This window comes from Cryptomeria japonica, chromosome 11, assembly GCF_030272615.1.
Source record: "Cryptomeria japonica chromosome 11, Sugi_1.0, whole genome shotgun sequence".
NCBI lineage: Eukaryota > Viridiplantae > Streptophyta > Pinopsida > Cupressales > Cupressaceae > Cryptomeria > Cryptomeria japonica.
This window is the reverse complement of record NC_081415.1, coordinates 536392552-536464640: the sequence shown is the minus strand read 5'-3', so window position 1 is coordinate 536464640 and position 72089 is coordinate 536392552. Positions and strand designations below refer to the sequence as shown.

At 36.6% G+C, this 72089-nt stretch overlaps 1 protein-coding gene across 3 annotated transcripts; it reads left to right on the top strand.

Annotated features, from left to right (window-relative positions):
- Window positions 1-39080: 39080 nt before the first annotated feature.
- LOC131066477 (serine/threonine-protein kinase AFC1) lies at window positions 39081-43444 on the top strand. Of its 3 annotated transcripts, XM_058001247.2 has the most exons (12): window positions 39081-39498; window positions 39685-39811; window positions 40042-40068; window positions 40249-40402; window positions 41147-41195; window positions 41379-41493; window positions 41747-41823; window positions 42116-42260; window positions 42425-42489; window positions 42622-42719; window positions 42825-42930; window positions 43035-43444. In XM_058001247.2, the coding sequence occupies exons 1-12, from the start codon at window positions 39397-39399 to the stop codon at window positions 43179-43181; spliced, it is 1212 nt and encodes a 403-aa protein (XP_057857230.1). In that variant the 5' UTR covers window positions 39081-39396; the 3' UTR covers window positions 43182-43444. The 3 variants fall into 3 exon arrangements, with proteins under 3 accessions (XP_057857230.1, XP_057857231.1, XP_057857232.1); XM_058001248.2 differs by lacking the exon at window positions 39685-39811 and having other exon boundaries at window positions 39360-39498; XM_058001249.2 differs by lacking the exons at window positions 39685-39811; window positions 40042-40068 and having other exon boundaries at window positions 39362-39498.
- Window positions 43445-72089: the final 28645 nt, after the last annotated feature.

Below are 72089 nucleotides of genomic sequence, written 5' to 3'. Positions count from 1 at the left end.
AGACTCATATCAGTTTGTCAAGAAATGTAAGCAATGTCAAATTCATGGAGACCTCATACATGCGCCAGCACAAGAATTACAACCACTTGTGTCTCCTTGGTCCTTTTGTCGGTGGGGACTCGATCTCATAGGCAAGATTCACCCTCCTTCTTCCAATGGTCATAAATTCATTATCACAGCCAAAGAGTACTTCACAAAATGGATTGAAGCTGTACCTCTCACGCAAGTCACTGGAAAACAAATTGCTACCTTCATCCTTAACTATATCATATGCCGATATGGTATTCCTATTTCCATTATTACTGATAATGGGCGTCCCTTCAAAAATCGGGATGTTCGTGAACTCTGTGACCGCTTCCATATTTCTCATCGTTTCTCCACACCATATTACCCTCAAGGTAATGGCCAAGCTGAGGTGTCTAATAAAACAATTCTTAAAATCTTCAAGAAGACAGTCGACGATGCTGACCGTAATTGGCATATCCAACTCAATCCTACACTTTGGGCCTACCGCACAAGTGTCCGCACACCTACAGGAGCTACACCCTATTCACTAGTCTATGGTTCTGAACCCATCTTGCCTATTGAGGTCGAGTTACCTTCTTTACGGGTCTCTTTGCAAAACATCATCGTTGATGAAGACTACAGGGTCTCTCGCTTACAAGAACTAGAACTGCTGGATGAACGGAGACAAACTACTTTTAATCATCTCAAGGCTTACCAACAACGAATGAGTCCCAGCTACAACCACAACATCAAGCCTCGCACATTTGAGGTAGGTGACTTGGTTCTCAAAGAAAACCCCAAGAATCAACAAGACAAAGAGAAGAAGGGCAAGTTCGAACCAAACTGGCTTGGTCCTTACATCATCACAGCAGCATATGGATCTGGGGCATATCAGCTCTCAACTACAAAAGGTGAACCTTTGGAGGATCCTATCAACAACATGCACCTTCGCAGGTTCTACACATAGCTCTTTGGAGTATCCTAATTCAAAAATACAAAAAAAAAATCAAAAATTTCAAAAAAAAAAAATACAAAAAAAGTTATAAAACAAAAAATCGTTACTTGGTGAAAACCTGGCAAACAGGCGCCTTGTGACACAAAAAACATTGAAAAATCGAAAAAAGTAAAGAGAAATAATTTCGTCCAACGGTGAAAACCACTTTGGTGGCGCCCTGGGCAAGTACCATGGTGAAAACTGGGTTACCAGTGCCATGTGTAGAGACATTGCTCCTCCCTCCTTTAGGATTCACTTTCATCCTTTCACTTTGCACACACTCACAACCTATTCATCCATAATAAACTTACGCATTCCCATCATGGCTTGTTATTGATCTACCCAAGATTGGTTAGCCATTCATAATAAACCTTCCTTTTCGCCTCCCTTTCCATCCATAATAAATCAGATCCTATCTGTGGCTAAGGCAAAATCCTATGTCTAGTGATGGGTGTGGAACTGAGAACATCACATGTTTCAAGGAGTAAAGTTTCTTCCAGCTTCCTTCAGTCTATCCACGCACAATCCGCAATAAAGCAACATTTGCATCACAGATCCGCAATAAAGTTTCATCTTCTCTGCAATAAAGTATCAGTTTCATGGATTCAGTCAGTTTCAGATGAGACACAACAGCAACAATGGGCTTCAACAAATCAAATCTTTCAACAGACTCAGACAACATTATGGTTCAGTACTATCTATCCTTTCTGTGAAAGTGAACATTGTGACCACAATCAAATAAGACTTATACAGGTGACAAGAGACACTAAACTTGAGGACTATAGTAGATGTTGGTGTCGAGTCTTGGTTTTCTTTTGATTTCATCTTTTTTGGTGACATGTCTTTTAGCTTTTCCAGGATGTCTTTGACTAGAGATTCTATCTCTAGGATGTCTTTGACTAGAAAGGCGAGGATGGGGTATCGTCACCTATTTGTATTTGTTGTCTGTGGATTGTCTCTTAGTAATGCTATGACTTGTCCAAGGATATGAGGACACTGTGAGTCTAGTATGAACTGGGGCATTCCTTGTTTGTGACTATCTTATCTCCATGCAAACAGGTACAATGACTTTCTGGGTCGAACATATGCCTCGATTGTCATAACCTACTTACCATAATAAAGCTCAATGATGATAACGCACAAGAAGCTCTTTCACTTTCATATCTTCTGTCTTCCATCCCCCTTTCTTGATTGACTTCCATCGTCCTTCTCGAGTCCGCGTAGCCTGCTATCACATGACTGAGTATAATGACACACCAAAAACATTTGCATCTCATGTAGTTGTACCTGCATTACCACATATAAGCATTTCATACACACATATAGATATCACAACTGCATCACATCCTGCACACAACACCTGTTAGCACAATTTACATTTGCATTATCATATTCATCTGCATTACTTACATTCACATTTGCATCATGCATACACATATATAAAACATAAAAGAACAAAAATATATTGCATTGCATCATATACATATTCGCATCCATATCATAAACATACATCATTAAAACATCTCATCACATAGGTACACATGCATATAGTTGCCGCAAAGATGAATCATCTCATATATATATAAAGTGTCATGATACAATGATGTCAAAAAAATCATATGGCTACAAAAGCACCCGCAGGTGTCTACAATACAAAATAATGGTACAAAACTGATACAATGGGAGCCCTTTAAGGCTATGATGAACTCCCTCCCTCAGAGCCGCCTCGCCTCGGTGGAATCTGAGCCCCTGAGGGACCCACCCCAGGATCACCCTGCCTATCTCCTCTATCTGGTGGTGGTGGAGGACCCATGACCCCACCACTCGATGCATGCCTCCTCTGACTCCCTCCCATAGCTGTCGCTATATGCGACGGTCTATGGAAGCTCCTCGCCCGCTGATCTGTCAGCACTGCACCGTAGTAGAGGTCCCTCCAGTACCCTATCTCCTCTCCAACCCGCAGGACATATGCGTAGCCTGCCCCTGTGTCCTCCGCCGCCTGCCTCCCTGCCCTCAGCACTGTCTCAGCCTCTGTGTAGCGCTGAATCGCCTGGTCTCTCTCCTGCTCAGTATCCCTGAGCCTCGTCCTGAGTCGGTCTCTCTCTTGCTCCAGCTCCTGTATCTCATCTGCCTGACCCTGGCAGATCTCCCTGAGCTCAATCAACTCATCCTCCTCTCGATCCCCACCCTCTGCCGCTGCCTGTGGCTCTCCCTCAGCGGGTGCCTGCTCCTGTACCTATGCTGGTGCCTATACATGCACCTGCCTCTGTCCCTGCACCTGTCCCTGTACCTGTCTCTGTCCCTGTCTCTGCCTGGGACCCTGTGCTGCTGGTACCTGTAGGGGTAAGCCACCTCGACCCCTCACCACCCGAGCCTGCTGCTCCTCTCCACCCTCTCTCTGAGGTGCAACCCTCCTCTCCCCAACTACTCCCCTCCGCCTCCTTCGGCCTCTCCCCCCATCACCTCCGCCATCATCATCCTCATCTCCTCCTCCATCTCCCTCCACCAGCTCCCCTGGATCTGTCAGTCGTGGGAATGGATGCTCCGCCCAATATGCTAAATACTCAGCATCCATCCCGGCATCGTCGACCTCTGGCCACATATCCCAAGGTAGGGGTACCATCTCGACCAGCTGAGTGACCGCCTGATCATATGACAATAAAGGCCCAAACTGTGCCTGATCCCTAACTGTACGGGCATACATACCCGAGCCTCGTGGCATCCTCTGGATCCTGCCATACTGCCTGCATACCCTGTCCACAAGCTGCCTCTCTAAAACATAGGGCATCCGCCCAATCAGATACCTGCTTCAGAAGGTATATGGCAGCTCCACGGTGTCATCCTCCCACTCCTCGCATCCTAGATACGGTCTCCAGATGACTGCATCAATATCATCCAGCACTCACCGCCAATGCTCCAACCTACCAATCCGCGGCTGCGAGGTGATCATGTCATATAAGTGGACAAAACTGCATCCATGTCCCCTACCTCAGAAGTGTATCGGCCTCGTCACTGGCAGATGCTCATAAGCCCAAACCTGCAGTAGTGTCACCCCGCAGCCCAATCCCACTGACCCATGGTATACAAACTGGTGAAGCTCATAGTACAGGTGGACCAATACACATGGTCCCCAGGCGTATCTAGTATGCTGTGTCATCAGCATCTCCAGTGCTCCCCCCAGCCCACAGCCAATCCCCGTGTCGCCCTGTCTGGGCATAGAAATCCACTGATCGCTCCTCCGATCACGGCCGGCAATGCTAACCCTGTGGCGGTCATGGTGTCCCATGCCACGTGTCCTGCCCTCATCTCTAGTCCGGGATCCTGGAACACCCATCTCAATGCCTCCCTATCTCCGTCATGATCATATGGAATCAACTCTCCATCAATCGGTATCCGTAGAATCCTATAGACATCCTCAAGGGTGACTGTCATCTCACCCATCGGCAAATGGAAAGTGCATGTCTCAGAATGCCATCTCTCGGTAAGTGCAGTCAGCAAACCCATGTTTGCCCAAAATTCAGGCACGTACAATATATGTCTCAAGCCCATCTCCTCGATGGCAGCTCTATCCTGAAACAATAGCTCTGGTCGCAATCTCTGTGTCGACGGGAATCTCTCCCGTGACTCCAACATAGGCAAGTACTCCTGTAGTCAAGCAAATCAATCATGTCAGTCATGGTGGCATTCACTGTTTATCACAAAATGCTACTTCTTTATCTAAATGCATATGGTTATCTATCCTAGTGACACTCACTGTTCATCACAAAGTGTTGCTTCTATCCTAGTAGTGCTCCCTGTTCATCACAAAGTACTACGTGGGTGACACTCACTGTTCATCAAAAAGTGTTACTCACATTTGCACTCCCTGTTCATCACAAAGTGCTACTCATACTTTGGGTACTCATTGTTCATCACAAAGTACTCTATCTTGGTACTCACTGTTCATCACAAAGTGCCTTGATCTATCCTAGTCTTCCTAGAGGACCTACTTGAGTGTATCCTCTCAGCAGCTTATCCAATCGACAGCGTATGTTCATCACAGAACTGCTGATTTGACCTCGAAGACCAAAACTTACATTTTTTTCAACGCAAACGCGCTTGACTGACACAAACACGCCTGCAGACTGCACAAGCGCGCCTGAAAAACATAGACGCGCCTGCATGACATAGACGTACCTAGGCTGTGCACAAACGCGACTTTACTACGTAGACGCCCCTGCGCATCGCAGACGCCCCTGCACATCGCAGACGCGCCCGCATTTGACATAGACGCGGTTCCAAACACAGACGTGCCTGGCATCGACACAGACGCACCTGGCATCGACGCAGACGCGGTTGCACATTTTCAAACTTTTTTGTACCCTATTCCTAAGCGCATTTATTACCCTATTCGACATGCATTAATGACAAAATTAAATGCGTCAAAGTACGAGGAGGTTTGGTGGTACTTACCGGCTCTCCTGCCTCTGCTGGCCTCTGAAATAGACGAACATGGTTGAATCTATGCACGAAAGCCATCGCTGCTGACTGCTCCTGCTCTATTTTTGCTCTGCACTTTGATCTCGTGAAGGTGTAGATGACAATGAGGATGTCTTTTGCCCGTGGTCTATCTTATAGCCTACCCTAGCCTTAGCCTTTGTTTCCAGAGTCAGTTTTCCTCATCCCGTGACTTTGTCACTTTACTTGGTCAGTCCATTCTAGCCTTTCTTTCTTATCGAGAGATTGTCTGCAATCTTTTCAGACATTTTCATCCAATCTCTCGAGGGGGCATATCATTCCCATTCTGGGGCAACTCTGTATCAGTTCATCTTATCTTCTTTGAAACAACGCGACAAGCCGCATTGTCTCAAAGAGGGGCAAAATGTAGACACCTAAAATTGTCCAGTCTAATTAAATAAATATTTTATTTATTTAATTATCTAAGCTTAATTCTTCTATTAATTAAATAAATCTTTATTTATTTAATTAATTCATTTATCCTCTTCTAGCCTTATTTCTCATTTAAATAAATACATTTATTTATTTAAATTATCCTTTTCCTAAATTAAATAAATATTTATTTATTTAATTGATCCCACTTCTTCTATTAATTAAATAAATCTTTATTTATTTAATTAATTCATTAACCTTTTCCACCTATGACACATGTCATTCATCTCTTAATTCATACACTAACTACCCCTCTCATTATTTTATTATTTCTTTTACCTACCCTCTAATCCTAGCCGACCTCCTTTTACACCTCTCAATCTTATCCCTCCATTTCATATTGTGTCTTCTATTTAAGGAGATGCCTTCTTCATTATCAAACCCTAATGACCTAATCGACAATTTGGAGGACTTGACTATACTACGATCCTACTTGCAACCACATTCCGTTCTTTGTTGAGCTCTTGTGCACATAAAATCTGAGAGCAAATATATCAAGCAAGATCAATGGAGATAGGAAGAATGGAGATCAAAACCCTATTGGACATATGATGGTATAATCTTTGTGATTTCTTATGATTTGCATTGTCTTAGGTAATCTTCATATGTTATGGTGGATCTTTGTTGATTGTTAGGCTAGGGTTTTGTGGTTGAATTCATTTAGCCTTTCAATATTGTTATTATTGTTATCCATTTTCACCATATACAAGTTCTATCTATGACATCACCTATACAACACCAAATTATGATTATTACATCATGAACATTGAAATTGTTGGTATTTTGGTATGGTTTTGTCATTGATGTCAACACCTACTAAAACACTAGCACTTTGGAGATCCAGCAACATTCACCGGCAAGCAAGTAACTATTGCACAGTTACTGGTATATGGTTCATCGGCAGGATATAGTGTTCACCAGTACTTGGAATGATATGGAAGACACTTGGTAATGTCGAAGACATTGTGTGGACACTTTGTTTTGAAGAATTAATCATTGGTATATTCATATTTTCATATTTTATTTTACCAACAAATAGGTCCAGGGTTATCTAGGGTTACACTGGCAAACTTATTTTTTTCAGATCAGCATGGCATGCTATAGAGATGATTTATTATTGTTGTAAATGCATTAATCTGACATGTTCAATCAGTTATTGCATCGGATATTATATTATTTGTAAAATGTTTTTATTGTAATATCTTGTAGAGCCAACCTACTAAAATTGGTCTTAGGGTATGGTATAAATGTAAGATCGAGTGTGGAATGTGGAATACGAAGAATAATTTTGAGAAGATATATGCGAGATTAAGCAAAGGTATACATGAAGACATCATTTAAAGGTGAAGTTAGGTTTTTGTAGAAGCATATCAACATTACACCAGTAGTGAATCCAGCATCTGAAGATGTTATTTTGTACAGTACATTCTTATTGGATTTAACCATCCAACTGTAGTCAATGTGACTCCCATTTTGTGATTGAGCAGTGAGCTCTAGGTTGTTGGCCTTTCTGCATGTGCAAACCCCATTTATGTACACTTACTATCTGCAGTAGTATCATCTGATTGTGGGTAAGGTTTCCCACTGTGGTTTTTCCCCTTACAGGGTTTCCACATACAAATATTGGTGTTATGTGTTGTGGATGACTTCATGTTTGTGTTTCATGCATTAATCTTTACCGGTATAGCAATTTACTGTTAACACTGTCTACCGGCATACTTAATTGGTTTACCGGTATTAAGCATTAAGTTGGTTTAATGGTTTTTGGTTTGAATTTATTAGACAACTGATTCCCCCCCTCTTAGTTGTCTCTGGGACCTAACAATTGGTATCAAAGCTTAGTCCTCTTTTGCAGAAGTTTAACAACTTGAGGAGATCCAATGTCTACTAATTATTTCAGGAAGGACAGTCCTAAACTTGATGGAACCAACTCTGGGATATGGAAGATCAGGATGGAGACACATCTGAATTGCATTGGTAAAGACATCTGGGAAGTTACAAAGAATGATTATACTGTTGTTGTAGCTGGTCAGACTGCTCCAACTACCCTAGCTAAAGATGAGGAGAATGATTGCAAAGCAAGAGAAGCACTTCTGAGTGCATTATCAGATCAAAAAATCATGGGATTATTAGATAGGTCTACTACTAAAGCTATTTGGGATCATTTGGAAACACTAAATGAAGGAGATTCCACAGTCAAGATTGCAAAACTTGAAAGCTTTTGAGTTAGGTATGAACATCTGAAAATGGAAGAAGATGAAAGAATTTATGTTTTTATGGAAACAGTAAATGAAATTGTTTTGGGTATTAAATGTTGTGGAGGAACCCTGAGTGAGGATGAAATTGTTTCAAAAATCTTAAGAGGATTGCCACCGGCATATAAAATGAAGGTTACTGCTATAAATGAGTTGAGAACAATGCCTAATACATCAATAACTAGGGATACATTGATTGGAAAACTTCCAGCCTTTGAAATTGAGGAATTTGGTCCTGTTGCTACTATAAAGATAGATTTGGCCTTTAAAGCATCAACATCATCTACTCCATCATTTGACAAATCAGACTGGAAAGCCTTTTATGCAAGAGAACTTGAAGAAACTAGGAAGGAGAATGAAGAGCTTGAAGAACTTGAAGCACTATTTGCAAAGAAAATGCCAAAAGGTCCAGTTGGAAGTAAGTATGAAGGTAAAGCACCCTTTAAATGTTTCAACTGCAATAAAATTGGTCATATGGCTTTGAGATGCCTTGATAGACATGCTAGACTAAGAGAAGAAGCTAGAAGAATATACAAGCCTAATCCTGAATATCAGAGATACAGATTTAAGAAGAACAAAGACAAATCTTGTTACATTGTTGATGAAGGTGTGACTGATGATTCTGATGAGGATCCAGCAGACAATGGATGGGTTTTTGTTGCTATAACAGAAGATCAACCGACACCTACTGCTCAACCAGTAGAACAAGCCCTAGCAGCTAAAGTTGAAGTAAAGGGTGAATGGATCATTGACTCAGGATGCTCACATCATATGGCAGGAGACAAGGTAAATTCTTGAACTTTCAAGAATACAATGGAGGTTTAGTAAGATTTGGAGATGACAAAGCCTGTTCAATCAAAGGTAAGGGTTCAATATCTCTTGATGGTAAGCATAACATTGACAATGTCTACTATGTTGAAGGATTAAAGCATAATCTTTTAAGTGTTGGTCAATTAGTTGAGAAGGGATTTCAGTTACAAATTAAAAATGGAAAATGCAAAATCATGAATAGAACTGGTTTGGAAATTGCAACCGGTAATCAGACTAGAGGTAATATCTTTCATTTGAATAACAGTGAAAAGGCATGCTTGATTGCACATATAGATGAAAGTTGGTTATGGCATAAGAGACTATGCCATGTAAACTTTGATTGCATGGTGAAAATCAGTACTTCTAAGGCAGTTAGAGATCTACCTAAAATTGTGAAACCTCAAAATATAATTTGTAAGGAATGTCAATTTGGAAAACAAGTTAGAGCTAGTTTCAAAAGTATTCCAGAAAAATCTAATAATGCTCTTGATTTGATTCACACTGATTTATGTGGTCCAGCAAGAACTAAAAGCTTACAAGGTGATAGATATTTCATGCTAATTATTGATGATTATTCTAGAATGTGTTGGGTTACTTTTCTCAAAGAAAAATCAGAAGCACTTGGAAAGTTCAAACTATTCAAAGCAATGGTTGAGAATGAAACCAGTAAGAAAATCAAATGTTTAAGATCAAATCAAGGAGGAGAATTCACATCTAAGGACTTTAACACATTCTGTGAAGTGAATGGAATCAAAAGATAGTTATCAGCACCTCGGACACCACAGCAGAATGGAGTTGTTGAATGGAAAAATAGAACTATCTTGGATGCAGCAAGAAGTATGTTATCTAAAGCAAATCTACCACATGTGTATTGGAGAGAAGTAGTTAGCACTGCTGTCTATACATTCAACAAAGTTCACATCAAAGGTGAAACCGGTAAGACCCCTCATGAACTATGGTTTGGTAATACTCCTACTCTTAAGTATTTCAGAATTTTTGGAAGTAAATGTTATATTAGAAGAGATGAGTATACTGGTAAATTTGATCCTAGAAGTGATGAAGGAATATTTCTTGGTTATTCATCTAAGAGCAAGGCATATAGATGTTTTAATAAGAGATTGCAGAAAATTGTTGAGAGTACAATTGTAAAGATTGATGAACAATTCAGAGGAACTTCAAGGTATATAGACTCTGAACCGGCAACAGAAATTGTGACAAATGAACCTACACTAAATCCACCAGTACAAAATGAAGATCTAGTTACCTCGATGCCATCAAAGGATTCCACAGTAATTGAAGAACAACAACAAACTAAGACACCCCGGTATGTAAGATTGAATCATTCTGAAGATCAGATAATTGGAAACAAATTTAAAGGAGTTATGACAAGAGGAAGATTGGCAAATGAAGAGGTATGTCTTATTTCTCAAATTGAACCATCATCTATCAATGAGGCATGTGAAGATAAATTTTGGATTAAAGTTATGGAAGAAGAATTAGGACAAATTGAGAAAAAAAATACTTGGACATTAGTTCCTCAGCCTAAAGATAAAAATATAATTGGAACCAAATGGGTATTTAGAAACAAACTTAATGAAGATGGTAAGGTTGCCAGAAATAAAGCAAGACTAGTGTGTAAGGGATATTCTCAGAAAGAAGGAGTTGATTACAATGAAACCTTTGCATCGGTAGCTAGAATTGAGGCAGTCAGATTATTCTTGGCTTTTGTAGCTCGCAAGGACTACAAAGTTTATCAAATGGATATTAAATGTGCATTTTTGAATGGAGATCTTGAAGAGGAAGTATATATTGAACAACCTGATGGATTTTCTTTGACAGATGACAATGATATGGTTTGCAGGTTAAGAAAAGCTCTGTATGGATTGAAACAAGCCCTAAGAGCTTGGTATGCAAGGTTGGATAAGTATCTTTTAAAGATTGGTTTTACTAAAATAAATGTAGACAGTAATTTATATTACAAAATAACTAATGATGACATCTTGATTATAGAAGTATTCGTTGATGATATAATCTTTGGAGGAGAAGATGGATTATGTAAGAAATTTTCTATTAAAATGCAGCAAGAATTTGAAATGTCTATGATTGGAGAAATAAAATTCTTTTTAGGATTGCAGATTTCACAGACTGATAAAGGTATATTTTTTAGTCAATCCAAGTACTTGAAAGAATTACTAAAGAAATTTGGGATGGAGAACTCTAAACCGGTAAGCACACCTATGATTACAAATGACAAATTATCTCAAAGAGATGAATTTACACCTGTTAATCCAACTAGATACAAATCTATGATAGGAGGTTTACTGTATTTGACACAAACCAGGCCTACTATTATGAATGCAGTATGTATTGTTTCTAGATTTCAAAGTAATCCTAAGGAAAATCATGAATCAACAGTAAAAAGGATTTTCTAGTACTTACAAGGCACTGCAAATCTTGGATTATGGTATCCTAGAGATGAAAATTTTGATCTATGTGCATACACAGATGCAAATTGGGCAGGAGATGTGGATGATAGAAAAAGCAGCACTCGAGGGGCATTCTTTCTTGGAAAGAGATTAGTTTCTTGGTTGAGTAAGAAATAGAGTTGTACATCTTTATCAACAGCAGAATCAGAATATGTTGCAGCAGCAACTAACTGTACATAGGTACTATGGCTTAAGCAAATGTTGAAAGACATAAAGGTAAAATGCAAAGAACCTATTACTATATATTGTGAAAACACTGCAGCAATTGATATACCTAAGAATCTGGTATTACATTCTAAAACAAAACATGTTTCTATCAAACTAAATTTTCTAAGGGAAAAAGTTGAATAAAAGGAGATAAAACTGGTCTATGTAAATACTAAAGAACAACTTGTAGATATTTTCACAAAACCTTTGCCTAAGGAGACTTTTGAATATCTCAAAGATTAGCTTGGAGTCATACCACCATCGGTAAAGACTTAGATAGTTGATGATTGTCATCAACTGGCAGAATTGAAAGACAAATCTTTTACTCTGGTCTTTGATGAGGAAGCTACTTCTTAGGGGGAGTAGTTGGTATATTGAATTGATTGATATTTTATATATGACCTTGGTTTTATTATAACTTTGGCATTTGATGTCAAAGGGGGAGAGATATATATGGAAAAACACATGTTCTTTTGAGGAAAGATTAGTATTGAAAAATCTTTGGATAAACACATGTTGCTCCCAGGGGGAGAAATTGTTTAAAGGAGATTGTTGGTATTTTGGTATGGTTTTGTCATTGATGTCAACACCTACTGAAACACTAGCACTTTGGAGATCCAACAACATTCACTGGCAAGCAAGTAACTATTGCGCAGTTACTGGTATATGGTTCACCGATAGGATATAATGTTCACCGGTACTTGGAATGATATGGAAGACATTTGGTAATGTCGAAGACATCGTGTGGACATTTTGTTTTGAAGAATTAATCATTGGTATATTCATATTTGCATATTTGCTTTTATCGGCAAATAGGTCCAGGGTTATCTAGGGTTACACTAGCAGGCTTATCTTTTTCAGATTGGCATGGCACGCTATAGAGATGATTTATTATTGTTGTAAATGCATTAAGCTGACATGTTCAATCGGTTATTGCATCAGATATTATATTATTTGTAAAATATTTTTATTGTAATATCTTGTAGAGCCAACCTACTAAAATTGGTCGTAGGGTATGGTATAAATGTAAGATCTTATTTGTAAGATCGAGTGTGGAATGCGAAGAAGAATTGTGAGAAGATATATGCGAGATTAAGCAGAGGTATACACGAAGACATCATTTGAAGGTGAAGTTAAGTTTTTGTAGAAGCATATCAGCATTACACCTGTATCGAATCCAGCATATGAAGATGCTATTTTATACAGTACATTCTTATTGGATTTAACCATCCAACTGTAGTCAGTGTGACTCCCATTTTGTGATTGAGCAGTGAGCTCTAGGCTGTTGGCCTTTCTGCATGTGCAGACCCTATTTATGTACACTTACTATCTACAGTAGTATCATCTGATTGTGGGTAAGGTTTCCCACCGTGGTTTTTCCCCTTACAGGGTTTCCACATACAAATATTGGTGTTATGTGTTGTGGATGACTTCATGTTTATGTTTCATGCATTAATCTTTACCGGTATAGCAATTTACTATTAACATTGTCTACCGACATACTTAACTGGTTTACCGGTATTAAGCATTAAGTTGGTTAAATGGTTTTTGGTTTGAATTTATTAGACAATTGATTCACCCCCCCTCTCAGTTGTCTCTGGGACCTAACAGAAATATCCAACAATGACGATGACTATGATTGATTGGGATAACTTAGAAAATCCTGAATTGGATGTGTTTTCCAATGATCATGACTTAGTCGTATATCTTAATGCCATTGAACCAATCACACCTAAGATATCTTCCACTGGTGAATCAAGTAACACTTCTTGTAGTCAGGAGAGTTCCAAACTATCCAGTCACAAAATTAAAATAAAACAAGGAAAAAGACCTAGTGTTGAAAACTATTTCATGGAAACACTAGATTAGTCAAGAGGAAAACCTCCTCGAGGCACCAAAAGATGGAAAATTTGACACTCGCCTTGCATATTTTTAGAAGAGATCTGCTATATTAATAGAGCCAATAGAAGCAATAAACATTGGCACACCAAAGGATCCCAAGGTCCTTCATCCTGTTGCATCATTATCAGATGAGAAAAAGAAAGACTACATAGAGATCTTCAAACAAAGGCAAATAAATTTTGCTTAGTCCTATGCAGACATGCCAGGACTTGATCCAGATCTTATCATGCACCATCTCAATGTAGATCCAAAAGAAAAACCCATTAAGCAAAAGCTAAGGAATATGCATCCACATGTCACTCTACTTGTCAAAACGGAGCTAAAGAAACTATTAGATGTGGGTTTCGTAAGACCTGTCGCTTATCCAGAATGGGTCTCAAGCATTGTATCAGTGTCTAATATGGATAAAAGCATAAGTGTTTGCACTAACTTCAGGGATTTGAACAAAGCATGTCCCAAAGATGATTTCCCACTACCCAACATTGATATAATTGTAGACTTATAAGCAGGTCAAGAGATGTTTTCCTTAATGGATGAATTCTCGGGGTACAATCAAATAAGAATCGCCCCTGAAGATCAAGAGAAGACATCATTCACTTGTGCATGGGGTACTTACTACTGGAATGTCATGTCATTTGGGCTTAAAAATGCAAGAGTAACTTATCAGAGATCCATGACATGATGCATACATTTATGGAAGACTATGTCGATGACATACTTGCAAAATCTCATACAAGGAACGAACACTTGAATATATTAGGCAAGATCTTTGACAGGCTTGAACGATATCAATTAAGATTGAACCCAAATAAATGTGCATTCCAAGTTACCTCTAAAAAAATTCTTGGGTACACTATATAAGCTCGTGGAATCGAGGTAGATCCTGAAAAATTTTAAGCTATCATGGAGATGGAGTCACCTAAGAACATAAGCCAGTTACGTTCTCTACAAGGGAGATTGCAATCAATTAAAAGATTCATTTCTCAACTAGAAGATAGATGGCATCCCTTCACTCACCTATTACACAAGAATGTTCCATTCAAATGGGATCATAAATTGAGGAATCTTTTATGTAAATCAAGGAATATTTGGCGAATCCTCTAGTACTTGTATCACTGATCAAAGGGAAACCCTTGTTGCTTTACATCTCAGCAACAAATGTATCACTAGGAGCTCTCTTAGACAACATGATGAAGAAGGAAAAGAAAGAGCAATGTATTGCATCAACAGAACACTTGTAGGCTATAAATTGCACTATACATCAGTTGAGAAGACATGTCTAGTAGTTGTATTTGTAACTCAGAAATTGCGACACTATATGCTGACTCATTCTGTGAAATTGATAGTAAAAATAGATCCATTGAAGTATTTATTAAGCAAGCCAACATTGACAGGTAGATTTGCCAAATGGGTTATGATACTAAGTGAGTTTGGCATAGAATATGTTGATCGAAAAGCTATCAAAGGACAAGTCATTGTTAATCAATTGGCTGAAGTACCACTGCAAGATGACACACCATTGCACATTGAATTCCCTGATGTAGCCATTATGATAGTTAGCACAAATTTTTGGGAATTATACTTTGATGACTCCTATACACAACATGGACCAGGTGTTAGAATCTTTTTTATCACACCTCAAGGTCACACAATTCCAAAATCATATAGACTGTGATTCCCATGCATAAACAACACTACAAAGTATGAAACTTTGGTCATTGGGATCAAAATAGCCATTGAATGGAACATCAAGGAACTACATGTTTATAGATATTCACAACTCATAATCAACCAGATAAACAATGATTATCAAACCAAGGATGACAAGATGATGCCCTATAAACAACTGGTTGAAGATTTTAAAGAGCACTTTGAAGAAATATCATTCACTCAGATCCCAAGAAATGAGAACAAAGTGACAGATGCAATGGCTACAATAGCATCTCTTTTGTAGAACCAAGATAATCAACAACATTATGAATTCTTGGTAGAAGATATTTTGCATCCTATTGTTGAATCCCATTAATACCCACATCTTTTGACATATATCCAAAACTGATCAATCCTTATGTAGCCAAACTTATCGATACCTAAAGGAGAATATTCTCCCCCTGACCTATCCCATAGTCAGAAAAGAAATTTTATCCGTCAGTCATCCCATTATACTATCATTTTTTATACTTTATATAGATGAGGTCTAGATAGGACTTTGCTGAGGTGTCTCAAACAAGAGGAATCTGAGAAAATTCTCAACGAAGTCCACGCAGGTATTTGTGGCACACACTCAAGTGGCTTAATGTTGGCTAAGAAACTTATTCGATTGGGTTACTATTGGCCTACTATGGAGAGAGATTCATTTACATATGCCAAGAAATGCAAACAATGTCAGATCCATGGGAACCTCATCCATGCACCAGCATAAGAACTACATCCTATGGCAGGATCATGGCCATTCTCCCAATGGGGACTTGATCTAGTGGGTAAGATAAATCCTTCATCTTCTAATGGACATAAGTTCATTTTGACTGCTACTGAGTATTTCACTAAATGGATTGAAGCAATGCGTTTGACAAAGGTGTCAGGAAAGAAAATATCATCATTCATCTTGAACTACATAATCTGTTGCTATGGAGTTCATATGACCATCATTCTTGATAATGGGAGGCCATTTAAGAATCAAGACGTGAAGGAACTATGTGAGCGATTCCATATCCAACATAGGTTTTCTACACCATATTACCCAAAGGGAAATGCTCAAGCTGAGGCATCAAACAAAATAATCCTAAGGATCCTAAAGAAGATAGTCAATGAAGCTGGTAAAGACCAACATATTCAGCTAAATCTTGCTCTATGGGTATACCAAACCAATATTCACACACCAACGGGGGAAAATCCATATTGTCTAGTCTATAGATCATAAGTCATATTACTAGTAGAAGTAGATATACCTTCTCTACGAGTGTCCTTGAAAGGTCTTATCCCGGAGGAAGAACAACGAGTCTCTAGGCTTCAAGAATTTGAGTTGATTCAGGAACGTCACCAAAATGCTTCAAATCATTTAAAAGCATACCAACAGAGGATGGCGATAAGCTACAACCACAAAGCTAATCCATGCATTTTTCAGATTGGAGATCTAGTTCTAAGGGAAAATCCACGCAATCAACAAGATTGAGAAAAGAAAGGTAAATTTGAGCCAAACTGGTTGGGTCCCTTTGTTGTGGTAGCAGCTTATGGTTCATGAGCATATGAGTTATCTAAACCAGAAGGTGATTGGTTTGATGAGCCTATCAATACTATGCATCTGAAGAAATTCTATGCTTAAAAGTATCAGCAGAAAATACCAAAAAATCGTGAAAAATTAGAGAAAGCCTAAAAATTAAAAAAAGTAGCAAAAATCCCTAAAAAGCATAAAAAAGAAAAAGACAAAAAACAATATAAAACAATAAATAAATAAATCAATAAAAATCAAATATGGAAATAATGCAATAAATTTAGATGGTGAAAACTTGGTAAATAGACGCTATTTGAAAGTGAGTTCCTCCATCTATGAGGTTTCTTTGCCCATCTATCCACCCTAGCCCATATATCCGTCGTATTGCATCCATCTATCCTCACATATTCATTTCATCTTTCACACCCATTGCTTTGAACCATTAGCAATAAATATGCAACTCATCAACAATTATCAATCTTTAACATACTTAGTGTAGTCATTGTCTTAGATTTTATCAGAATCAATCATATTTGCATTCGCATCCCACCATGGTTTGGATCATCCATCATAAAGTTTGTTTCTAGTGGGGGCAAAATCCTAAAACCTTTTTCTAAGGGCATCTTTAAAAGCTTCCAAAAACCCAAAAACATTCAAAAAAACTTAGAAAAAACACCTAGGGTTTTGAGACATACGACAAACAACAAGGCAACAAAGATCAAGACATTTGTAATAACTAGATCATGAAATATAGAATACAAAGATTCAATCAACAAGTAATGAAAGAATATCAATGATCATTCATCAAGATGAATATATCAGTTAATGACTATGAGAACATATATGAGGCATACATGGTTCAATGTTTATATCTTGATTTTTGTTGATCATGTATCCTATGTAACTCGATGTTGTCAATGACTAGAGGAGCTATAATGGGGCATGATTATTTTCTTTATTTGATGTATGCAGTTTATATCTTAGTAATGTATGTACTCGTCTAAGGATATGATCGACAAAATATCATGGAGGATGTTTCGAGTCATGCATGAAAAAGGATAATCCTTGTCTGTTCTACAAGAAATACTCAGGTCAACTTGATTCATCATATCAAGTTGCTTGTATTAACTTGCTATATCAAAATCCATGTAATAAGTACTCGGGTAAGCTTGAATGATTATGTCAAGTTGCTTGTATTTTTTTACAACGTTTAAAAGCTTAATGATGAAATGAAGCATTGTTATAAGAAAGCGTGTGGGGAATGGCAGTATCATTTAAGTTAGTTCATTTTCAGTTGCATTATAAGCATTCATTATCAGTTGCATTATATACATTTCATCTTATTTCATTTGAGATCAGCAGTCGAAATAAAGATTGAGTATATTTGGACAAACAAAAATAATTTGTATTGATCATGTTAAGTTGCATTAGGTTGCATTCAATTATTTAGGTTCATTTCATCTTTCAATCATTAGGTTTGCATATCATCATATCATTCATCATTTTTCATTAATTAGTTGCATTTGTTTTAATTGCACTAGGATTGCATTATTTTGAATAGAGTTCCATTTGCATTGATCATATCATTATTAGTTGCATTAGATTCATTTATCATTATCATCTTTGTATCTAGTTATCATTAGTTTCTTTAGAATCCTTTATCTATTAGGTTCATTTAATTGCATTTGTGCATTTAGATTTATTAACCATATTATTACATTACCATTGTTCATATCTCATTATCTAATTGTCATAGGCATTTACATTTACATCTATAGCCATCATATTGCATTCAAAATCATCAAAATCAAATGCATTTCATTAGTATAATTTCATTATCACATGCATATACATCAAGGAATAGAAATAAACATCCATTGCATACATAATCATTATAAGCATTTTCATATCGATCATTGCATTTCATAATTTACATCATTTTATCATAGAAACAACATCATCATCATATAGATCATACAAGTCATAGATTGAATCATTTTCATCATCATATAGATCAAGTAAATCATAAACATCATCACATCATTCTATCATCATATCATCAAGATCATCATCATTTCATCAAGGCATATAGATCATCATGACACATAAAGGAAAGGAACATCATCATAGCATCACCCATGCAATCAATGCATATATCATCATCATAGTAGCATGTATAATAAATCATGAATCAAAGCATCATATAGAGTCCATGCCTGCATACCATCATAAACAATAATAAATTCCAAGTATACAATGATATCAAAAAATATAATCAATAACATACAATGTCTCATGATATAAAATCAAGTCTCAAAGATGCCTTGTGCCACTCTCGCCTGACTTTGTCCATCTTTGTGAATATGCACAAGAAGATCCTCCAGATGGCCCTGCTCATCGATCCCTCTGAGGAGGACCCATAACTCCACCATTGCTGGTATCCATCTTGACAGTAGTCGTATAGTACTTGATCTTTGGCTCTCCAAGACCAGATCCTCATATAACCATCGCCAATGCATTGTCTCCTTCCCATCCTAGACTAATGCCCTAATAGTGTCGACTGAGAGAGTTCCAGAACCAACCCCCTATATGTGATCAAGTGTAGCTTGTGCATCCTGATATCTCCTCACATATCTATCCCTCTCAATAGTGAGTGCTTATACCTGTGCCCTGACCTGATCAATCTGTGCTCTAAGGTCGTCCATGGTCTCCTGTTGTGGTACATCTTGCTAAGGTATATCCTGCATGGCCTCATCCTTACCCACCTCTCCACCTACTGGAGCCTGAACCCGAGTGGATCTCATAATCCACCGATGAATGAGTGGTACATGATCCTCTAAGTCCTTCTCACCCTCATCCCAGCAACCCTATGTTTCTATCACCCCAGGGTCTGGATGGATCTGCCCAAAATCAATCCCCCTCCCTGACCTCTGTCTAATCCACCACCTCTGCCTAATCTAGGAGAGGGTAATCCCCTCATTGTATCCTTCCCAATCTGGCTTGTGTCTCTTCTTGCCATAGGAAGTGGCCTCCCTACCCTTCCAACTTGTCTAAAAGGTCCTCCTCGGACTCTAACCCGACCTCCTCTTCGTCCTCATCTCCCTCCTCAATCATCTACACCCTCATCCTCCTCATCTCCTTTGACCTCTCACGCAAATCTAAGCTCTCACCTCAGTCTCTATTGCCTAACAACAGGATCATTTGAATCTGACTCCTCATCTCCTAAGCTGGGAGGAGGGTCTACAGGATCAATGATGCGAAGAAATGGGTGTGTAAGAAGGTACTGTGCATAATCTGACGTGATCCCGACATCCAAAATGGGTGGCTTCAAATCGTAAGCAACAATAGGAACAACCAAAAACTCTACGTATTCTATGTCAAAAGACAATGAAGGACACCAATCTCGTTTGTCCTTGTATCGACCTGCATACATCGCAACACCAGAAGGCATGTGTTGAATGATACCAAACTGTCTCAAAATGTGACCAAATAACTGCCTCTCAATAATGAAAGGAGTGTGGCCGCTCAAATATCTACTTTGCAAAATCAATGGCAAAATACAAGTGTCCTCCAACCAAGGCTCGCAATGAATATAAGGCCTCCAAAAAATAGTATCCATGGAATCCAGTACCCATCTCCAAAACTCGAGCTTACCCAATTTAGGCTGAGTAATGATACCTCTATACAAATAGACAAAAGGTTGACCATCACCACAAACTCTGTCATGCATTGGTCGAGTAACAACAATGTGCTCCTAGAACCAGACCTAAAGGAGTGTGCATCTAGTTGACAGACTCGCCTCGCCATCATACACAACCTGATGTAAATCATGATAAAGATGTGCCAACATACAAATACCCCATGCATAACAAATATAGTGTTGCATCATGCTCTATAGAATGCCTCCCCATCCAATGACAAATCCTCAAGATCTCTTATCAAGACATATGAATCTACCAATCAAGACTGTAAGTATCACTAGGAGAGTCTCATAGTGCATGATCATATCCTCCCATCGAATCTCTCCACCATCAATGCACTGATCTTTGAGCATTGCTCTACATGCCTCAGTCCCACCAAGACCCTAGTAGTCATACTAGACGAGCTCGCCAGTAACAAGGATGTGAAGGATCCTATATACATCCTCGAGCATCACACTAATCTCACAAGTGGGTAGATGAAACGTGTTGTGCTCTCTATGCCATCTCTCAGCTAATACAATCAATAGACCCCTATTATGCATAATATCTAGAATGTATAAGAGGTGACGTAAACCACATGCATCCATATGTCTAATCTCATCTTGAGACAACTCCAAAAACAAATGGTGCATAGCCGAGAATTTTTCCCAACACTGGAGAACATCTAGTTTCTCCAGTTTAATCAGACAAGTTGTCTATCAATCATCTATATTATCAAATCAACCATTTTAATCAAATATTTTCTATCAAGCAAATCATGCTATCAATCAAATGATCAATAAATCAAGCTCTTTATCACAGACTAAATCGGTCTCTTTGAGCTTCTCTCAACTCATCAATCAACAAACAAACAACTATCTTATCGATCAAAAACAACTATTAATCAAACAATCAAATATATCAACCAAATCAATCAAATCATTGATCAATCATCATCAATTATCTATCAATCTATCAAATTCATACACTGAGACATCTAATCAATTTCATCTGATTGAATTTCAACATTGCCAACATCAAAAAGTTCGATTTTCAACAAAAGCGTTGTCTTCCTAAACAAAAGCGCTAACCTAATCAACACAGGCGCTAAAACAAACATTTGTGCTAACCCATAAAGCATTTGCGTGAACACATAATACAAAAGCGTGACTTCAAACAAATGCGCTAACCTACAACTCAAATGCGCAAACTTAATAGACACAAGTGCTAACCCTACGAATGCGCTAACATACATAACCGATGCGTGAACAAAAATGATAAATGTGCTAAACTATCAAATGTGATAACCTAATTCATACATGCTCTAGACTAGCTAACAAATGCGAGAAAACCAAACGTGAAAAACGGAAAAAATAAATAAAATCAAACTACCCTATATCATTCACAAAACATGAAAACTTGTACGGAAAATTCAAAACTAGGCTTGGGATAGGTCACTCATTGGTGGGCCATACTCAACAGGTCTCTGGTATCATCAGATGTGCTCAAATCGATGGCTCTCGTACTGGATCACCATCTTGCTAGCTCAGCACTCCAAATTCCTTTTTCTCCAAAAGCAGACAAAATACAAATGAGGATGAAATTGACCAAGGTTACTTTTATTATTGCCTTTTTTTATTTTTGAAGGGGTAATTAATGTTTCAAGTGGGGCAATTTTATTTAATTTTTCAAAAATAAATTTAATCAAGGGGCCTATCTTCAAATATTTTCAAATAAGGCCTAGATACCATCATTAGATACCTGGGCATCCCTTTCTCTATCTCTCCGAAATTGAAAGAAATGTGGGAATGGTTCAGAAATAAGGTTGATAAGAAACTTACCAAGTGGAACCGAAACTTCCTCTCCCTGGTAGGTCGATATCAGGTTTGTCAGAAACTTCTATCTTCCTATAATATATACTGTTCCTTAGCCTGGTTACTCAGCAATTATCAATTCAATTACATTCAAAAATAGATTAGGAACTTCCTTTGGTCAGATGGAAAAGGCAAAAAGAAGCAACATGCAGTTAAATGGGACTGGTGTATCAGATCTAAGACTCGGGGAGGTATGGGTCTCAAAGACCTCAAACTTCAAGGAACAGCCTTGGTTGCCAAATGGATTTGTAAAGCCATTGATAGAAACGAACCCTGGAAAGTGCTTGTTAGAAACAATATCTAATGCTCCACCCCAAAATCAACAAAAAAATGGAAGAACCTACCCATCAGTGATCTGATTGTTGGGAATTTTGAGGTCTCCCCTGCAGGGTCGGAAGTCTTCAAGTCGATATGGAAAGCTTGGAACGATGTTAGGCAATACATTAGCAATAAAGACATAATAGACAAGGAAGGATCCCTTAATCTGAAAAGGTCTATATGGTGGAATCTTCTGCACAATGGGAAACAACTAGCCTATCTTCAAGGATGCTCTGCCCTGAAATGGCACAACCAGGGACTAATCTCATTTGAACATATTCTGCAAGATGGCACCCTGATCTCCTGGGAGTCTCTTAGCTCTAAATTCAACCTCCCCCTCTCCCAGGCCAGAACCTACTCCATCCTTAACTTTGCACTTGCTCCCATCCTTCCTGCTCTCATCCCCACCTCCCCCCCCCCTTTAGCCTCTCTCTACTGGATAGATGGATCTCCCCTTTTTCTCACCAAAGCTAAAATGATTTACTCTGCCCTTACTAATTCTGTGGATATTCTTGACCACCTTAACTGCTCCTAGAACCTTTCCTGGGACTCCAAACAATGGTATTCTACCCTCTCAAGATTCTGGACTTCCCCGGTTGAACCAAAGAAGAAATTTTTTGCTTGGAGACTCCTTCTGCATAAGTTGCCACTAAAAGACAACAATAGAGACCCCTTACTATGCAAACTCTGCTGCATCCCTGAATCTGTATACCACATCTTTTTTGGTTGTCATTTTGCTAGAGAAGTCTGGAATCTGTTTGGTATCTCACTTAATAACAATTATTTTTCTATTGAAGAGATGGTATTTGGTTATATTAGAGGTGGCAAGAAACATGCTAATCTTTTCTGGTCTGCTTGCTCTTTGGAAATTATGTGGATCATTTGGAAATATAGGAATGATGATGTGTTTAATGGGAAAAGCAAGAACCTCACTGAATCTCTTAGGAGACTCATCTTTTACCTTGTTGCTATGTAGGTCATAGTGGTACTAAGACTGGAGGAGGACAAATTTGACGAGTGGCTAAAGAATGGCTCCACTTTAGTCTTCATAAGAGAACTCTCACATGGCTTCACATGGGACCGCTTGGGAAGCAATAAGACTCGTTTTGAACAAGCACTGATGAGGTTCATGCAAGAGATGGAGGCACAACAGCAGAGAGAAGACTTCATCAAACTGGATCTGGAAGTATTGCCCTCCCACCTGTACAAAGAACAGTTTGCCGAAGGGAATGTACTAGTTTGGTGCGAAGGAGAGCTAGGTTGGACTGCATGGCTCCCCCCAGTGGGCGATAACAATGACCCTGCTTCCTCCTTTGTGTTTAGTTAGTTGTACCCCGTGATGCTTGGACACATCTATCATTTTGTATAATTTTGTAATTCAACTCCTATCCAAATGTTTGTTTATCATATATTGAGCTCTTGCTTGATATACCTCCTACATCTTATGTTTTAACTCTGTAGATTGGTTGTATGGTTCTTAGCCCAAACTCTCAAATTTTGTAACTACTGTTTATATGATGCTTAATACAAAAAAAATATTTTCAAATAATTATCGTGAGATTAATCGCTCAATCAAATTTTCTAATAATTTCACGATCAATCTCCTGAGGGGGCACACAATCAGGATTTTCATCTTCATTAGAGGCAATATCGAGACTTGATTTAATCTTTGGAAAAATGTTGTCTCAACATCATTTCAAAGAGGGGCAAAATGTATACACATAAAATTGGCTATGAGCAATTAAATAAATATTTTATATTTATTTAATGATTATTCTTTTATTAAATAGTTAATTTGAAAAGATTAATTTATTTAATTCATTTTTTTATTCTTCTATTAATTAATTTAATTGAAATATTTAATTAATTAATTCATTTATCTTATTTTCTTCTAAACCAATTAATTAAATATCTAATATTTAGTTATCTCCTATCCACTATCCTATAGTTCCATTATTAAATAATTAAGAAATTATTTAATCTCCCTTTTCCAACTCATCTCATCTCCACGTCATCTTCTTCTTTGCCAACTCATTAATCATGTGGCTAAAGATATTAAATATTTTCATTATCTTCAACTTCCAAATTATTCTTCAAACAATGTGTATGTACACACATTTTTCAACTTCCCTATATTTTCTCCAACCTTCCCACATCTTTGGAGGGAGTTAAGTCCACTTGTCCTTTTATCCCTAAATCTTCTCCAACTATCCTACATTCTCTCAAGTCTTCTCCTTAGTCAACGTGAGCCTTCTGACACTTGGCTTCTCCTTCCACCTTTTCCTCCATCATGTATGTGTAGGAGGAACATCTTTCACCTTTATCTCTCACAACTCAACCTCTTGCTCATAGCCATCCAAATTGTAAGATTTAATCAGGACCGTTGGTCTCTGCCACCTAAGCTTATGCACTCAAAAATCTATAAATAGAGGTCTCTTAAGCCAATTTTGAAACTAATAGCTAATCTTATAGTCAATTAGGAGTCTTAATCTTTGCATCTGTGAGTTCATTTGTTTAAGCATTTTTAGAGTTTTTGAGCAATTTAACATAAATCATTTTCATAGAATTAGCTTTTGCATATCATGTTATCTACCAGTCCATTCCACACTTGCCATCTTGGAAGCTACCAGCGCTTGTCTGAGAGAAAAATCATCTGCAACCAAGAACAATGGGGTTAGGACACAATGAGACATAAATCATGAAGGTATAATCTTTTTTTTTACTTTTTATTTCATGTTATTTCATTGGTTGAAGCTTGAGTTATATTTGCATGATGGACTAATGAGTTTGCAGGTAATTTCTCTAAGGTGAAACTTAAGTTGTTACAATAAGATATGATGGGAGATTAAAATTGGATGGAGAAGTGAGATAAGATGGGAGATTAGAACCGGATGGAGAATTTAGATAAGATGGAAGATTGGAACTGGATGGAGAAGTGAGATAAGATTGCAACATGACTTGGAGATCTGTCTCATTGGGTTGATCAACCATACCCTCATCGTCATCAACATAGGGTGAAGTGGAAGAAAATGAGGAATGATAATACTTATTATAGTAGGATTGAGAGATGACTTGGATATATGTGTCATTAGGTTGATCAACCATACCCTCATCGTAATCGACATAGGGTGAAGTGGAAGAAAATGAAGGGTGACCAAACTCATCATAAAAGAATTGCGACATGATGATTAGTTGATGAGTTGAAGAGATGAAATATGAGAATGGATGATAGACCAAAGACCAAGATGAGATGAGGACTGACTTTTAAGAAGTTGGAAAGAGGATGAAGTTTGGTGTTCAATTTTGGATATTTGATGTTCAACCTCTAACTTCTAAGGAAGGAGATGATGATATGAATTGGGAGACAAGATATGACGATGGACGATAATCCTAATGCTGGGAGATATGAGACATAAAGTGATCTAACCAAAAATTGGCAGCATCTGGATGCAAATGGGACACAATGACCGAACGTCGCGCGAAGCCAAGAACCAATGGATACTAATCAAACAAGAAACTAGAGACTCATGGACAATATAACGACTAGACCAAGGACATCTAGGACCAGAGAAACGCACCGATAAAGATATCAACTATTGATAGTCCAAATATTTCTACCACAATGAGGACAACATAACAACAGCGTAACAACATCTAAGAACAAGACCATGAAAAGATAGATCTTGAAAGCTGGTAGATCAAGTAGTTTCTAAGACAATGCAGACAACATAACAATAATATAATGACATCTAAGAATGAGATCATAAAAGATAGGTGTAAATGCCGATAGATCAAGAAGTGTATAAAGTAATGCAGACAACATAACGATGGTACAAATAACGTCTAAGACTGGGATCACAAAAGATACTCTAACTGATGGGGAAACGTAATATTGTAAATCAATGAAATAGAAATCCAACAACATAATGCGACTAACTAAAACATCGTGACAAGATAAAAGCCAACTCGCTATAATAGGCCACAAACCCGCCAAAACAAGATGCAAACCCACTAGAACAATATGCAAATCCGCTAAAACAAGATGGGCAAGAGTGAAAAATGCTTGGACAACATAACGATACCAAAAATGCAAACCCATTGTTTTAGGGCGTAAACCCATTGTTTCAAGGTGCAAACCCACTGGAACAACACAATAGACAGAATAAAAAGCAAACCTGCTAGAATAGGACTTAAAAACAACAAGACACAAACCTGCTAGAACAAGATGCAAACCCACTAGAACAAAGAGCAAACCCGTTGGTTGAGAAAATGATAATGACTGTACTAAGTATGTCAATTTTGGCTCAAAGTTGACAACATTCCCGCTAATACAAGACTGCAAACCTGTTGTAATAGACCACATACATGGTAGAACTGAATTCAAACCCGCTAGACTGATATTTCGACAAAAGACTTGACAACAAACATAAAAAGCGTGAAGATATGACCATAAAACAGATAAAATCAATCAAGTACAACTCTATGGATAGTCAAATGATAGTATGTGTTAAATCTCCTAACCATAAAATACCACATCCAACCGGATAGATAGAATCCTGACAGCACTGGCTCCACCCTCGGCACACACTTCTTAGGCATGCCAAGCTTTGAATTCCTAGATAATCACTTCCCAGTGAGTTTTCTATCTCGAATTGGGGGGTACATGAGGAGTTTCTTTGGTATGTGCGTATCACAACACTTGAGTTAACACATAGAAGGATTTTTGGATACTAAAGAATAGTTGGCTCGTAGTAATTTTTCGACGGGTCCAGTCCAACAACATATTCTCAAAGCAAGCCACTTAAGACTTTAATTGAGCTTATCAGTGTAGAGAAGGCCTCCACATATGACAAATTCACTCAACACTCCAGTTGTTTGAACAGGTATTTTTATAGCGGCTTGAAAAACACCGCTTGAGGTCGCGCGGGGAGAGATGCTATCCCCAACGTGCCCTTCTTTTGAAACACTCCCTTGAGGTGATGAGGCCTCCAAGGGGTGATTCGTTGCTAAAAAGAAAAATGAGTGTCACTAACACTTTTCTCTTTCACCTACGACCATGAGAGCCAAAGGGAGAGGATAGTGTGTGTTAGCTATAGGACCACTCTACATGCACACAAGTGTGCCAATCATGAAATACATGGGGTTTATTCTTTTACTTGAATTGAAGTGTGCCTAGATTAAGCAAAAAGACATAAATGCAAAATGAAAGCAATAAAGGAAATATCGTTTCCGCGAAACCCCTCTTTAGCGGTCTTGCAACCAATTATTAATGTTTAAAAAGCATGGGGTCTTCTTATCGCTCGATTTGTTGCACAAGCGTTGGCAAAATCTCATCCAAAAACACACAAGTTAGCATATTAGTCCGAAAAGAGCATTCTGGAAAACTATGTAAATGATAATGGGTGAACCCGCAGTTTCACAGTGCAAACCCATTGTTTCAAGTCGCGTTCCTGCTGGTTCAAGGCGCATTCCCGCTGGTTCAGGACGCATTCCCACTGGTTCAAACGTTCTTGCTGCTTCACATTCTCATTGTTTCAGAGTGCAAACCGTTGGTTTATGTTGCATTCCCATTGTTTCAGGGTGCGTTCCCATTGGTTCATGCATTCCTACTACTGTGCAAAATAAATGCCAAAATCATTTACAAAAATCCTGAAACTTAAAATGGAGATTTATACTTTCCGTCCAGCTGCGGGAATACGAACGTGCTATTTCAAGTAGCATTCCCATTATTTCAGGTTGCGTTCTCGTTGCTTTAGGGCGCATTCCCATTGTTTCGTGAAATCTCAGGATTGATAAAATAGACTTCCGTCGTGGCAGAAATCCATATGTGGTTTTACTTTTTTTGCCTGCAAGTGCTCAAAATCTGTCAAAAACACACTAAACAACAAAAAACATTAAAATGACCCGTGAAGTGGGCCCCACTGGGCGTGCTAGAAAATGTGCGATGAAAAATGTGCGTGCTAAACTAAGGGCTAAAAGGAAATCTAATTAACCAAACAAACACAATACATCATACACCTCAAGATAAGAATGTTAAAATCAAAATGAAGAACAAAATTATAAACAAATCCAAACCATAATTCTCGCTTTAATTTGATTATTCCGCGATTGGATGTGTGCTCATGACGTCGATTCAGATGCTCAATTGTGCTCCATAATTTGATGAAGATGATAATGAAAATGATAATGGATTTGATGGAAATAATAATGGATATGGTGAGAGATAATTTTGACAGAGTGACGATATGGATATGAAAAGGTGGATCAAAGAGGATTTGGTTTAAAAATGGAGAGATTAAATAGGCAAGATGAGGAAGGGAAGTGAAGGTGAAGAGGAGACACTTGTCCTCCAAAAAAGGACAAGTGGCAAAAAAGGACAAGTGGCTCAACTAGATGAAAAATGAATGACATGTATATTTTGAGCAAAGCCACCCAAAAATAGGAAGGGTGACATGTGTTCCCAAAGACACATGTCTATTTTGGGTAGGCCACCCAAAATAGGATATTTTCTTTGAAAGGGGAAAAAGTGGTTAGGATGTGCACACATGTGTGAGAGGGGAGGGAGGTTAGAAGGGATAGGATAAGGTTGATTGGAGGGTTGACTAGGCTAGGGAAGTGGGTTGGAAGGATAGGGTTGGTTAGGATGAGATTGGAAGGAGGCTTGGAAGAAAGTTTAGGAGCCATGTGCTCAAATAGGATTTGAGTCCATTTAATTAATTAAATTAATTAATCCATGGGGGTTTTGGGAAAGGGATATTTAATTAAAGGTAATTAATCAAATGGGATGGAAGAACAAGGATAATTAATTAATTAGGAGGATGTGATAATCAATTAATTAGGGGGATAGGATAATTAATTAATTGGAAGAAAGGGATTTGGGAGATTAATTAATTGGAAGAATAGGATTTAAATTTGATTAAATTAATTAGCCAAATTTAGATGTCTACAGTAATTTGCAATCCCAAAAAGAATTTTGTTTCACCAATCATAGACATCTCAAATTCATTTTGCATCTCTACAGAAAATTTCTTACATAGACAATTGTTTCCTCCAAAGATAATGTCATCAACAAAAACTTCAACAATCAAAATGTTATTCTGATCAATTTTGAAATAAAGATTATTGTCAGCAGTACCTTTATTGAATCCAAGCTTCATCAAATACTTATCTAATCTGGCATACTAGGCTCTAGGGGATTGCTTCAATCCATACAATGCTTTCTTCAACTGACAAAACATGTCCTTTTCATCTATCAACTAAAATCCATCTAGTTGCTCAATGTAGAATTCTTCCAATTCTCCATTAAGAAATGTTGATTTGACATCCACTTGATAAACCTTGGAATCTTTGTGAGTAGCATAGGCAATAAATAATCCAACAACTTCAATTATAGCCACTTGAGAAAAAGTCTCCTCATAATCAATTCCTTCCATCTGTGAATAACCTTTACAAACAAGTCTAGCTTTATTTCGGACAACTTCACCCTGTTCATTCAACTTATTCTGGAATACCCATATAGTTCCATTTACATTTTTATCCTTAGGTCTAGGAACAAGAATCCATGTATTATTTTTCTCAATTTGATTCAATTCTTCTTCCATAGCTTTAATCCAATTTTCATCTTTGCAAGCTTCATCAACATTCTTAGGTTCAATTTTAGAAATCAAACAAATTTCTTCATCAAGTCTTCTTCTAGTCATCACACCTTTATTCTTGTCACCAATAATCTGGTTTTTTTAATCATTCAACCTCACATACCTGGGAGTTTTAGGATTTTCTTGAATTTCAGGTTCTTGAACTCTTCCTTTTGTACTAGCATCTAGACCTTCATTCTCAGACTTTTCCAGAGCAATCTAAACTTGACTTTGGGTCTGCACTAGCTTTCCTCTATCTGAACTAGCATCCTGATCATCAGAATCATATCTGCAATATCTAATCTGTCTGATATTGCCTTCGTCAACCTTCACATTACCACTTTCAACTATCTTTCTCAATCTTTTATTATAACACTGGCATGCCTTACTTTTAGTTGAATAACCAAGAAATATCCCTTCATCACATCTAGCATCAAACTTTCCAAGATCTTCATCTCTTTTGATATAGCATTTACTACCAAAAATTCTAAAATATCTAATAGTAGGAGCATGACCAAACCATAACTCATAAGGAGTCTTACCAGTATCACCTTTGACATTTACCTGGTTAAGAGTGTATATTGCAGTACTCACAACTTCTCTCCAAAATACATGTGAAACATTTCCTTCCATCATCATGGTTCTAGTAGCTAACTATTTTATTCTTCCTCTCCACAACACTATTTTGTTGTGGTGTCCTAGGAGCAGATAATTGTCTCTTAACTCCATGTTCTTCACAGTATGCATTAAACTCACCTGAAGTGAATTCTCCACCTGTATTAGATCTTAGACACTTCAACTTCATTCCAGTATTAGTTTCAATTCTAGCTTTGAAAATTTTGAACTTCTCCAATGCTTCAGACTTCTCCCTTGAGAAGGTAACCCACATCATTCTTGAATAGTCATCAATTAGCAGCATGAAATACTTGTCACCCTGCAAGCTTATTACTCTAGAAGGACCACACAAATCATTATGCAGAAGATCCAACAATCCATTAGAATTATATTGTTTTCTCTTAAAATTAACTCTTATTTGCTTCCCTAATTGACATTCCTTACATACTGGATTAAAAGGCTTTATTAACTTTGGTAGATCTCTCACTGCCTGAGTAGAGATTATCTTAACCATGTAATCAAAATTTACATGACACATCCTTTTATACCATAACCAACTTTCATCAATTTGAGCAACCAAACAAATTTTACCACCAACATTCAGGTGAAAGATATTACCTTTAGTCTTTGTCCCTGATGCAATCTCAGTTTCAAAGCTATTCAAGATCTCACATTTGCCATTCTTGAATTACATGTTATATCCCTTATCAACTATTTGACCAACAGTGAAAATATTATGCTTTAAACCTTCAACATACAACACATCATCGGTATTATGCTTACTATCAAGAGAAATAGAACCTCTACCACGGATTAGACAAGCTTTGTTGTCACCAAATCTTACTATGCAACCATCATACCTTTCCAAGTTCACAAATGTACTCTTATCACCTATCATATGATGAGAACAACCACTATCAATTACCCATTCATCTCTCTCTTCAACTTTAGTAGCTAAAAAATTCTCTTCACTAGTGCAACTTGTAGAATTTCAAGTTAGAGGATCATCTTCCTTGATAGCAATGAACACATTTTCATCTCCTAAATTACCCTTATCCGACTCATCATCTGTCACACCTTCATCAACAACATAATAATACTTCTTCTGATATTTAGGCTTATATGACTTAAATGGCTTCTTAGGATTTCTATCTATTTCTGGACACCTTGATGCAAAATGTCCTATCTTATTACATGAAAAGCATTTAAGAGGTAATTTTCCTTCATACTTACCAACACCTTTAGGCAATCTTCTGACAATAAGTGCTTCAACTCCTCAAGCTCTCTTTCTTCATCTTCCATCTCTTTCATCTCTTTCTCATATCTAGATACTCTTGTAGAACTTTCTCCCGAATCATATCCCTGCTTCCTAAAAACAATAGCTTTGAATGTAGATTCAGTCTTAGAAAGATAATCTCCAAAATCACTCATCTCAAAAGCAACAAGCTTAGCAATCAATATGTCTCTTGTCACATTTGTCACAATTTGGATCTCATCAATAGCAACAACTTTATGCTTGTAAGCAAGAGGCAAGGATCTCAACACTTTAGCAACAATCTCAGACTCTTCTACCACTGACACATCTAATTCTACACACAAGCTCGTTCACTTTCTGCATAAAAGAAGTAACATTCTCATCTTCACCCATCTTCAAGTTCTTATATTTACCCTTCAAGCTCTACAACTTAGCAATCTTCACATAGCTATCACCTTCATGCAAGGTCTCCAATTTTACCCAGATCTCATGAGTGGTCTCTAAGTCCATCACATTAGTCATCTCAAAATTTGATAAAGCACTCAACAATACTTCATTGGCTCTAATATTGTATTTTCCTTCCTTTATCTCATCCAGAGTAGTAGGACCATTCTGCAGAACATTATATACAATCTTAGTAATCTTCTAGTACTCTTCTCCAATGCATCTCAAAGGAACTTGCATCCGGCTCTTCCAGAGAGTGTAGTTCGTTCCATCAAATCTCATACTATCCTTCTTGAAAGAAAAGGTTGCCATCCCAGATCTCCTCAAGTGGTCAAGCTTCTTCCAGAGGATCTAGCTTTGATACCAACAGTTGGCAACAATGCAACAAATTGAGAGGGGGGGTGAATCAGTTTGCACAAAAAACTACTGCAACTTAAACCACAATTCAGACCTGATAATGAATAGTTAAAACATTAAAAAACACCACATTAATAACACACATAACACCAAGATTTTTGACATGAAAAACCCGGTTAAGGGAAAAACCACAGTAAGAACCTACCCACAATAAGATAATACCTTGTTAGGAGTAAATGTAACTATTACAATGGGAATACACATGCATTCAGGCACATTGCCTAGAGCTCACTGCTCAAGATAAGAAACCCATAAAGGATACGACCTTAAGGGAAGGCTCATTGCCTTACATGAAGTCTCACTAACTTACAAAAGCATTCAGACTACAATCCAGATCATATGAACAGTGAGAATAGCATCTTCATATGCTTGAGTACAGTTCTGGTTAAGCACACAGTCTACTCTACACAACTTCTCTTCTTCACACTTCTGAAAGATCAAATCACTTGTTCCCATATACAACTCTATTAGACAATCGCATATACAACGCAAACACTTGCAGACATACATCTTACATGATTATTACACTTATTTATACAAACCCTCAACCTATAAAATAGAGGTCGACTAAACCCTCAATACAAATTACAAAATAATATCCTCACATGCTACAACAATGCATGCAGACCAACACAATGTTGGCTAAGACATAGTTTGGACCCAAATCAATACCAGAAATATGAAATGCCTCCAAGAATTATGCCTCGATCATTCCCAACACGCTACAACCACTAAGAATGTCACATAACACGAAGAACATAACCTGACAAGGAAAATATTCAATAACACATACAATAATCTATGCGAACCACCAATATGCATAGAACATGATCTAGAGACATTCACACGCAATGTGAATTTCATCAAAACCACCACAACAACTCGAATTACTAGAATCATCATCATCTCTCTACCAGAGCACAAGAATCATCAACATAACTGACTGTCAACTTGAAAGATTTGCTTGTGGATATCCAAGTCATGAACCAAACTAACTAAGGACACACATCAACATCTAGAACACATTCCACTCATCCACAACCAAAGATATAGCAATTTTGGAACAATATGGAGCACATACAAGAATACTGAATAACATGAGCAACTGCATAACATCCCAATACCAGATCTCATAACTCGATCAAATCATCATACATACCTCTAAAAATGGGAATGAGCCATCTACAGACAACACACCAGAAACCCTTTAAAGCACATCAGCTCATCTGCAATACACAGGCTAAACCAACTCATCCAATCAAACTGCAACACTGGAATACACAAAAGAAAACTTTCCAACAATCTCCTCATCAACAATCTCCATATATGTTGACATCAATGACAACATATCAGCCAATATCCAACAATAAGGACACTTAAGAGTTTTGAGTTATCTTTGTCACCATTACATGTTCACCTCTTGAAAATATAATTACAATTGACATATAATACAATATTTAATATTTTTATCTCATGTCATAGGGAACACTTTTCAAGGAACATGAAGACACATTAATGACGTAGTATTTGCAACATCACCTTATCCTAACAGTGGCCAGTACTGCTATTATGGCCACAATCCTTATGTAGATGCCCAACTAGAAGGTCCATAATTTGGACGAGTAGGTGGAGTTTGGTTATACCATGGAGAATTGCTCACAAATGAAATTGAAAAAAAAGAGTATTATAGGGCAACAGATCTTGAGGAATACCATGCCTTTGTTTCCATGGCTTTCTCTGAGCCAGGTAAAATACTTTGCCATCTCTTCATCCTCTAATATTTTACAATTTGATCAGTCATACTTCTCTTCAATGTTTACCACATACTTGCACTTATAGTTTGTTTTCTTTTGGTGATAGTAGGGATAGTACTTTGTTATCATGTCCCTCTAATCCTCTTTTTTTTTTTGGTATGCAATGTATCAACACGAGTTTCCATATGATTGATAATGTCTCGTTTCATGTCTTTCAACAAGTTACTGAGCTCAATCCTTGAAACACCTATAGTTGTTTTACTGAACATTCAAGGATACATTTAACCAAGGTTGATTATTCTATTAATCAAATGAACTAAAATGGTTACAAATGCTTATTACACATTTGGGGGACACCTAGATCAGTACAATATCAAAATACATCTACCTATAATTGAAAATTGAAACCTTAAAGCTTCTTGCGAATACTCTTTCTCTACTATCTCTGCCATTGCTTTCCTTTGTCTCCTACATCTCTATTCTCTCTCTTTTATAATGAGGTTTTTAATAAATTTTATCCTTCTGCCATGTGTCAGGAGGAATCGGGGCACATGAGATATCAAGAAACACTAACCTTTAGCCCAATGGATCACATGAAGATAGATGGGCTTATCAAATTAGATCCAAAAAATCAAAAGAGGACATGACTGGATACCTTTGCAAGTTAATCATGTCTAGAATTGATGGTTTCTTAAGTTGAGTGTACACCAGGAGGATGTAGCCCACAAAATTTGTGATATGGGGTGGGCTCAAGACAAAAAATTAGCACTACAAAAATTCAAAAATCATAGAGTCTCATCTTCATCTATGGGATCCTTGACAAGGACATTTAAAACCTTTTTGTATCATGTCAAGGATTGTAACCTAGTAGTTGGAGGATTTGCTAAGCATTAATGGTGATCCCATGTTTGAAAACACACAAAAGAGTTGATTTGATTCTAAAATAAAATCTTATCACCTATACCATCATCTGATGAATTAGATATGATTGGCATAGCTTGAAAATCGATTGAAATGAAAATTTTGCATTGATGAAATGTATCTTTTCAAATAGGAAACACCATCAAAGATCATACGTGCAAACCACCTATTTGGAGCTAGTTATTCTCTACAAGTTTGAATTCAAGTCATTGATCATCATTGGTTAGAACAAAAAAATGATTATTGTAACTTTATCTAGATTTGAATATTATGAGGGAAACATGTCATTCTATCATGCCATCATAATTGCAGTGAGGCCGAGCTCTTTGTATCCTATGGTAAGCCTAGAATGTGTGATAGAATGCCATGTGGATAAAAGTATCAAACGACTCTGCTTGATCAACCCTAAACATGCTAGTGGGTGTAGGAAACACGTCTAAGTTTTGCATCATCATAGCTTTGAAGTGGGATAGTCTTTTGAAGCTTGCGATTCCTTAGAGAATTGCGATCAAATAAAAAATTGTCATGTAGACTATTGTACCCTTCTTTTGCCAAGTCAGTAAACTTGTGAACTTTAAAACTTGAACACTTCCTATATTCAGGTAGTTAATGGGTTTGTGAACTTGTTGAAAATACATTGGTGAAAACCATCGACAAAAAATATTTTTCAATAATAATACATCTTGACAAACTAACCACTTGGTGAACTCACAAAATTGCTGAATTTTTTTCTAAAGCTTCATACTTCATCGAAGAAGCTTTTTGACAAACCACTCCATCAATGGACCAATAGGTTTGAGAACTATCACAACCACTAAAAAATACTTTCTTTATTTTCTCTTATCATCAAAATATTTGTTTGCTAAGCACAAACTTTTTCCCCGTGCCAACAAGGTGATCCTTTAACGAACTCTCCTTTTGACGAACATAGAGGTTTACAAACTTCAAATTTTTGAAAACATTTAAATGTTGAGGGACATCATATTAAGTACTTATTTTATTTCCAAAATAAAAATGATGGCTTTGAGGATGATAGGAAATATATGAAGGAAAAGAGGAAGTTGAAAGCCTGACATATGTAAAATCCCATACTAAGCCAATTTTTGAGACTTTTACTTCACTTGGGGTCTTTGAATGGCATATGGAAAAGAGGTTGGAGCAAGGAATGGAGACATAACACGTGTAAGGTAGTCCATATTAGATTTCTTAGATTGATTATCATCAATGGACCACAAGTAGGGGCAATGTGGACAACTTATGAAGCACAAAATAAGGAAGACCTAAACATACAAAATTCGAGGTGTCAATATGTTGTAGTTGGGGATGTGTGTCTCTTGTAGGCACAACACAATCTAGATCTTTGGGAGTATAAAATAGGTATCAAATATATTGGGCTTAAAAGGTGATCAAACTGCAAAAAGGGAGTGAGAGTGACACACAACAAGACCACATGTACAAGAAGAGACATGATATGTATAAGGAGAAATACCCTACAACCAATGACATGAGGAAATTTAACTTTAAAGATATGGAAACACATAAGACTTACCACTTTATTATAGGTCAAACCATATAATATAGCCATGGTACATGGGCATGAACAAATTATTGCATTTGCTTGCCTCTATCAAAGACAAGCTTCTTAAAGGAGTTGATCTACCTTAAATCGGTACCATCATTCTTACCCAGTTGCATCAAATGAGGCCATATGTATGCACACATCAACTTGTAAATACTTCCCATACAATGAAGAAAATTTGTATTTTTAGCATCACCAGTGTAGAGCAACCATAACTAATAGGTCATGGACCTATTCATCAACATGACAACACAGATTCAAAAAAATGATAATCACATGTCTACAAGTGTGGGATAAAATATCCAAGGATGGATAAGCACCAAGGAGACTTGCTTTCCAAGATCACGCTTAAGGGAATAAATTAGGCAAACAGGTGAACACTGAGTGTCTAAATTATGAGCATAGCCACAAAGACAAAAAGCATGTTTTACAAATTCCATTTGGGCACAAAAAGGACAAGCGGGCAGTGAGGAAACAAATTTAAGATGGTTACCAATAGGAAATTGAGATTAAGATGGAGCAATTGCTTTGAACTTCATGATTTGGAGGCTAAGCTTGTTCCACTTGGACAAGATAAAAGTGCAATGCTAACTTCTCACTTGAGATCAGATAAGATGGTGATAGGGGGAAGGAATTATTTCTAATGGTTCAAAGAGGTACAAAAGTGGATGCTACGAGCATTAGGCCACCTCCAATCATTCAAAAAGTTAGCATGATATTTCAAGGATAACAAATAATAAAGCTCAAGAGTAACTAACTAATGGATTTCAAGAATTGGTTGCTTATTAGAGGCTGAGAGGTGGAACTGATAGTTAAGAATAGGTTATGTTTTTCATTGGAAGTTGGAAGGGTCTCATAGTTATCAAAAAAATGAATACCTTTTTTAAAGGGACACTTTCCTTTGAGCCTATTAATAGTGCCTAATAGATTGCCATTTTGTTGAACCAATTGACTCCACCAAATAGAGGAATAAGGAAAACTTAGCCCATGGCTAAGAGATTGATCAAAGTAAATTAATTTTGTTGAAGTGATCTGCCAAGATTTCCAAATAGAGCTAAGGGGAGTAGATCCATGAATTCTAAAGAATTGAGCTGACATAATCTTGTCTTTCTAGTTGACAATACCCAAAGAATGTCTAACATAGGTAGTTTGGATGCAAAATTTAACCAATTCCTTCCAAGGAGCATCTTTCTCCAAGGCTCTAATAATCCATTTAGTTACTAGGCATATTCCTTATATGCATGGATCAAAGATTCTTAGGCCTCCCTTGTTTCCCCACATGGCCCATAAAAATTCTTGATAGGATGAGTTAATTGATTGTAGTAGTTTTTGGTATAGGCAACCAACATAAGGATATATAGACATGACTAGCAAGCAAGATTTTGTTTGCCACTTGAATGCAACCATCCATAAATAGAATACATCTTATCCAAAAGACATAAATATGACATTTACAATATGATATTTGTTTTTCTAAATATAAAAATTGTCAAAATTGAATATATATAAAAATTAAAACTATTATTATGATAAAAAAAAAATACAATCCATTAAAAAAATAAAATATTAAATACACATTATTTAAAAAATGTATTAAAATATATACTTTACTCATTCACAAACAAATGCAATTTCAAACCTCCACTAAAGCTATGGAACATGAAGCATTTCATTTCCCATTCCAAGGACCACCCAAGTTAAGTTTGACTATGCTTAACTACCATTAGTTTACATAACAACGACCCCCACATTCCATTATATATGGTGTTTGTTTTTGGTGTGGTTGGTGAGGATATAAACAATGCCTCATATTCGCCTAACAAATGCATTTCAAAGGCGATGGGCATATGTTCCAAACAATACAAATCCCTTCAAAGAAAAGAACCTCCTAAGCGTTGAAGGGCTTTCTCCAAACGAATCTATTTATTATTTATTATTTATTTTTTAAAACACATAAATTCTGATTTTAACTCGCAAACACCTGTCTGTACCATTCTCTACCTTCATTTGCCTTAACCTCCCATGTCTGGTTCTTCTATAGAAAACACAACTCAGATATAATCTGTGTTCTTTCGATTCGATCTTTGTCTACTGGGTTTGGTGCCATGGCTTGTGTTGCAGAATACCCATTACATATTGCAGATGAACGCCCCAGAAAACGTAGAAAGTTAACTTCACTGTGGGATGTTCTTCCTTTCAATAATCAGGTCAGTTTTTTTTTCTTTCCTCCTCCCCACCTTTTATTTGGGGGATTTTCAGAGGTGAGAATACCTTTTGCCCTCTTTTGTTTTTAGTAGAGGGCCCTGTAATTTGATGGGCAGATGAAATTGGAATATGGGTTTTCTGCTTCTTTTGTTAATCAATGGAAGAAATGAATAAATGGCTGTGTGTAGGCCCAGCAAACACTAGTATTTAGTGGGCAAGGTGTATTGGCCCATAAAACTGCATCCCCTCCATGGCGTGACGATGACAAAGATGGGCATTACATGTTTGAACTTGGAGATAATTTAACGCCTCGCTGTAATAAATACTTTTTCACCTGATACCCATAAGTTATTTTTGCCCCTTTGGAATATAGATCTGTAGATAAATGGCTTCAGATCTGACCACTTCAGAGACTTTTTTCCTTTTGTTTTCTCTCTCTCGATCTTTACTTTTTTATACCGTGCTTTATATTTCTCGGGAGTTAATATTTTGGTTTTCTCGCAATTTTGATAGCCTGGCTCATATTTATTTTTATGTTCCTGCAGACAAGATACTCAGCAAAATGGGGGAAGGTAAATTTTGGTTTTTGGTTTTTGGTTTTCTTTTACCCTTTTCCCTCTATTTCTTTCCCCATTTTTAAGTCTGGATATTTTGTGAAGTGGGTGCCATTGTTTTATTCAGGAAAAAGCTTTATTTCATGCAAATCACAAACGTGTTAGGTCATTATGTTCCAATAATTTCAATATTTGTAGGGACTTTTGGTCAAGTGGTGGAATGTTGGGATCGACAAGCAAGAGAATTTGTAGCTGTCAAGATTGTCCGTGGGTTGCAAAAATACAGAGAAGCCGCAATGATTGAAGTTGATGTGCTTGGTGAGGTTGGCAGGAGCGATAAAAAGGGCACCCGGTATGTACATGCCTGATGTCTGATTGTTTTGATAACCATTTTCTGTGATTGCTTGCCCTTGTCCTATGTGTCTCTTGCAATACCCATTCTTTTTTCTTGTATTTTTTGAGTGGTTGATATTAGTAATTTGGTGCTGGTTTATCGAATTCACTGTAAACATTAGGCTAGATTTCCTTAAAATTCTACAAAATGTATTTAACTTTTCGTACTATATTCATATAAAGTCGTGTGAGCAGTCTCAAACCATATATGCAAGATTTGTAATCTTTAACCATGTGAGAATTGTTACAACTAACTGGACAGAAAATTTCAGAAGTAACATCAAAAGTCACCTAGAAAGATGGGCTTGGCTGCTTAATACAGTTACACCTATCATTACTTCCAGGTGTTTTTTGCAGTGATCCATAAGGTTGTGTCTAGATCTATGTGCTTCCATAAAGGTCAACCCCTACCTTCAGGCGTAACTATTGTTACTACAAGTATTTCAATGACCCGTGGGAAAGGAATCTAGGTATAGGATGCAAAAATCACTAACCTCCTGGACTTTTGTCCTTGTTGCATAATTTTTTTAGGAAATTTGTCAAATATTTTCTACATTTTTGGTAGAATGAAATGGGAACTTATGATACTAGAAAAGATTACTAAGGATATTAGACTTCAAAAGTTTTTCCTACCATTTTATCTGTTATTTTCCTGTCTCATTGCAGAAAAGCTTCGTGACACTTGTTTTTCTTCTTAATGCAGTTGTGTGCAGATGCGGAACTGGTTTGATTACCGGAATCACATTTGTATTGTAAGTAGTTTAGAACATATTTGATCATAATCCAGGTTTCCAGATGCTGCCTTTTTAATGATGCAAAAGAGTTATAGTTTGTGTTTTATTTATTTGGGAATGCCACAAGCCATGCCACTAAATCTGGCAAGGGAGAGATTAAACGTTAAAGCTTGTGTCAATGAATGCAAATGCTTTCAACAGGTCTTTGAGAAGCTTGGACCGAGCTTATACGATTTTCTACGCAAAAACAATTATTGCCCGTTTCCCATTGATCTAGTACGGGAGATCGGAAGACAACTTTTGGAATCTGTAGCATGTGTGTAAACTGTAGACAATACTTGTGGCTTTTCTGTTTAAATATAGGATTATTCCTTTTTTGTTGCAGGAATTTTAGTGGATTTGAATGCATGTTCATTTATGAGATACTGCAGAAGTATGCTCTTAGGATATTTTAGGACTTTCTCTCTGTTGTGTTCAAATGTTGTTTCACTATTTTTAAGTTTAAACATTAGAGCTTATAGCTCAGGATATTTGCTGCCCTAATTCTTTAAGTATTTTCATGGTGGCAGATATGCACGAACTGCATCTAATTCATACTGATCTGAAACCAGAAAATGTTCTTTTTGTGTCCTCAGAATATGTTAAGGTAAATAGTTGTGCTATCTCTAGAAAGTGTTTGATGTGAATATTTTTGAGGGTTGATAAAAAGTTGTTAGAGTGCTTTCTTTGTTTGGTAATTGTAAGATAAATATGCTATTATCTCACCTTTTTATGTCTGAAAACACTCTGCATTTTGGTATTTGGTATTTAAAATTCTGAGGAGCAACGAGCCACAGCAGTCTTTCCTTGGATAAATATTTCATTTTTCTATTTTCTATTTAAATATGTATGCATGTGAAGGCCTTTACTTATTTTAGCTGTTTTCAAATGTTTTAAAGTTGCCTTTACAAGATAAAGAAGGCATGAGGTTGCCAAAGTCCAGTGCAATTAAACTGATTGATTTTGGAAGTACTACATTTGAAAATCAAAATCATAGCTCTGTTGTATCGACAAGACACTATCGAGCTCCCGAAGTTATTCTCGGTAATATTAGAAGTCTATCAGACCTAATGGTTGTGATTGGACATTTTGCTGTCATTCATGGTGCACTAGTTATGATCAAGTAGTTCTTTTTCTTGTTGCATTTACAGGTTCATCATTTCAAATCACATTTTTTTTCTTTATTGTTTGTTCAATTTTAATCTCAGGTCTTGGATGGAGCTATCCTTGTGATATTTGGAGTGTTGGATGCATACTAGTGGAACTGTGCACGGTAAGCTTTTTTTAATTGTTTTCACTTTAGGGTTTATTTATCTTAGAAACTAATAGCAGTATCAGCTACCATTCCTTAGAGCGGATTAGTGTAGTTATGCTTCTGAATGATCTAATTTTGTTTTTTTTGCAGGGAGAAACCCTTTTTCAAACACATGAAAACCTAGAGCATCTTGCTATGATGGAAAGAGTCTTTGGGCCATTGCCTCAACATATGATCAAGAACGGAGAGTGAGTTTTCTTGATTTTTCCTCAAGTGTAAATTTATCCATTTCTAAAAAAGCATGTTCCATTATCAGAATCTAATGGTAATTTACTAATTTGTTCTGGGGACAGTCGAAAATCTGTAAAATATTTTAGACATGGATCAAGATTGGATTGGCCTGAAGGAGCAGCATCAAGAGAGAGTATCAGAGCAGTTAGGAGGTTGCTGCAATTTAAGGTACCATAAGTAACTTGAATGATTACTTTCTATGCTCTGTATTGACTAGGTAGGCACAACTTATTTTTTGAGTGTAATTTTACCATCTAAGTTGGTTTGTGCAGAATTTAATACTGGCACATGTAGACCACTCTGCTGGTGCTTTTATAGATTTGTTGCAAGGTCTTCTCAGATATGAACCCTCACAACGATTTGAAGCTCGTGAAGCATTAAGCCATCCATTTTTTCGGGAAGGGCCCAGAAGATTCTAGTTAAATTTACAATAAAAGTCACTAGTCTTATTTGGGCTAATTTTATACCGAAATCTGTTACCGAGGTGCAAATCCATAAATCCACTCGATAATATCTATCGAATTGTTTTGCTATGAGATGGCACTGTGTGTTTGTTAGGCAGTGTTAACATTGCTGGTTGATGTACTATCACAAAAGTTGTATATGGTATGTGCAGAAGTTTGACAATTTTCAGATTTATAATCTTATACGTTAGGGCCAAAGTTGGCTTCAATTTTTAAGAGATTGCTGTATAATGTCTGTATATCTGTTTCTAATATTATGGGCATTTCTTGAGAACTTTACACATTTTGAGATTTTGCTGTTCTAATAACATTTTAATAATTGTGCCGTTAACACTAGTGCAATCCGATCATGTTAGAGGTGATAATTGGTGGGCCTGGTAATGGTTGCGTTGTGGAAACCAAGCAGTAATTATGATTATATAGCAAGAATAGTAGTGTATGGTTTTTGCTTGTTGAATGGTAATTGCTTCAACAAAGTAAAAGAAGGGTAAGGGTGTTCATTTTGTAAAGATCACTATTACAACAACCATTGGACGAATGATTTAACGTGAAATTGATGGTGCGCATGTGACATCTAAATCCATATTAGGCCAGGAAACATCAATCTGAATCGAGTGTTGGAGGGTGAAAAGCATCATTGGAATGCTTAGCTTTAAAGAAGGATAACTACTTTTTATAGGGGATTCTTGGAACTGCATTGAATTCTAATGCTGGTTAAACTATAAGATTGATCAAGGCATGGAGTTGTTTTCTTGACATTGAAGTAGGTGGTCAAGATACAATGAAATTGTTTTTTACCTGGGTTAACCTGAGGAGGGAACACGACTGATCTAAATTAATCACGTTATAATGGTTTTCTAAAATGTGAAAAGAACTCTGGAAACGTGTAATAATTTGCGGCAGGTGAGTGTGAGCAGATATGGTAATAGGCTCCATTGCCATGAAAGCTACTACCTAAATAATGAGTAGATGTTGTAATAGGCTCCATTGCCATGAAAGCTTCTAATTAAATTTTGTACCACAGTTTTGGACAATGAAACAAGATGAAACAGATGTAAAAAGAATAGTAGATTTACTACCATGAGAGCATAAGAAACTACTGCATCTTCAATACCACGGCCCCCCCCCCCCCCCTAAATTCTCTTAAGCCATCCACAACAGATCACAATGAGAATATGGTTATGGGTACAATTTTCCTTGTCAGGGCCATCTATGATAATTGCTTGCCTGGTCACCTAGTAGTTGAGCATGCTCTATGCTGGTTTATCAATGCCAGTAGATTTCCACAATTCATTAGTCTAAATATGTGTATGCTTCTGGATTCGATTGTGAGTTTTTTTGCATCAACGTTTGGGATCACTCTGTGATCCATCATCGGATCACAGATCAGAGTGTGATCCAAAACTTTGATGCAAAAAAACTCTCACAATCGAATCCAGAAGCATACACGTATATCATCCTGATGATGGATCACAGAGTGTGATCTGAAACGTTGATGCAAAAAAACTCATTCAATTGAATCCAGAAGCATACACGTATATCATCCTGATGATGGATCACAGAGTGTGTTCTGAAACGTTGATGCAAACAAAACTCACACAATCCAATCCAGAAGCATACACATATTTATGCTGGTTTAGTTGTGGTTATTTGGAGCTGCACTAATGAATCAGATTTTATCATCCTGATGATGGATCACAGAGTGTGATCTGAAACGTTGAAGCAAAAAAACTCACACAATCGAATCCAGAAGCATACACGTATATCATCCTGATGATGGATCACAGAGTGTGTTCTGAAACGTTGATGCAAACAAAACTCACACAATCCAATCCAGAAGCATATACATATTTATGCTGGTTTAGTTGTGGTTATTTGGAGCTGCACTAATGAATCAGATTTTATCAGCAAAATTCTTGCACATTTTAAACATGATTAATTTAACTAATCATTTTTCTCTCGAATATTATAATGAAATATTAGCCATCCATTTTTTCTGGAGATTTTCATTGTCCATCCCTGAAATGTGATTTTGGCATGTGCGAAAAGCTATTTGTCAAAGCACTCTTTTCCATGTGATCTGTTACACGTGTGGAAGGACTCACATGGTGTCTCTGTTTTCCATATGATCTCTTACATGTGAGATGACCCTTGTCAGTCTCTTTTCCCCATATGTTTTCACATGTGAGAGACATTATTTATAATCTTAAGTTTTTTTCACATGTGAGAGGATACCTTTAATGTTTTTTATCCATATAGACGATTTCTCACTTGTGAGGATTTTTAATCTTAACTGTCCGTTCAACCATTGATTATTATTTGGAAATCTTTTTAATTTTTTTTTGGGTTATAAGGGATTATTTTTTAATTTTTTTTTGGGTTATATGGGATTATTTTTTAATTTTTTTTTGGGTTATATAGGATTATTTGGAATTTTCTAGAAACTAGAAGCTCTTACTTTTTAGGTCTGCGTATTATTTTGAACTATTTATGCACTCCAGGATGCTGTACAAATTTCATGGGATCACTAGTTTCCTTAATTTTAGAAGCTTAATGCATATTTGAGCAATTGAAAATGGGGTGGGGCTAGAAATTGCCCCACCAGTTTCCTTAATTTTAGGAGCTTAAAACTTTTATCTTGAATTGTACTATAAAATTCATGGGACTACTTGTTTTAAAATATATTCCTAAAAAACCTCAGCAACTTGAGCTCTATTTTTTTGTAGGTGCCTCCCTCCATGGGATCCCAACCTAAGTAAACTACACGTTAACAAGCATCATGAACACATCAAGAGGTGTTGAGAACCATCGGAAGGTCTCTTGACATTGAGTATTTGAGATATTTGAGAGGCAAGGTACAAGGGTTATTCCTTTGTGTCATGAATTTTATTTTCCTAACATATGATCCATTAATTAGTAATAAAATATATTGAATAATATGAAGATAATGTTGATTTAATCTAAAAAGAGGAACACTTGACCAATTTGTTTTTATTGAAACATAAAATTGAATTTTACAATTGTATGCAAGAAAATACACATAAATATGTAAAATCAAACACATTCACAACAAGGTCGTCAAAAGCATAAATGAAATGAATAAATTGAACAATCAAACCATCCAAGCTCCTTTGACGAAGGACTCGCTGCTCCTTTCTCCTCTAATTATTCTGGTATGTTGGCTCGATCCATTATGCAACTCATATGAAGCAAGGGAAAAAGCGTGATAGACTCGTTGCTCCTTTCTCCTCTAATTATTCTAGTATGTTGGCTCAATCCATTATGCAACTCATATGAAGCAAGGGAAAAAGCGTGATAGATGAGAATACTGGAAGATTCAAAAGTATATGGATTTAATAGAATGATAGTGTAAATGTAAATTGCTAAGATGTCAAAATGAGGAAACAAGAACCCAATTTATAGACTTTGAGATCAGACAAGATCAATTCAATCCAACGGTTGAGATTTCACACAAGAATGAGTTCAAAGGGAAATTACCATTAGAAGTGAAGAGAAAAAGGTATTAAATCAAAAAGAAAATGGAAACTTCCATTTGTACTCGAAATATTCCATTAAAACAAGAATGAGGTGGAATTAATATTTTAAAATTATTAATTCCACTCAAATTAGCCAATTAATATAAAAAATATTAATTGTAGGAAAAAAGTGAAAGAATATATTCATTTATTTATTCAAAAGGGAGGACATGTTAGTAAGAAAGGGGATTGATTAATTAATTAATCAATCTAGGGGAAATGATTTTAACAATTTAAGATATCAACTCGATTGTTGAATTAGGTCTTAATAGTGATGATCGATCGAAAAAGCCCCAAGATTGATAATGATTTTGATAAAAGATTGATAATTTTTTTAATCCATATAGATGATTTCTCACTTGTGAGGATTTTTAATCTTAACTATCCGTTCAAATCAAGTCAATTGCAACCGATCTCGTGTCCTCAACCATTGATTATTATTTGGAATTCTTTTTAATTTTTTTTTGGGTTTTATGAATTATTTGGATTTTTAAATTTTTTTTTTTTTGGTTATATGGGATTATTTGGAATTTTTTTCTAGAAACTAGAAGCTCTTACTTTTTAGGTCTGCGTATTTGAGCAGGTGAAAATGGGGTGGGGCTACTAATTGCCCTACCAATTTAGGAATATTGTTTGCCACTTTTCAATCATAGGGAAAGTGAAAATAAATTTTATTTAATTATTTTGAACCATTTATGCACTCCAGGATGTTGTACAAATTTCATGGGATCACTAGTTTCCTTAATTTTAGAAGCTTAATGCATATTTGAGCAATTGAAAATGGGGTGGGGCTAGAAATTGCCCCACCAGTTTCCTTAATTTTAGGAGCTTAAAACTTTTATCTTGAATTGTACTATAAAATTCATGGGACTACTTGTTTTAAAATATATTCCTAAAAAACCTCAGCAACTTTAGCTCTATTTTTTTGTAGGTGCCTCCCTCCATGGGATCCCAACCTAAGTAAACTACACATTAACAAGCATCATGAACACATCAAGAGGTGTTGAGAACCATCGTAAGGTCTCTTGACATTGAGTATTTGAGATATTTGAGAGGCAAGGTACAAGGGTTATTCCTTTGTGTCTGAATTTTATTTTCCTAACATATGATCCATTAATTAGTAATAAAATATATTGAATAATATGAAGATAATGTTGATTTAATCTAAAAAGAGGAACACTTGACCAATTTGTTTTTATTGAAACATAAAATTGAATTTTACAATTGTACGCGAGAAAATACAAATAAATATGTAAAATCAAACACATTCACAACAAGGTCGTCAAAAGCATAAATGAAATGAATAAATTGAACAATCAAACCATCCAAGCTCCTTTGACAAAGGCCTCGCTGCTCCTTTCTCCTCTAATTATTTTGGTATGTTGGCTCAATCCATTATGCAACTCATATGAAGCAAGGGAAAAAGCGTGATAGACGAGAATACTGGAATATTCAAAAGTATATGGATTCAATAGAATGATAGCGTAAATGTAAACTGCTAAGATGTCAAAATGAGGAAACAAGAACCCAATTTATAGACTTTGCGATCAGACAAGATCAATTCAATCCAACGGTTGAGATTTCGCGCAAGAATGAGTTAAAAAGGAAATTACCATTAGAAGTGAAGAGAAAAAGGTATTAAATAAAAAAGAAAATGGAAACTTCCATTTGTATTCGAAATATTCCATTTAAACAAGAGTGAGGTGGAATTAATATTTTAAAATTATTAATTCCACTCAAATTAGCCAATTATTATAAAAAATATTAATTGTAGGAAAAAAGTGAAAGAATATATTCATTTATTTATTCAAAAGGGAGGACATGTTAGTAAGAAAGGGGATTGATTAATTAATTAATCAATCTAGGGGAAATGATTTTAACAATTTAAGATATCAACCCGATTGTTGAATTAGGTCTTAATAGTGATGATCGATTGGCTAATAATTAATAAAAATTAATGACAATTGACCGAGGTTGAAAACAAAATAGGACAAAGATCGAAACAGACCCAAGATTGATAATGATTTGATAAAAGATTGATAATGTTTTTTATCCATATAGACGATTTCTCACTTGTGAGGATTTTTAATCTTAACTATCCGTTCAAATCAAGTCAATTGCAACCGATCTCATGTCCTCAACCATTGATTATTATTTGGAATTCTTTTTAATTTTTTTTGGGTTATATGGGATTATTTGGATTTTTAATTTTTTTTTTTTTGGGTTATATGGGATTATTTAGAATATTTTTCTAGAAACTAGAAGCTCTTACTTTTTAGGTTTGCGTATTTGAGTAGGTGAAAATGGGGTGAGGCTACTAATTGCCCTACCAGTTTAGGAATATTGTTTGCCACTTTTCAATCATAGGGAAAGTGAAAATAAATTTTATTTAATTATTTTGAACTATTTATGCACTCCAGGATGCTACACAAATTTCATGGGATCACTAGTTTCCTTAATTTTAGAAGCTTAATTCATAATTGAGCAATTGAAAATGGGGTGGGGCTAGAAATTGCCCCACCAGTTTCCTTAATTTTAGGAGCTTAAAACTTTTATCTTGAATTGTACTATAAAATTCATGGGACTACTTGTTTTAAAATATATTCCTAAAAAACCTCAACAACTTTAGCTCTATTTTTTTGTAGGTGCCTCCCTCCATGGGATCCCAACCTAAGTAAACTACACATTAACAAGCATCATGAACACATCAAGAGGTGTTGAGAACCATCGTAAGGTCTCTTGACATTGAGTATTTGAGATATTTGAGAGGCAAGGTACAAGGGTTTTTCCTTTGTGTCTGAATTTTATTTTCCTAACATATGATCCATTAATTAGTAATAAAATATATTGAATAATATGAAGATAATGTTGATTTAATCTAAAAAGAGGAACACTTGACCAATTTGTTTTTATTGAAACATAAAATTGAATTTTACAATTGTACGCAAGAAAATACACATAAATATGTAAAATCAAACACATTCACAACAAGGTCATCAAAAGCATAAATGAAATGAATAAATTGAACAATCAAACCATCCAAGCTCCTTTGACGAAGGCCTCGCTGCTCCTTTCTCCTCTAATTATGCTGGTATGTTGGCTCAATCCATTATGCAACTCATATGAAGCAAGGGAAAAAGCGTGATAGACGAGAATACTGGAAGATTCAAAAGTATATGGATTCAATAGAATGATAGCGTAAATGTAAACTGCTAAGATGTCAAAATGAGGAAACAAGAACCCAATTTATAGACTTTGAGATCAGACAAGATCAATTCAATCCAATGGTTGAGATTTCGCGCAAGAATGAGTTAAAAGGGAAATTACCATTAGAAGTGAAGAGAAAAAGGTATTAAATAAAAAAGAAAATGGAAACTTCCATTTGTATTCGAAATATTCCATTTAAACAAGAATGAGGTGGAATTAATATTTTAAAATTATTAATTCCACTCAAATTAGCCAATTAATATAAGAAATATTAATTGTAGGAAAAAAGTGAAAGAATATATTCATTTATTTATTCAAAAGGGAGGACATGTTAGTAAGAAAGGGGATTGATTAATTAATTAATCAATCTAGGGGAAATGATTTTAACAATTTAAGATATCAACCCGATTGTTGAATTAGGTCTTAATAGTGATGATCGATTGGCTAATAATTAATAAAAATTAATGACAATTGACCGAGGTTGACAACAAAATTGGACAAAGATCGAAAAAGACCCAAGATTGATAATGATTTTGATAAAATATTGATAAGATCGATTGATAAAGTGCCATGAAAGGCTGATAGAGTGTCACAGAGGATTGATTGAAATTGATTGATAGAGGTTGATAATTAATGACCGATTAATTATCAACAAGAGGGAATTGAGTCTAGTTGTCAAGATGAGACCAATTCGAATGATTTGAAAATGATAGAATGCGAATTGTAATGATTTAGGACCAAATGAGAATGAACATGACCGATTAGGGTTGGGTTTGGAATGAACTGAAACCAGAGGAATGACACAATGTCAACATATATTGAAGAAAAACTAAAAGAAACCTATGTATAATATTTCCAGAGGTGCATGCTGTTCACAGGATCTGATAGTGGTTCTCCCTCCGGGGTTGCAAGCTGATAAGCACCTGAACCATATGCTACAATTACAATGAAAGGGCCAACCCAATTAGGTTCAAATTTTCCTTTGATAATCTCAGTAGATTGTGAATTCTTGGGGTTAGCTTTCAGGACCATGTCTCCCACTTTGAAGTGTCACCCTTTGACATTCTTATTATAGGTGTGATAGAGACGGTTTTGATATGCTTGCAAATGTGTCAAAGCTGTTTGATGTCTTTCTTTTAGCATTTCAAGTTGATGCAGCCTAGAAACTCTGTATGCTTTATCATCTATCAGGTGCTGTAAGGAGACTAGCAAGGATGGAATCTCAACCTCCAAAGGTAAGATAGCTTCCGCACCATACACTAAAGAGTAAGGTGTTGCACCAGTAGGGGTGCAGATAGAAGTGCGATAGGCCCATATAGATGGATTTAACTACACATGCCAAACTCGGCCAACATCATTGACAATATTTTTGAGTATCTTGATAATGGTTTTATTGGATGCCTCAGCTTGGCCATTAATCTGTGGATAATATGGGGTTGAGAAGCGATGCTGAATGTGGAACTTCTCATAGAGTTCGTGAACATATTTATTTTTAAATGCACGACCATTGTCTGTGACTATTGCAAGAGGGACTCCATATCGACATATGATATAGTTCAAAATAAATTTGGAAATCTGTGTGCCAGTGATATAGGTCATGGGTATAGCCTCAATCCATTTTGTAAAGTATTATGTGGCAGTTATGATAAACTTATGTCCATTTGCTGATGTCGGGTGGATCTTTCCAATGAGATCAAGCCCCCATTGAGAAAAGAGCCATGGAGATATGACAGGCTGAAGTTCTTGTGCTGGCACGTGAATGTAATCTCCATGCATCTAGCATTTGTAACACTTCTTAGCAAAGTCATGGGCCTCTTTTTTCATTGTTGGCCAATAATATCCGACTTGAACCAACTTTTTAGCCAGGCCAAGACCATTGAAATGGCCACTGCATATATCTTAGTGAACTTTGTGTAAAGCCGTTTGTGCTTCATCAAAATCTAGACACCCGAGAAGGGTTTGGTCAAAGGATCGACGGTAGAGGGTATCACCGATGATGACATATTTGGCAGCTTATCTAAGAAAGACTCGACATTGGTTGGTAGAAAGGTATGGTTTGGGATTTTAGGTATTCATAGATTTCTTTGTACCATGGGGAGTTAGAACCAACAAGGACACACACCCGATCTGATGTCAAAATTTCAAAAGATGGGACCAATAACCGCTCTACCAAAAATTCACATTTGTCCATATTCTGAGGCATATCCAACATAGAGGACGTAGACGTATAAATCTGACCACTTTCCTAAATAAATATTTAATATTTATTTTAACCCCATTTCCCTAATTAATTAAATTCCATTTAATTAATTTCTTCGTTTTTCATCGATTTGATTAAATGAATTACTCAATTTATTTAATTAAATTCACCTAAACCTTTTCTAGCCTTTAATTAAATAAATCACTTTATTTAATTAATACCCCTTTCTCCCCTTTTAATTAAATTGATCCTTGCAAATAAATAAATCTAATTTATTTATTAAATCTCCCCACTTGTATTTATACAAGTTGCATCTATTTTAGTTGAAATAAAGTAATTTAATTTTAATTAAAATCCTTTTCCCTCATCCACTTGCATTTTCCTACATCTCCCACTTGCCTCCTAAATCCCTTCTAGATTCTTCTAATCACTTCCAATTTAGCCTAATTCATCTCCTAATTATTGTCAAATTCCTAAGCAAAGAGAAGTCACTTCTCAAAGCTTCCAAAGTCTTCAATAACCATTAAAGGCTTTGTGCCTTCAAATGGTTAACCTCTAAAAGTCTTCCAAACCATTAAAGGCTTTTACATAACCATTTATGGTTAACTCATCTTTGACCTTTGGTTAGAGACTTTCCTCTAACTTAACTATCCTTTTGACTCAAGGGTCTCATCAAGCATTCATGGCTCTAACCTTGGTTATCCTATTAACCCTTGCACAAGAGTTTACCCTTTGGGTAAAATCTTTTTCCATTAGATAAACCTAACCTAACCTTAACCCTTACCTCCTAAGGTAACCTTCATGTCTTCTCAGGCATTTAATGATTCTTGCATTTCCTCTCAAGCAACCTTTTGTTGACAATTGTCACCATTTCATTGGTGAGAATTATAAACATGGATTGATTAACTTTCAATCCTAGCCCTTGTTAAGATTATTCAATCTTAACCATCCATTGCCCTATTTTCCCTATAAATAGAGCTCTCATTCCTCATTTTAAAATATCCAAGTTTCATGTATCTACATTATAGTCTAATTTACTAAGCATCTTAGCCTCTATTTGTTAAAACATCATCATAAATATTTAAAACAATTTCATTTTCATATCAATAGTATATCCATGCTAGTATATCATGATTAGGATAATTTAGCAATATCTTTATCATATCACTATCTTCATACTAGCTTAATCATCATAGTTTTAACACATCATATATATCTTAGAATGCATTCATGTATATAGATCAAATATCACTCGTTCTTGGAGTTGTCATTCCTAAGTCATTTGCTCAATGGTCTGAGAGAAAATCATTGACTTTAAGGATCCTGTGAGATAGAGAACAATGGGTCACTTTTTCGGAAGTTGAACTAATTGAATTAGTTCATATACTTGCACCAAGAGTCTCATTGGTGTGTGGGTCTTCTAATCTCAAGTTATTCGTTTTGGTTACCGCATTTTCCCACATACTTTTCTGGCACCCATCGTGGGGCTCATCCCCAAAAATAACATCATTTTTTGTGCAGGCTAAGGATTACAAGCATGCTAGAATACCCTTTTTAGCGCATTTGTGGCAAACTGTAGCACATTCATCACACTGCTTAGCACATAGGACCCATCTTCTAGCGCTTTTGAACTTCTTTTTAGTGCATAACCTTCTCTTCTTTTTCTGCGCATAGAAGTATCACCATAGCACATTCAGGCATCAGAGTAGCGCGTAGGGGTTTTATTTTAGCGCTTGAATACCATTCTGTAGCGTGTATGTGCGGAAGTTTAGCGCGTATCTCTGATAGAGAAAAAGAAAAAGTTTGTAATAGAGGTAGAAAAATTAGGCTTGTATAAGCCCAACATATGTTTTTTTGTTGATTTTATGACTTCTTTCCTTACAGATTTTAACAGTTTCTTGCAGGTTGAAGGAGTTAAAATTAGGATTTATGATTTCTTTCTAGCTTTTTAAAGTTGGATAAAAAGAACTTATTTTTCCTTTGGATTAAAAAGAACATCATCTTTCTTTTGGGCATAAAATCAACCACATTTTTCTTTGCGTTAAAAAAAAATCAGATTTACAAGAACAACAAAATTCACATTTGCTTTCTTGCAAGATTAGGGGAAAACACTTCATTTTTGGGCTCTAAAAAGAACATCAATTTTTCAAATTTCCCACCAAAGGTAAAAAGAACAATCCAGATCTTGTTGCAAGATTAAAAGAAAAAATCAACTTGTCCATTTATTACAAAGCAATCCACTTTCAAGCAACGTGCATTATTTTAAGTTGACCAGGATTTTTTTTTTAGATTAAATAAACAAATTGCTATGGGGAACTAAAATTAACACCATGCTTGTTGGAGCAACATCTTCAAATAGAAGATAGATCATCATTGCTTTGAAGGTTAAAAAGAACACTTGTTTGCCTTGTCTCGAAAGTGAAAGGCACATGCTCTCCCCTTAATTGGGTGACCAAAAAACCAAATCACTCTTTTATGCTTTCTTTTACTTCAAGCAATTAAATCCTTTAGCAGGTTTGCCCTCCCGAGTTGCCCTTAGGGTGCCATTAAGGCTAGTGAGAGGGGAACGACTTAAGTGGGAAACAACTTTATCGTCAAGTGTTCCAACCCACTATAATCAAATATGGAGGCTGACGAAAGGCCCTTCCAACGGTTTTGCTCAATGATTAGTCTTCCCCCAGTATCTTTAAGATACATAAAGCCTTTGTTCTAAAGGTTAGGAAGCCTCTTGAGGGAGTTTATCATCGAAGACCGAACGAAAGCCTGATTAAAAAACCATAGAATTAGAAGCTTTGAGCCGAGTCAGTTACCAAACATTGGCAATATCATAGTGCAAGGGTGGGGAAGAATCTGCCCCCAAGATCACTCACCATATATCTCCCAAGATAACTACTCAATTGTGAAGCAATTCAATTTGGGTTAATTTATGACAAAAGACAAAAAAATGGGCGCCCCTTAGAGGGTGACAAGGCTGTTTGAGCTGACAGAGTATTGAGACTAGTGGGCTATGATATTGTCAATGACCCTTAAATAAAGAGTCTGCTTGATCTGTCTTTTTTTAATCCAAACCAGTGAAAACATTGGGGATTTGAAAACATCCTCAAAAGAACATACACTATTTGTTTAGCATAGACAAGTTGTTATCTCTTCTATCTGCTATGTTTTCAAGTCATTTTCAGAAAAATCATCCATCAAAATCACAAGTTATTTTTCAGCATCACAACAAAAACATCAAAACAAAGTTATCAGGATAGTTAGCACATGGGATCAACATCCTAACGCATCTCAAACATCCAGTAGCGCATTCCAACCAATAGTTAGCGCTTTCATCACTCACATTAGGGCATGATCAGTATCATACTAGTAAAAAATTAGATAGCCCTTGTCAACATCACTATAGCGCATACAAGCATCAACCTAGCACGTTCAAACCATATTATAGCACATGCATACCAAGCATCAGTGCGTCACAGGGACATATTAGCGCATGACCTATCCAACAATTGTATTATCAAACAGTCTAAAATAGCGCGTGGGAGAGGCAGCATAGCGCATCTGAAACATTCTGTAGCGCTTTGAGAACATCCTTTAGCGCATCGAGTCTCTATCTTAGCGCATGATCGGAATTAGTGAAAAACAGAGAGAAAACCAGTCACTTTGTGAAATTTTTATCAACAGTTTCAGATACCCTTTTAGGTCCTTTGAGAAATCCAGCAATGAAACTTCAAAAAAGAATCATAAGTGAGAAAATTCCGAATCCAACAAAGCACTCTTAGAAAAAGTTCTCAAATCTTCAACTAGCTTGAAATCCTATTTCATCCAATAAAATTAAAGAGTATCAGAACAGTGATCAAAGTTTCCACCATCCAACAAATCCTATCAAAACAATACCTAGTTAGGTACTCAAGTTGTCAAATTAAGTTTCTACATCAGGAAACTTGACTCATATCATTTGACACACTTTGTCATGGAGGCGAATCAAACTAAACCTCTACTTGATAAAAGTAAACTTGAGTTTCCAAATGAAGTATCCATATCTGAAAATCAACATCAAACATTGATCATTTGTGTATGACCACTCCTCATATTTTGAGAAGAAGTCTGCATCAAAAGACTAAGTTGAAGAAGAGACAACCTAGTTCTAAGGCACTTATAAAAAGGAATAAATTTCTCTATATCAATTGTCAACTCTTTGCGTCGCATCACACATTCTTGCGTCATATGCGGTTGTATATCCAAGGAAAAGCAAACAAATTTGACAAAGAGCCTTTAAGAAGTGGAGCTTACATTTAGAAAGCGACATTCAACCAACGCCTTAATAGTGGAGGAAGGATTAATCCCACTTTGTTCCCAAAGTTCCTTATTACTTACAACGAAGCTCGACCTGAGCCGCCAACTCCACCAAGAACCCCAATAGAAGAAGAAGAATTCATTACGGTAGAGATATATTAATGCCCGCTGTCACTTGATCTCAGAGAAACAAAAAGAAGGAATCACAACTAGAATCAAGCATGGGTTGTAGACTATCCAATCCTTTTGATGAATATGCAAATATGGGAGAAACAAAGATCACCGAAGAAATTCTACAAGAATGTCAAGAGAATGTGTCTTTCCAAAAACTCATAGAAAGACTTATAGAAGCAGATAAGGAAAAATATCTACTCATGCTAACTAGCAAAGGAGTCAACATTCCTAAGGATTTTGACACAGATAACTTAAGGAATATAGATGAGATAATTTCAAGAACAAGAGCAAGAAACTATGCCTATCAAGAATAATGAAGAGAAGAAGAGGCACATGATCAAGAAAATATACATAACCAAGATCACACCCATGAACAAGATAACACTTACGAACAAGACCATGCCCGCAATCGAGATATTCTTAATGAACGAGGGGAAGCTCCCCATCAAAGGACACATGCACCCATGGCTGCTCTTACACAACAGCTCCAAAAAATTCAAAGACAAATGCAGGACATGCAACAAGGAACCACGGTACGATACTCCTTGGATGAAATCCGTCCTTATCCTTTTGATAGGAGAGTGAACATGGTACCTTTTCCCCCAAATTCAAATATACCAAAGTATGACAAATACGATGGTAAGAGTGATCCCCGTGATCACGTTTAGGAATTTTGTATCATGAGCTTAGAGTTTGCTCACAATGACACATACTTAATGAGATTATTCCCAAGAAGTTTGGGAGGGAAAACAATGGAGTGATTGTCAAAGCTCACACCTCCCATCAAATCATTTGATGAGCTGGTAAACAAATTCATAACACAATACTCCTATAACATCCAACCTCAATCACCATGCTAGATGTGTGTAACACGAAACAAAAGAACAATGAAACATTCATGATGTTTCTACAACGATGGAGGTGCATGGTCTCAAGATATCCACGAGATGTGCCTGAAAAAGGAAAAGATCGAAATATTCATAGACAATCTAAATAATGAGATGAGTTATCAACTCAAACTACAATGCATACCATCTTTTGCAAAATTGATAGAAAATAGTATCCAAGTAGAGGAAGCTTCCATCAAGAAAGGGACATTGAAGTTCTTTAAGGAAGGTGTTAATTCGTCAAACAATAACACCTTTAACAATCAAAACAATAACAACAATTCAGACAAGTCCAGATTTTGGACAAGGAACAAAAACATTGTTAATGATGGGGTAATCGATGCCAACAGTGTAAAGTCTAAACAACTAGTGTTGACTTTATTAGGCAACCCACCATCCAATAATGATAAAAAAAGTGCTAATCAAGGCATTAACACTCATCAACTAAATACCAACCAAGGAGCTTCAACGTCAAACAACAAAAATTACCAAGGCAACAACAACAACAACCAAGGGAACAATACAAATCAAAAGGGCAACACTAATACTTTCCCGTATCGACGAATATACACACCATTAGGATAAACATTAGAATCAACATTTTGAGAGCTATTGGCAAATAAAATCATCACATTGCCAGCCACAAGCAACTTTGAACCCCAAGTCAAACCACCCTGGTGGAATGACTCACATTATTGTGATTTTCATCGAAACAAAGGCCATAACACAAATGATTGCATGAGGCTAAAGAACATAGTTCAAGACATGATAGACAAGGGCGACTTAATAATCGATGGTCATAAAACCAATAGTGACCATGAAGCTTTCAAAAATTCTCTTCCCAATTACGACAAAAGAGGAGCGTCAACGTCCAACAATACCAAAGGAGCTCGTATTAATTGCATATACGAAAACATCATCAATCACATATCGACATATGACAATCAAGTAAATGTCATACAAATCAAAGACTAGCAAGAACATGTGTCGATAAATGTGACCACAAGAGAACAGAAATATGTCTTAAAAGGGAACACATCAACATCAACAAATCTCCCCAAAACTCACTATAACTTGGTCGACCAACTACGGAGAACACCCGCTCAGATATCTATACTTGAGTTACTCAAAATTTCACCAAAACACAAGGATATCTTGGAGCAAGCACTTATCAAAACAACTGTTCCAAATAATCTGGATATTGATCGATTCCAAGCCATGGTGGCCCATATGACCATGCCACACAACATATCTTATTCTAAACATGATGATGTCTCCTTGAATCATCCACATAATACCCCACTACATATCGAGGTCTTAGTCTATAGACATTAGGTAAAAAGGGTATTAATAGATGGAGAGTTGGTCTCAATATCTGTACTCTAAAGCTTATCCGTGCATTAGGCTTCTTTGAGCAGTCTATTGATCTCAAAAAGAAAATAACCATCAAAGCCTATGATGATGAAGAGAGATCATCTGAAGGAACTGTAATATTACCCATTTAGGTAGCTCCTGTACAAAGAGACACCATGTGCCAAGTCTTGGACATAGACTTGACATACAATATACTATTGGGTCATCCATGGATCCATGAAATGTAAGCGGTGCCTTCCACGTACCATCAATGTATCAAGTTCTGAAATTTCAATATCTGCAGATAATAACCCTTTTCAGTATTACAATGCTATGGGGGCAGCTCAAGATAGCTTGGTTCCACACAACAGAGAGGCCCAAGCTTCCTCAACATCCAATCATCAAGAGGAACTCAAGTCTCTATCCATAGAATTCAAGCAAAAGATTAAAATAAAGGACCAAGGCATGGGGGAGTAATCTTTTGAACCCTTATGTCTATCTAAATTGTCAACATCACCAAAATCTTATGGACAACCTTCCACATCAAGACATCAGGGAACACAACCCATCACCAAGTTTGATGGTAAATTTATCCAACTAGGCACGCTAGCTAACAAATTAGAAGACAAAGACATCCTTAGTTGGCTATACAAGGATGAAGAAGAAGTCAGAGCTGCTACCATAGAAGTGGCCGTACCAACAAAACAATATGGAAATGGGTTCTAGATCATGGAATGGATGGGATACAAAGGAAAAGGACCTATTGGAAAGTGCCAAGAGGGCATTATAGAACCCCTACAACTTCCTTCACAATTTGCAAGAGACAAAATAGGGCTTGGGTATAGCCAACATATTCCGCCCGTGCAGAAGCAAAATCACCATAAAAAACCTCAGTGGAGAGAAAATAAAAAATATAAGGAAGACTCATGGCAAGAAGCACTGCACCAAGGAGCAAAAGCATCAAGAAAATGAGAAATGACAAGAAGAGCTCGCTATTCAAAAGGAGGAAGCTTCTTATAAAAAAGTACATCATGTGCAAGAACCTGATCAAACCAAGGTGGAGCCACCACCTAAAGAAATTATTGCTCATAGAAGGGAAACAATGTACGAACAAATTCAAAGAGTACAAGCAAGCACTGATCCCGAATCAAAACAAACTACTAAACTGATGTCAATCATCAGTGATCTTTTCTCATCATACAACATACCTGTCAGATACAATGAGGTAACCTGGGATAGTGATTCTGAAACTGACTCCAATGAATATGAGTGGGATAATTATTCTGATATTACTGAAGACATTGAGGTGGATACCATCCATACATACACACCTAGTTCTCAGGAGGGACAAGGCTCAGAATCTCGACTGCTTGAATTTAGACCACGACATATCTACGAGGCTAGTGAGAACGAGCAGCGACAATACGAACAAGGCAATATCAAAGAAAATACCATCGAAGACCTCAAAAACATCATAGACCTCACCAATATCCCAAACGACTATAACGATGAATCCATCATGACACTTACGACAACTAATCTTAACCCACCAAATGACTTCTTACCACTCATTTATCCCGATCTGATAGAGTGAGAAGAACTCGAACATCATGATATACCAATATTCCCAAATGATGAATCAATTGTCCAATACCTGTGCTCAATCAACCCAAAAACGTGCTCCACCAGTGAACAAAATAATGATATCTGCAATCAGGGGAGTGCCAAGTTTCTCAGTCACAAAAATAAAATAAACAACGGATCTAATGGTTGATGAGATGAGATATTAGCTCCTTTTATTTCTAGAACTCATAAGTTTTTGTCAGGTTTTAATTTTTATAATGGGATGGTAATGATGTATTAAAGTTTGACTATATGCATTTCCGATGTTAACTGAACCCATTAAACCATGTTTTGTCTTTGCCAATTATTCCTGTTGCCATGCTAGTTATTCCTGTAGCCATGTGATTTGTTCCTGTTGCCATATGGATTTACATAGGAAATATCATATGTGAAATGAATAAGTGTTATGATTAATTAAAATAGATATGTATATGCTTGTATGTTCTCTCTTTTCAATTGCAGGAATAAATGAGATGCTGCGGAGAGGGTTGTCCTGTCACGTTGAGAAGGCAGTTTGAGATATTCAAGGGGCGACTAAAAGTTCAAATCAGTGAAGAGGATAATGGGCGTGAGGAACAAAAAAGGAGTAGCAGGGCGCACAAGACTCAGTTATGTCTTACTTTAGTGAGCATCAATCTTGTAATACCGCCACACTATATTCTTGGCTGTGTTTTGGTGTAGATCCACGTTTTTAGTGGCTTAACTCCAACTGTTCTCCTTCATGAATGTTATCCGCCTCTTCTCATCGATGTGATCTTAATTGTAGGAAGTTGTTGTAATTTTCTTTTAAATAAGTGTCTCTGCCTCTTCTTTGAGTTTAGAAGGAAAGAGAGGGACAAAGAGTAGAAGATTTAGAAATAAAAGTTGTAGAGTTTTTTTAGTCTTCTTTCATTCTGAATGATGTATCGACTTTTGAAAAATAATGAATAAAGTTATGTTATTCTGAGCACTTAGAGTTATTTTGGAAGCCTGGATACACTCATCCAAGGGGGGCCACTTGGTGAGTGTTCCTGTGCCTTGTTAAATTTATCTTTCCTTTTCTGCTGCAGTAGACGTCTAGGCATTGACTGTTCCTGTAGCCACTGGAAACAGATCCATTGACTGTTCCTGTAGCCAAAGCAAACAGAGTAATTCATGTTTGACAACTCTGGGCTTAGTTAGCATTTCTTTAAGTGAGTTTTATGTTAATGCAGAGTTTTCTTGTAGCTATTCGGCTGCTTTAATTCTTGCTTGCTTATCCCGAATAGATTTTAGTTGCTGCAGTAATGCAGGATAGCTAGCGCAGGAACTTAGTGCATATATAATGCATACCCATTTCAAGTAATACGTCCCTGGGTTGACAATCAAATGAACTTCAGTTATGGAGATAGTAACTTCACGGAGTGAATTCCAAACTTTGGGTTGAGACTTTAACTATAGTTATTATTCCTATTGGTGGAGCAAACATTTTTGGTGCCGTTGTCGGGGATGGTGTCAACTAAGAACCTGTTATGGTTATTATCTTTTTAGTTTTCAGTTTAGTTGTTTTTGATAGCCCAGTTTGTTTAAAGTAATTCTTATGAATCTGCATGCATAGATGAAGAATAGATTCTCAAGGTAGATTCCTTCCCAACCGTCCTAATCATATAAGACTCAATCCATATGACCCCCCAGATGTAAATCCTTTTGCTGCACTATATCAAATCCCCAAAAAATTGAACCTTCCTAAATTTGAACTTCCTGAGAACAACCTCCATTTTCTCTTTGGACCTCTTGAAGAGGAGCTTCATTTATTGAATTCTCCCCAAAGCCCAATGCAAGGAAATCTGCCCCCTGGTGGGAATAACCCACCTCCACCTATGGCACCAATATTTGAGTTCCCTATTGTTGATCAACATGATAATGCTAATCTCAAGAACATTCCAGCCTCTTCCCTCCCTAAATTCTATGGATTAGTGACAGAGGACCCAAACACATTTTTGTTTGAGTTTGATGTCTTCTGTAGGAGTTTTGATTATACTACAGATGCCCATAGACTCAAAATATTCCCTGCCACTTTGAAAGAATCATCTTTAAGATGGTTTATGAGTCTAGGGAGTAGCACAACCACTACATTGGATGAAATGAAATGATTGTTTCTCACGAAATACAAGGATTATTGTAGAGGCACTGACCGCCATAGGGATGATATTTTTAGAATGACACAGAAAGAAGATGAGAGTCTAGAAGATTATCTGGAGAGGTTTCTATTCAGTGTCAAAAAGTTAAAGCATAGCACTCTAAATGAAGAGTCTCTCAAGATGATATTCTTGAGAGGAATCGGTGATGAATGCATAGATGAATTGGATCTTATGGGAGGAGGTGATATGACACAATCAACATGGAATGACATTGGACAAATTTGTCAGAAGTATTCCAGATCTTCTTCTAAAAAGAGTAGGCGTTTCAAGCTAGGAGTTTCTTCATCAACATTTGGTAATGGAGTTTCTAGAATGGAACTTAGCGATTTGTTGAAGGATTTTAAAGAGGATATCATAAACAATATGGCTACTCAATTGGACACACTTTCAGCTAAGAAGAAGCATGAGGAAGCTGATGCAGTTCTTGCAGAATTCTACCCCCATTGTAGTCAAAGGAAAAGAGACTGCAGATGTAAAATGGTTGCAAATCTTGAAGCTCCTGATTTCAAGCCAATACAAGGTGATGATGAACATGTTTTCTATGTTGCTCAGAGAAGGCCAAAATTTCCAAGACAAGGTATGCCTCCCGATCCACTTTCTTTTTCTGGTTATAGTGGAAATCCCTATGCACCAAATAATCAATGGCAATCTCCATATGCTCAAAATTTTGGTAGTTATCCAAATTTGTATGGTCCTCAAGGCCAAGGGAAACATTTTTCCAATCAGACTCCACAGTGGCAACAACCACAAGGAAATTGGTCTCCACCTCAGGGACCATGGCAACAATTTCAAGGAAATTGGCAACCTGCTTCTTAATGGAGGGGGGCCAGCCATGGACAAATCAATCATCTGGATATTAGCAACCTATGCAGCAGCCACAACCACCTACAATAATGCCTCCTCATGTAGCTACTACTGTCCCACCTAAACCCACACAGTTGCCCACTCAACCAATGTTGAATCCTAATAGAAAATCTCAACAACAACAACAAGTTTATTCAGCTGATCCTAATCAATACCCAACCTATTCTCTATCTATAAGTGATATTCACCTTAGATCTGGGACAACTTTGCCTAACCCGTCCCCACCAGTTATAACTGAGATACCAAAAGAACAAGAAATCTCTAGTCCAACAATTCCAATACCTCAAAATCAGCAAATACCTCCATTTCCTCAAAGGTTGCAATCAAAAGAGATTCTTCCAGAACAAGAACAAAGTTTTGATATTATAGATCATCTGAAGAACGTATGTGTTAAAATTCCATTATCACAAGCTATTAAGGATGTCCCTGTGTACAATAAGGCACTTAGGGAAGCATGTCTAAAGAAGCATGGTAGACAGAAAAAATATCCACAAACTATGCATGTAATGGGTCAATTGGCTGATATCATGTTAGGAAAAGTTTCATTTCATAAGTATGTTGATCTTGGTAGCCCTGTTGTGAATATAGTCATCATCAATGACACTCAGATAAAGAATGCTTTGATAGATTTGGGAGCAACCATTAATGTCATGACAAGGGATATTATGCAGCGACTTGAAATAACTAGTCTCAGACCTACACCTACAGTCCTACAACTTGTTGATAGTTCCACAGTTTGACGTGATGGTATGGTTGAAGATATAGTTGTTATTTAGATTCTTGGGAATACCCCGTAGACTTTATGATCCTGTCTCCTAAAGCCATATTGGAAGGATATCCAGTGATTTTGGGAAGACCCTGGCTTGCTACAACTGATGCATATATTGGATGTCAGTCAGGGGATATGACTATCTCAGATGGAAATACTACCAAAACTCTAGCTATGTATTCTCCTTCTTAGCCCCAATTTGATCAACAACAAGCCGTTTGTCCTAACTTGGGAGAAGGAGTTGACTCTGTCAATCACCTTATGATGATTAATAGAGGATTATTCATCCAACTTGATGATGATGACTCAATTCTCTATAAAATTCTGACAAATGAGTCAATACAAGAGCAGTAGTCGCAAGAGTTAGTATCAAATATTACAGAATCAAACTTTCCTGTAGCCACTAACATACTGCACACTCTATTACCACAGAAAGTCTGCACTTCTCATTTTTCTGAAGTATCTCAGATTGATCTTACTATCAAAGTGGAAGTTGATTCAAACAAATATTTGAATATAAACAGTAAACTCATAGAAACCCAAATTGTAGCACTTGTGGACTTGCTCAAATGTCATCAACATGCTTTTGCATGGGATTACAAGGACATGCATGGAATAGATCCTACAGTTTGTACCCACCGCATCTATATAAAAGAAGACTGTCGACTACTTAAATAGCCACAAAGAAGAATCAATCCTACATTAAGAGAAATAGTTAAAGAAGAATTACATAAATTATTAAATGGTGGATTTATCTATCCTATTTCAAATAGTCAATGAGTGTCACCTTTAGATATAGTTCCCAAGAAAGGAGGAAAATGGCGGGTATGTGTGGATTACAGATCTTTGAAGTTGGCAACTAGAAAAGATCATTTTCCATTGCCATTTGTGGATCAGGTAATAGATTCCTTAGTAGGGAAGCGGTACTTCTCATTTCTTGATGGATTCAATGGCTGCATATTTTGTTCTTCCTTTTGGATTATGTAATGCTCCAGCTACATTTCAAAGAGTAGTGATAAGCATATTTTCAGATATTTTGCAGGACAACATGGAAATCTATATGGATGATTTTACAACCTATGGTTCAGAATTTGAAGAGGCATTGAAGAACCTGAAGAAAGTTTTGCAGCAGTGTGAAGACTACAATTATCATTGAATAGTGAAAAGTGCTTCATGATGATGCAAGAAGGTATAGTTATCGGTCATCATATCTATATAAATTGAATACAAGCTGACCCAACAAAAATAGAAGTCATTCAAAATATCCCTACATTGGTAAAGAAAAAAGATGTCAGGAGTTTTCTTGGTGATGTTGGATATTATAGGAGGTTATGAAAGATTTCAGCAAAATTGCAAGTCCTTTATATTCTCTTTTGACCAAGGATATGGAATTTAATTGGACTTCCTCATGCAATAAAGCTTTCTTGAAGCTCAAACAAGCATTGACCCAAGCACCAGTTCTTAAGGGTCCAGATTGGTCATTACCATGTAATATTCATACTAATGCGCCTGATTATGCCATAGGAGCAGTTTTGGGACAAAAGATTGACAATTTGGAGAGTGCAATTTATTATATCAGAAAGAACATGCAGGGGCCTGAGCTTAATTACATAGTCACTGAAAAATAAATGTTAGCAGTTATATATGCACTCAACAAATTCAGGCATTATATAACAGGATATCCGATATTTGTGCATACTGATCATACCACAATCAGATATCTCATGAATAAACCTTCAATTACAGAAAGATCGGCTCGTTGGTTACTGTTGATGCAGGAATTTGATATTACAGTTGTTGATAAACCAGGAAAGTCCAATGTGGTTGCAGATTATCTTTCTAGGCTTCAATTGCAGGATGAGCTTGCAGCCATAGATGATGCTTTTCCAGATGAACATTTCTTCCTTATAAAAGCACACACTCCTTGGTATGCTAATATTGCCAATTATTTAGCTGCTAATTAAATGTCAATTCATTTGTCTCCAAAAGAAAGAAGATTGTTAGTTGAGAAAAGATTTAACTTCTCATAGATTGTTGATTGTTTATTTTATATTGGACTTGACCAAGTCATGAGAAGATGTGTTAGAGAGAATGAAACATATGATATCCTTCATGCATGCCATGATGAGCCATGTGGAGGACATTTTGCTTCTAAAAGAACAACACTTAAAATATTGGGCACAAGATATTATTGGCCAACATTATATAAGGATGCAACACAATACACCAGGAAATGTGACATATGCCAGCACATGGGTAGGCCTACTAGATCTTATGAAATGCCATTATATCCACAGATATTAGTTGCACCATTTGATAAATGATTTGATTTTGTTGGACCAGTCAATCCTCCTTCCAATGGAAAATCTTATATTTTGGTATGTACTGGTTATGTCACTAAATGGGTGGAAGCACGAGCTATGACACATGCAAGAGATAATAAAGTGGCTGAATTTATCTATGAAGAAATATTTACTAGGTATGGAGTTCCAAGAGAGATTGTTTTAGACCAAGGACCACAATTTACTTCCACATTGATTGCAACATTGGTTAATGAATACAATATCAGGCACATAAAGTCTACCCCATATCATCCACAAGCAAATGGTCAAGTAGAAGTCACAAATAGGGATCTAGAAGCCATTCTTACTAAAACAGGAGCTTTTTATTAAAAAGATTGGTCTCAAAGACTTCCTGAAGCCATTTGGGCATACAAAACAACATGGAAAACACAAATTGATTTTATACCTTTTGAAATGGTATATGGAAAAACAACAATGATGCCTATTGAGTTTGAACACAAAACTCCGAGAACAACTCTACAATTAAATATGACACTTTCTAAAGCACAAAGAGACCACATTCATCAATTAAATGCTTTGGATGAGCTGAGAAAGATGGCTGTCCAGCAAACAAAACTTATTAAAAACCGAGAGCTAAGTGGCATGATAAGTACATAAAGGAGAAGAAATTTCAAGCAGGTGACTGGGCGTTGCTGTATGATTCTAGATATAAGGATACTATGGGAAAGTTGTAGACAACATGGTTAGGCCCATATGAGATAGAAGAAGTTTTCAAAAATGGAGCAGTTCGCTTGACCACTATTGATCCAGTCCGATTCAAGCTTTTAGTAAATGGTCATCGACTACGCCTATATCATAAGCCTGCAACCAAAGAACAGTTCCTGTAACAATTCACCAGTCAAGATCAAATATTAGTTCCTGCAGCAATTGGTGAAGTTCCTGCAACAAATGGACAAGTTCCTTCAGCAACCAAAGAAGTTCCTATAACAACTGAAGGAGACATTAAGGGTGCGGTTCCTGCAGCTTCTACAGGGAATGTTCCTAACACTCAATAAATTCTTCAAGCATCATTTCATAAAGATATTTCAATGTCTTATGGAAATATTATTCTCCATTAATAATTTTTCCATCCACGTCATCCCACTTCATTTTTTTGTCTATCATTTCATTCACGTCACATCATTTCATTTCACCCTTCTTTTTAGCTAACCGTTTCATGCAACATTTATTGGCACGATGAGAGGTATGTAGATAGCTTATTTTTTTTATTAATTATGCATTTATTATTTTACTATGATTATTTCTTATTTCAAATTTGCATACACTTCCCTCTGTCCTTTCCGCATGTGTGGACACAGATCATAATAAGTTGGGGGGGGGGGTGTTTTATGGTCCGGTTTCTAAGTTAAGTAATTATTCGTCCTTCTCAGTAACTTGATTTGATTTGCCTACCATCATTCTTTTTAATGAGACATTATTTGGTATGAGTGAGCAATGCATTCTACTGCCGAAACTGGAAGTAAGTAAGGAATTTTGAAGCAAATATTTTCAGTTCTGCAGATTACTTCAGGCCCTCATTCTTTGCTGTGGAAATTAATTTGTGAGCTGAAATAGTCATGGGTGGAGATCCTATCCACCATGAACCTATAATCCATGACACATTGATGCAGGATGCCCTATGTGAATATTATTTTTGTATGCATAGGTGGATTGATTATTTTATGAAAATAATGGATTTCAATGAGGAAATTGCTTCTGAGTTCATGCATACATTCAATGAAGGAGAAGCCTCTGTCAAAGGATTGAGAGTTATTGTTACAGAACAACGAATAGATGAAGTTACTGGGTTTCTACAAGAAGGAGAGTTATTTCCTGAATCTAAGGATGCAAGAAGTGCCAGGGCAAAATTTACACACCCCACAGATGGACCTTTGACGGTGGACAAATAGGGAACCAGATGGGTATCTCTTCTAGTAGAATGGCCCCAGGTGGCATTATATATAATGAAATAGATTACCTAGGATGGAAGGTATTCAGATTTACATTCGGTCCATTTCAAATTGCTTAGTCATTTACGACATGGCCAAAGGGTAAATGTTCCAAATTTTATATACCACCTTATTTCCATAAGTGCCAAAGAAAGATAAAAGGGTGGAAATCGTTCTGTCAGTCATCATGGTTTGATAAAATTGTTAGTAGAATGTTCTCTTAGGGATGTTTCTCAAACAACATGGGGGTTATTTGAAGATATACTGCAATTTAGGGTTGAAGATGTTCCTATTGCAGAGGAATTAACAGTGCAAGAGGAAGACATAGGAGAGCCCTCGTCTCCTAGAACTTCTATAGGAAATGAACCTCCTGTTACCAAAGAAGCTTTGACTGTTACAAAAGATGTGGTGGTTGAAACAAACATTGAACAACTCTCCACTCATTTCCAAAAAGGAGCGACATCTTTTAAAAGGAAAGGGAAAGAAGTAGAGACAATTGATGCAAAAGGAGAAACTATGGTGCAACCTCAAGCAACGCAGGTTTCTCCTACAGCCAAAAGGCAAAAGCTGGAAGGAAATTCTCTGCAGCAACGCCTCTACTAGAAACCGTTCCTGCAGCTACTCCAAAAGTGTATGCAAGAAGGACTCGATGGAGTATAGAGAAAGTTCGACCAACAGGGGATGCAGTGGAGGTCATTTCGGTAGAAAAATCAAAAGAAGAACATGGGAGTCCAACAGAGGTTAAATTCCAAGAAGAACATGGTGCAGACAGACTTTCAAGTCTGGCATATGTGGCAGAACAATTTGAAGAACTTGTTGAAGGAATTCCATGCCCTAAGGTAACAGCTAATAGACCTCCATCATCTCTCACTAGTTTGTCTATTGCATTAACATTTTATAGGCAGTGGGAGATAGAGAGGGATAGGTTACATGAAATTATTGATAAGAAACATAGGGAAATTGAAAAGAGGGATAATTAGATTGCAAAATTGTAAGCTAAAGTTGACACAATTACCAGTATGGTCCCTGAATTAATACAATGTAGGGCTCCTCCAAGGGTTTATGCTTTGCATCTAAAAGAGCGGTATTTAAGTTTTAAGCTAAACTGCATTATTAGAGACCTTAGTCCTTCTTTAGACACCCCACAAGAATTTTATGATGCTTATCAGTCCTCTCCAACAACTATTAAAAATTTATTGTGTGAATTCTATTTGCATAACTATGCCGCGACTTCTGATAATGAGTGGAATCCCTTGCTATACATTGGTGACATTCACATGTGAGGCATTAATGTCATGGGTGGAAAATGAGATTAGCATGGGGACTTAGGCCAAAGCATATAGAAATCTGGAATTTGATTGTCCATTGCCACTTAGGGATGAAGCCAAGGACCCATGACTTCTGTATTATGATTGACAACAATTATTAGCAAGGCCTGATGTAAGGAGCCAAGTGTTACCAATGAGGGAAGAAATATTCTAGGCATATGAACACTTGATTGAAAATGAAAGTGCAACTGCATTTGACTGTTTGATTCAGCGTTGGAATAATCTGCCAAAGGACTTAAAACAGGGTGAACCTCATTCACTGCCGAATTTTCACGCAACTATATAGAGAGCCCCTAAATACATCCATTTGGATAGGATGAAAAGCAATGACTGGCTACCCTTGATCTTCCATCCCCCTATCCTTATGTGGCCATTGATGGGATGCAGGGTTACAGACAAACCCTATGAGGAAGCCACAGAAGAAGCTAGATGGGCCAGGCTAGAAAACATGGGTTATTGGAATTTGGCTACAAGAGGGACATGATAGGGAACTATTGGTGACTTGCAAATTAGTGTCTGAATCAGAAACTTTCCTCTTGCTGGAGGATCAACAAGACACTAAGTTGGGGGGCATGATGAGATGAGATATTAGCTCCTTTTATTCCTAGAACTCATAAGTTTTTGTCATGTTTTAATTTGTATAAGGGATGGAAATGATGTATTAAAGTTTGACTATATGCATTTCAGATGTTAATTGAACCCATTAAATCATGTTTTGTCTTTGCCAGTTATTCTTGTAGCCATGTGATTTGTTCCTGTTGCCATACAGATTGTCATAGGCGAGATCATATGTGAAATGAATAAGTGTTATGATTAATTAAAATAGATATGTATATGCTTGTATGTTCTCTCTTTTCAATTGCAGGAATAAATGAGATGCTGCGGAGAGGGTTGTCCTGTCACGTTGAGAAGGCAGTTTGAGATATTCAAGGGGCGACTAAAAGTTCAAATCAGCAAAGAGGATAATGGGCGTGAGGAACGAAAAAGGAGTAGCAGGGCGCACAAGACTCAGTTATGTCTTACTTTAGTGAGCATCAATCTTGTAATACCGCCACACTATATTCTTGGCTGTGTTTTGGTGTAGATCCACGTTTTTAGTGGCTTAACTCCAACTGTTCTCCTTCATGAATGTTATCCGCCTCTTCTCATCGACGTGATCTTAATTGTAGGAAGTTGTTGTAATTTTCTTTTAAATAAGTGTCTCTGCCTCTTCTTTGAGTTTAGAAGGAAAGAGAGGGACAAAGAGTAGAAGATTTAGAAATAAAAGTTGTAGAGTTTTTTAGTCTTCTTTCATTCTGAATGATGTATCGACTTTTGAAAAATAATGAATAAAGTTATGTTATTCTGAGCACTTAGAGTTATTTTGGAAGCCTGGATACACTCATCCAAGGGGCCCCTTTTGGTGAGTGTTCCTGTGCCTTTGTTAAATTTATCTTTCCTTTTCTGCTATAGTAGACGTCTAGGCATTGACTGTTTCTGCAGCCACTGGAAACAGATCCATTAACTGTTTTTGTAGCCAAAGCAAACAGAGTAATTCCTATTTGAAAACTCTGGGCTTAGTTAGCATTTCTTTAAGTAAGTTTTATGTTAATGCAGAGTTTTCTTGTAGCTATTCAATTGTTTTAATTCTTTCTTGCTTATCCCAAATAGATTTTAGTTGCTGCAGTAATGCATGATAGCTATCGCAGGAACTTAGTGCATATATAATGTAGACCCATTTCAAGTAATACGTCCCTAGATTGACAATCAAATGAAATTTAGTTATGGAGATAGTAACTTCATGGAGTGAATGTCCAAACTTCGGGTTTTGATTTTAACTATAGTTATTATTCCTATTGGTGGAACAAACAATGGTGAAAACTAGTCAATGACAGTATTAGATCACAAAAAAGTAAAAATAAAGGACGTATCTGAAGGTGAAAACCTTTTTGAGGCACCTAAATATGGGAGACTTGACACTCTTCCTAAACATTATCAAGAAAGGTCACCAATATTGATTGAGCCAACTCAATCAATAAACATCGACACTAAATCAACAGTGAAAACCATACATATGGCATAATCACTCACAGAAGAAGAAGAACCAAATTTTATCAAATTCTTCAAGGAAAAGAAAATCAATTTTGCTTGGTCATATGCTGACATGCTAGGGGTTGATCCAAATCTAATCATGCATCACTTA

What these genes read in the sequence shown, in the direction of transcription:
- LOC131066477 (XM_058001247.2), top strand. Translation starts at nt 39,397, where the DNA reads ATGGCTTGTGTTGCAGAATACCCATTACATATTGCAGATGAACGCCCC. An exon ending in TGTCCTCAGAATATGTTAAG is followed by an intron (nt 41,824 to 42,115) that starts GTAAATAGTTGT and finishes AATGTTTTAAAG; the next exon opens with TTGCCTTTACAAGATAAAGA. An exon ending in TACTAGTGGAACTGTGCACG is followed by an intron (nt 42,490 to 42,621) that starts GTAAGCTTTTTT and finishes TTTTTTTTGCAG; the next exon opens with GGAGAAACCCTTTTTCAAAC.